Below are 72089 nucleotides of genomic sequence, written 5' to 3' on the forward strand. Positions count from 1 at the left end.
GTATTAGAGAACGGGCTGGAGGAAGTGGTCAGGATGGAAGTCAGAAGGAAAAGCAAACTCTTTGGTCCGTGCTAATCTTTGTGTCTGCTCTAAAGTCTTCCCTGTGAGTACCCACCCACCCCAGACACAGGCTTATGCTGATGATATGGTATTGCACACCACCCTGTCCCTCTCACTAGTCTGTGAGGTTCTTATGGATTCGCTCTCCATTCAAATCACCAGCATCCATGCCTGGTACGAGGCTGGCAGTCAGTCCATGGTGGAATGAGTGTTACTGAAATATGTGCTATGCCTTCTCTAATAACGTCTTATTGCAAGAGGGAGTATATTGTAGTGGGAGGATTGGAGTCAAACTCACACCTGAGTTTGAATCCAGGACTCAACTGTTCCGGCTTTGTGACCTTGTATATTTGCAGATCCTGTTGGAGATCTGGTTCTTTCCCTTGGCCATTTGAGGCGACACTAACCACCTCATCATTGGTTTTCAGCCACCTCATCGTTTACTTTTGGTGAAATAATACATGTAAAGTACCTAGTACAGCCCTCATATCTAGATGATGTTGAATATTTTATTATTGTTGTTTTTGTATTGTATCTGTCTACTGTCTGTTGCACGAATGTGTCTGTTTTCCAAGGGCAAGGTCCATATTGTTTTATTTTATCCATTTTGTACCATGTGAAACCAGCACTTTTCATTGATTAGTTGATCTTTTTATCCAGCAAGATAGTAATGAGGACTACTGAGAGCTCATTTCTTTCTGTAAAAATAAATCCACAGGTAACCAGGAGACTAGAGCCTGTTCGGTAAGAAAGCTTTCCTTGATCAAAAACACTTATCAGATTTATAATGGTGACCCATGTTTCTGCTTTCCTTTATGGTTCTTTGATTCTTTATATATAATTTGAGTGAACTAAACGAGACAGCCAGATCACAGTGAATTTTGCTTAATTGCATGCAACCTTTTCACTTATACATTTTCCTCTGTTGAGACAATCCAGAAGCTACCCCGGGGTAGTTATTTGCTTATTCCTCTAATTAAGCAAAGCTGTCTATAGCCTAGAATTCTGGTCTCAAATGGTATTCTGTTTCTGCAGCAATGACCTCTGTCCAACCCCAGAGCACATTCCGGCATTTGCATTGTGCGTGGAAGCTGCTGCATCGTTCATGCTCCAGGCTGTGTTTCTGGACAGTCACGTTGTCCAGGAAGTCAAGCTCATTTATCATCCCTGCCATGTGCTTGCAGGGCTGCCTGGAGAGAAAAATATCTGGAAGCAGGCAGTGATGAAGCCGCAGCAGAGAGTCAGGAGTAAGGGGTGGGAAGGAGGCGTGGGGGTGGGGTGGGTGGGGAAGTAGGAGTATCTGAATGCCAGAGGACAGGCTCCTGAGTCACATTTCTGTGTCTGATGAGAAGGCTTCACAGTGACAAATCTGGGTCTTCTGGCCACATTTTGAAACAAACATTGTTTGTGATAAAGGCCCCCAACTTTTTCATACTATCCTATATCCACACCCTTGGGCAGTCCCCTCCTCCACTGCCTGTGAGCTGGATGAGGGGCTGATAGCAAATACAACACTGAGGCCTAAAAAGTGCATTGGGGGTTGGTTTCTTGCTGCTCTTGGAGCCCTGAGAGTGTCATGTGAAAAAACCTCGAGCAAACTACTACAGCGTGAAAGACCACACGGAGAGAAGCCCCTGTCAACCCACCTGTCCCATCCAGGGCCATTGTAAGTGAGCTAGCCCCAGCTGCCCCATCAGACACTTCAGTGAGCCCAGTTAAGAAGAGTTAAGCCTGGGGCGCCTGGGTGGCGCAGTCGGTTAAGCGTCCGACTTCAGCCAGGTCACGATCTCGCAGTCCGTGAGTTCGAGCCCCGCGTCGGGCTCTGGGCTGATGGCTCAGAGCCTGGAGCCTGTTTCCGATTCTGTGTCTCCCTCTCTCTCTGCCCCTCCCCCGTTCATGCTCTGTCTCTCTCTGTCCCAAAAATAAATAAACGTTGAAAAAAAAAATTAAAAAAAAAAAAAAAAGAAGAAGAGTTAAGCCTGACCCAAAAGTGCCCAGCTGAGCCCAGCCCAAAGTGCTGACCTGCACTAAGTTTGGGGATGGTTTGCTACACAGCAAAAGATAACCGATAAAAGCTCTGCTTCTTGACTTGCTGGCCCGTGTCAGGAATAATTCCGATTCAGTGTTTCATGAGTGTTTTCAAAATCTCATCTTGAAAGACTCTACTCTAAAATAAGAAAGCAGTTTAAAAATAGGGCGACCTAGTATATTATCACCATTTGATAAGGGCATTTTCCAGAATAGTCTCTCTCTGTGACTTGCAGAGGTATTTGTGAGGGGGTGAGGGAAAGATTCTCAAGATACCAGGTGCGAAAAAGGAAGTGACATTACTTAAGTGCGGCAGCGAATCTGGAAATACTGTAGCTTAGTGGATTACAAATATGATGTGATGGACATTTTCATTGTTGCCGGAAAACCAACTTGCCTCTCTTGTGTCTTAAATATAATGCTTAAAGGGACACTCTGTCAGATACCTGGATCCTTTCTCAAGCTCCCAGTGTTCTGCATTTGACTTGGGGTGGTGAGTGTAGATGAAATCAAGGACAATGTGGTTTTTATTTGCACCTTAGGATTCATTTACTGAACTCATTCACCTGTCAAGCGAATGTTTTGTGAGCCTCTGGTCTGTGCCAGGTCCTGTGCTACTTTGAAAAGGCTTTAGTAACTGCACAGGGAGGTTAGAGAAAATAGCTATTAATTCCTGGGATTTTCCCAGGAAACTCTACTTCTGCGACAAGCAAGTTCACAGTGTGCTCCTCCCTCTCTCTTCCCAGCACCCCAACTTCACAGTTATTCAAATAAGGTTAGTTTGCATGTTTTCTGACAGTCCTTCCTCACTAGGGAGCAGTGGATCCTGCATACAGGACCTGGCCAGGCCTTATCCTCTGCCTAATTATCGATATTCATGAGAATCAATAGTGGTGGTAAGAGGAAGCACGGCGTGGCACTGTTCCAACACTTCACATCTAGGACTGATCACGGAATTCCTTTGATCAGTGAAACAATGTGAGGAGTGCATTCACTTGTCAGTGCTACCGGGAGGGGGCCCATCACACTGCTGTGGGTGGAGTTACCTTGGTGATGTTAGTTTCCATGAAGATGTCTAAACAAATACTTGGTATCTTCTGCAATGGTTTGGCCCTGAAGCCTCATCCAAAGCAGGCGTGTTTTTGTGGCTTTCAAAGCTTCATATGGGAACTACCAATGATGTTTCTCTTCCCCTGTAATATGACATTAGGGGCTTAGCTATGCATATCGAGAAGTGAGGTGATGCACTAGCTACTAGCTGGGGAGGGTTGATTCATTTTATTAGAGTGCTTCATAATTTCTATGCATTAGTTATCTTTATTTGCATGTTTCAAAGAGTTCCTATAAAAGCAATAAGATGACCATGTAGGTCCAGGAGACATGACCTCCAACATTCCTTCCTTTCTTATTTGAGGTCAAAAGCATAAGAGCCCTGGAAAAGTTTCCCTCTTATTCTGGTTAATTTTATGTGTCAGCTTGACTGAGCTATGAGGTGCTCAGACGTTTGGTCAAACATTTTGGTGTGTCTGAGTATATTTCTGGATGAGATTAACATTTCAACTGATAGACTGAGTAAAGAAGATTGCCTTCCCCAGCCTGAGTGGGCCCAACCAATCAACTGAAGATCTGAATAGAACAGAAGGGCCGAGTAAAAGCCTGCTCCTCCTATGTGACTGTTGAGCTTGGACGTTGGTCTTTTCCTGACTTTGTACTTAAACTGAAACATTGGCTCTTCTTAGGTCTTGAGCCTACTAGCCTTCAGACTTACTATGCCATGGGCTCTCCTGGATCTCCAGCTTGCTGCCTGCAGATCTTGGGACTTAACCTCCATAATCATTTGGAGCTAACGACTTTTAATAAACCTACACACACGTGCACGCATGTGCATGCGTGCACACACACACACACACACACACACACACACACACCCTGCTGGTTCTGTTTCTGTGAGGAACCCTGCTTAACATATTTCCTTCCTCCTATTCCTCAAGGGAAGCTGACTTCTGAACACTCTCACTTCCTGCCTACATTCTACCGATGTTCTGTTGCTCAAACTTCTTTCAGCCCACTCCCTTGGATAACACCCCTTGGAACTTCCCCTTGCAATCCATCCACTCTTATTCTACATATGGACACTCATAGCCACACACCCAGTCTGCTGCTCCTGAGATCACAACCTGGCTAGAACCCAAAGTCTTGCAGAGCCCAGGAGGGTAGGTTTCATAGCCTCAGCAATGACTTGAAGGCTGCAGCAGGATTGGAGCCAGAACCCCAGGAACAGGGGCAGAGCTCAGAGTGAGTGATTCTGGTGCATGTGCAGTGATGTGTCTATGCTCTGGCAAAGGGAAACCAAAGGGACCTGTGAACCAGTTGCTAATTTCTCTAGCAAAATCTTTTCCTCACAATTATAACAAAGGTATAAGGCATTAGGGGCCTGGTTTTGCGTATCTAGAAGTTAGATGACATACTTGTTATTAGTTGGGGGGGTGATTCATTTTATTAGGGTGCTTCATAGTATATATGTGTTAACTATCTTCATTTTTACATATTTGTATACATTAGATTCTGAATAGGTATAATTAAGATTGATGAATGAAGCTTTTATGTCACATATGTTAGAGGACGGTGGTGCGGGATTGACTGATCTTAAATTCACGTTACCATGAATATAAATACGGTATATACTGCATACTGAAATATATATATATTCTTAACAATTTACATTTTTATTATAGGTTTCCAACCTAATATTTTCCCTGGAATAAGGATTATCATGCCCAATATATATTCCCTTTCATGGAATGTCAAGCAACATAGGGATGGGATGGCAATAATTACTTTTTTTATCCTTCTCCTCCTCCGTTATCAACATCATATTCAGTATAACTAAGTAGTATAAACTCAGAAATTATACTTCCTGGGTTTGAATCCTGGGTCTGCCTCATATACCTCATCTGAGTTTTCATATGCACAAAATGTGGGTGCAAATAATACCTCTGCCATAGGGTGGTTGTGAGGGGTAAACGGATACAGGAGTTAAATGGATTAGCCGAGGGGCCCCTGGGTGGCTCAGTTGGTTAAGTGTCTGACTTCAAGTTCAGGTCATGATGTCACAGTTTGTGAGTTTGAGCCCCGCATCGGTCTCTGCGAGGACAGCTCAGAGCCTGGAGCCTGCTTTGGATTCTGTGTCTCCCTCTCTCTCTCTCTCCCCTCGCCTGCTCACTCTCTGTTTCTCTCTCTCTTTCAAAAATAAACAAACATTAAAAAAATTATTTACATGGATTAGCAGAATCTCTTGCATGTGGTAAACATTTAGTAAATATTAGCTGCTATTTTCATCATTGTTGAGTTTATAGTTGCATAATGCTTTTTACTTTAACCAATTCACATTTAATGTAATTATTGATATAATTGGTATATTTGATTTCTATTTGCCCCATCTGTTTTTTGTGTTTTGATTCCCTCTTTTCTCCCTTCTTTTGGGTCAGTCGAATACTTTCTAAAATCCTATTTTATCTCTTCTATTGAACTTCTAGATCCAACTCTTTGTGTTTATATGGTAGTGCTTGCTCTAGAGACTACAGTGTACAACTTTAGCTTTTCACAGTCTATCCTCAAATGTTCTATTTCACAAACAATGTACAATCTTACAATAGTTTGATTCCCTCTTCTCTCTCCTGCCCCTTGTGTTTTTTGTTTTGTTTTGTCATTAACTTCTACATATACTATAAAACTCAAAATATTAGTTTTGCTTTAAACTGCTAATAGTATCTTAATATATATATCTGTATATATATATATGGCATATATATAAAATTTAAAAATATTTTAATAATTCTTATTTAATAATTTTAGGTATTTTTTCATGGTTTTCCTCATATTTACCCTTTTGGTGCTTTGTATTTCTTCCTATAGATTTGGGCTTCCTTTGGTGTCATTTTCTCTCTCCATAAAAACTTCTTTGCACACTTCTTCAGTGTAGATTTTATGGCAATGAATTTCTTAGTTGTTTGTATGAATGAAAATGTTTATTTTAACTCCATTTTTAAATATAATTTCACTGGATAAGAAATTCTTGGTTGCCAGGGTTTTTGTTAGTTTGTCTGTTCTTGAATTTCAGCATTTTATAGATTTTCCACTGTCTTCAGGCCTCCATTGTTTTGAGAAATCAGGTTTAAGTCTTATCTTTGTTCCTTTGAAGATAGTGTGACTTCTTTATCTGACTGCTTTGAAGACGTTTTCTTTATCTTCGATTTGCAGCATTTTCACTGTGATGTGCCAAATGTGGTTTTCTTTTACCTGTCTTGCTTGAGGTTCACTGAATTTCTTGGATCTGCGGGTGTGTGTACTTTGTCAGTATGGAGAAACTCTTGGCCATTATGTCCTTAAAATTGTTTCATCCCAGGGAACTTGGGTGGCGCTTTCACTTAAAGTGTCTGACTCTTGATTTCAGTTCAGGCCATGATCTCACGGTCATGGGATCAAGCCCAGCATCAGGCTCAGTGCTGGGTGTGTAGCCTGCTTAGCATTTTCTCTCTCTCTCTCCCACTGCCCTTCCCCCAGATGCGCATGTGCTCTCTCTCTGTCTCTCTCTCAAAAATAAATACATAAATAAATAAATAAATAAATAAATAAATAAATAAATAAATAAAATTGTTTCATCCATTTTCTCTCTCATCTACTTCTGGGACTCAAATTAAATGCACAATAGACCATGTGATATTGTCCTACAAACCTCACATGCTATGTTCTTACTCTTATCTCTCTGTTTTGGTTTAGATGGTTTTCATTCACCAAGTTAATAAAGTTTACCTTTGCTTGACCAGTGTGTTGTTAAGCCCATTAAATGAATTCTACATTTATAATATGTTTTTTAGCATTTTATTTAATACTTCCTGTCTGCTGACATTACCTTCAGTTCATTCAGCGTGTTCACTTTTTCCACTACATCTTTTAACATTTTTATTATGGTTATTTTGAACTCCTGTCTGGTTATTGTAACATGGTGACATCTCCAATTCTGCTTCTGTTAACTATTCCCTCTCTTGACCAAGGTTCACACTTTCTTGCTTTGATATGTGTCTTATAAGTTTTTTAATTATCTACCTGGCATTGTATAACAGTTGTAAATGACATTTAGCCCCAGCAAAAAGAACAGGAAAAGTCCTGACATGTTATCAGCATATATTAGGAGGAGTTTGTACAAGGTCAATTTAATCTGTATTTCAACTGGGTCTGGACTCTGCTGCAGCTTTAGTTGAATGTAATTTACCACATCTTCAAATATTTTGAAGGCATCATCAGAACACTCCCTTCAGAAAGGCTTGTGACCTGAGCACTGGCCAGACTCTAGTGATCATTTTCTGCTTTAGAGCCCAGATTTCAGCTTTTAAAGCCGCTAATACTTCTCTTTTCTCTCCAGCTCTCTGCACTTTATAGAACTTCTCTTTACGTTGTAAGACTTCTCTCTACTTTGCTTTCCTGCTCTTGCCTCTAGAATGCCACTGAAGCATGCTTAGTGGAGATCTAGAATGCCTGACAGGGCTTCTCTCCTGTCTTGCCCTGCCCTGAGCCTTTGGCAAATACCCCCATTCACTTAGTTTGTGTGAATGTATGAAAACCCAATCTGTGGTCCGGGCTCCATGGAATTTAAACCTGGATGCCATTTTGCATACAGTCATTAAAAGTTTGCTAAAGCCCCACCTGGCCTCTCTGTTTCTCCTTCTATGAAGGATTCCTCCTCTTCTTGTCATTCTACCAACATGAAAAACAGCCATGGATCTCTTCTCCTCTAGGAAGAGTTTGTCACCTTATGGAATGTAGTTCATATAGGTTTTTTCTTCATACTCAAACATCTGGTGATTTTTTAAAAGTTCTGATTTTGTAAATTAACTGGCTTGTTCTAGCTGTTAGCCTAATTTTTTTTTTTTTAAGATCCACAATCTTCTTGTAGATGTAAGGAGTATTCCTCATATAAGAAACAAAGGCTTGCAATACTTTTTTGGATGAATAATGAATGAATGAGTGCATGAATACATGAATCAAATGAGTGGATAGGTCAATTAAGAAGCGAGCACACTAGTTCCCCGAACCAGATATTTTAAAAGAGAAGATATGTTTCCATTATAAGCTCTTTCTCTAAACTACAAAGAAAGTATCATTAATGGTACAAGGGTCTCCTGTCTCCCTCTTACCCTACAGGACCCTCCTTTCTGTCTGACTTGTCATGCTGATTCCAGAGTCTTTCCCTGAGAATTTTGTCTCCCCCCTCAGGCAAGCCCTGAGCACGTAATTATGCATTGGAAGAAACACCTCAAATACAACAGAAAAAAATTCTGCGTGGTCAACCCTAGGATATTTATGCATAATTTGGTAAATGTGTGCTTGTGAACTAGGCTCATCTTTATATTTTAATATTCATCAACAGCTCTATGATGTAATGGTTATTAGCCCCATTCTATAATGAGTAAAGTGGGATTTCGAGAGTTTCACACAGCTAGTGAAATGCACGGTTGAGATTTAAACATTTGCTCCTTTTACTAAATCATGAGTTCCAAGTTATTCTAAGTTTAATTACTCATATCTGGCCAATGCTGCATTTAAACAAGCACTGTCCAGTTCAGCCTCGTAGACAATCTTGTGAGACAATCTGGACAAGTATTAAGATTTTATTTTAGGGAAGAAGAGGCTAAGGTCACACTGATACTAAATAGTACATTCAGCCCTAGATCCTAGGAGTTCAGATCCAGAGTCAAGTTCTTCTTTATAATTCATTGTCAAATTGGTTTCCATACAGCACCCAGTGCTCATCCCAACAGGTGCCTTCCTCCATCACCCACTTTCCCCTCTCCCCCACCCCCCATCAACCCTCAGTTTGTTCTCAGTATTTAAGAGTCAAGTTCTTCTAATATATCTCACTGCCCCTCATGTTCTCTCATTTAAGGTTGGGAATGATGACAGAAAGCTGGTAAATTTACCCTAACACAAAATTCTGGTCTCTTTGGTGAAGCAACGAAACCCCTTTTAATCAGCCATTTTTCACAGCCCAGAACTATTCACCAATTAAAAATCTACACCACGGTAAAAGTCAAATGGCCAAAATGTAGTCTTTATTGTTGTATCATTCAGCTAGAGGGAATCTAGTCTTGTAGGGAGGGAAGCTTATTAACCTCAATATTTTTTTCTAAAAACTTGTTATTTTATCATGTGCAAGGTTAAAAAATGCCAAACGTCATATTAAGATAGCTGCAAGCATTTAGAATGCAAAGGTCACCATCTTACTGAGATTTAGAGCATAGTTCCAGCATTTTCCTCTTCTGTTTCACTGGGACTTTTATTCAGCACTGAAAAAGCCATTCATTTTGTAAAGGTTAATTCACAACCCTGGATTTGATGAAGTGCCTTGCCTGTATCATCTGCATTTTAACACTGCAAAGATGTCAGTCAAACCCTCCTTCCTGATCAGGACTGGTTTCCCCGTTAGACAGTGAAAATCCACTTTTCCTTTCTCAGCTCTATCTTCACACAGAGCCCCACTAGGAATTATATCACACAAATTACATTCCCCTTTTTTCCTAGTGAATGGGTAGACAGAATTATTGCCTTTCATTTCATGAATTCACTTTTCCTTTTAGCAGTTGCCTTTCAAATTCTCACAAGTTAATGATTAATATAAAATAATTATAACTTTCTCTTCATAAATCCTGGTGGACAAAAAAAAATCAATTTTCTCCTTCCTTTCTCCTTCTCTCCTTCCTTCCTTCCTCTCTTTCAACTAGAGAATTTTTGTTTTGATTTCCTATACCAATAGAGAGCAGAAACATCTCTGTCATTGCAGGGTCTCTCTCATTGACTTAGTGTTACTTCCAGGTACCCAGATAAGACTTAAGTGGCTCTCAAGTGCTGGGATAGGGAAGACCTCTGACCATTGTCCCTTATCATTGCTGGCTTATAAGATGTCTGAAGTCTTATCCACTTCTCAGCAGTCTCAATGCAGGTCACTAGTATTGCCTCCACATCTGTTTTAAGGCCTGTCTATGGCCACTAGTTCTCTGTGTCATATCCACACCATTCCTGGTGATACCAGTAAAGATGCTCCTCACTTCACATAGGAGCATATGTAGTTTTGTCAGTGCTATCTCAGGGCTGTTGGCCCAAGCTCAGCATGAAGATATTTCTTCTGCCCTCAGGTTTATTGCCTGACAGCCCAGGGCCCAGGGCTTAACACCTAAGTTGATTCATTTGAGCCCCTGGGCTACCCTATCCCTAGTGTGTTATAGAGAATAGACATTTACCATATTTTGCCTGTCCAACATCTAAACCCTCTTCCGCTTTGGGGAAAATCCTCCATCGTGTTCACCTCTGGAGAGCAGTAATTCCTTTCCTTCCTTTATAGAAGACAAAAGAGGTACCTAATCCTACTCTGCAGCCCATACAGGAGCATATGGCCTAGTCATAGTCATTTGGGTGTCTGTCATTGTGGTTTCCATTATCTTGTCTTTGCTGGTTTGGACACATAAATCTTTAAGTTTGCATTAATTCTGTGAGCCACCTGTTAAACTCCTGACACACTCCTTCTGTTTGGATAGCCAGCATCAGATTCTATTATTTACTCTATAACTCAAACTATTTAAGGCAAGCTGAAAGATGCCTGCAGCATGAGATGCCCAGGCAGATGGGCCTGAGATGGTCTCAGAGAGTCCTTGCGTAAGGGTCTTTGGCAAGCAGTAGAATATTTACGAAGCCAGACATTCTTCTCAGCACAGGTTATCGGCATAAAGGGTCCTGCTCCTGGAACAGGGACCTGCAGAGGTTGGTACCTGAAAACTAGACCAGAAAAAAGACCCGTCAGAGGTTGCAATGTGCAGTGAGGACAACCCCTGCTAAGTGGACGCTCCTCCCCACGCCCATTATTATAGCCACCTCATCCTCTAGATGCCAATCCAGAGCAAAAGGTTAGTGAGAGATCTTGAAAGAATGTGGGCTTCAAATAGAAATTAAGTTCAGTTATAACTTCATCCAGTCAAATTTCTTGTATCTTGAACTTGGCACTAAACGACACATATTCTAGAGAGAGTAAAGCCAGCCCAATTCAGAGAAAAGAGAAGAGTTAGTTTATATACACTAACCTTTTGCCATTGTATTTATTTATAATTTCAGCCTGCCTGCTTGCACAAGGGATTTGAGGCAGCTGAGCCTTGCTTGACACTGTAATGAGGCAGGAACGGGATGAATCACCCATACCTGCCCATGGCGCTGTTCATTACAGGCTGGAGGGAGGCGCTGGGACTGCTGGAGGCAGGCCCCGCCTGATGCAACCATTAAGTAGCTCCGCAGCTACGGCCTGATCAGTAGAGCCAGGTGCAACCACAGAAACAGAAACCGCTCACAGCCTGGGAGTTTCATCTCCCAGGACCTTCTCCTCAAGGCTTTTTGTCAGTGGAATGAAGTTCATTACCTTTCAAAAACACCAGCTTAGTCTGTCAGTGATAATAGGGTCTTTCAATCATCCGAGGGGGATGTGAAGGTACGTCGAATAGCCTTTACATAAACAGATTTTCCACAGGATGCCTTCCTGTCACAGTGACTCCAGAACTCACCAGGAAAGGAAATCTGTTGGACGTGATGTTGAGTGGTGGACTGAGATGGTGTATGGTGAGGAGAGGTATATGAGAACAGACTGCTTTGCATCCACAAACACAGGAACAGTAATCGTAATCATTTGTAGGTGACGCCGCCCTAAAAACTTCACACTTGACCCAGATGTCAACTGGGCACTTAGCCTGCTCCTTAGCCTGCTTCTTGGGCTCTGTAAGTCCCATGGCTTAAGTGTAGTCAACATCCTCCCAAGATTGTGGAAGCTCCTGTGTTTGTAGCGTCAGGGCCCCACTGCTGGATGTGGAGGAGTACATTAATAAGTGGACAGAAGTTTTTACATCCCATTATGTGCCTTTTACAAAGTTATACACCAAAGATATTTAAATTTTCACTCTAAAACTTTTAGGAAGAGCCGATCTAGAAATAAGACAAAGATGAGCAAGATATATATATATATATAAGATATATATATATATATATATATATATATATATATATATATATATGTATGTCTTAGGAGACAGGATCGTTGACAGGGGGGTCCCCCAAGGATTCATGCAAGACATGTCATATTTTCTACGGCTGTAAATGATATGGAAGGAAAGCACACAACAAATTCTCCAACCTTGCTTTTGACGCTAATCCTTCAGGGTGAAATGCTGAGTTCAAGATAATGTACAATAAAACCTCTAAAAGCTTTGAGTGGGAAAAAGAGAAACTTGAAGTTACTCAGCAAAACATTTATTGTTGAGTGCCTGCTGTGTGTGAAGTATTGTTATAGCTGGTTTGGGACATTCTGAGATGAATGAGATGTGGTCTCTGGTCTCACGGAGGGTCACAATGTGGGAGCGGACACGAGGAATTCTGGGAGTGAATGAAGAGCTGGGTAATGTTGCTGGGGATGTGGAGGGGTTTTGAGTGTAGACCCGAGTTTAGAAAAAGCAAATATAAAGTTCTGTGCTGTGACCTGAAAGCATTGATTTAAGATCCTATTGTACGTGATCATTTCTGAAAGAGAAGACTGTAGTAATAATCTATGTCTTTGACTAACTTCCTAAGAAGTCCCTCTAATTATAAGGAGCAACAGAAAGTTTAAAATTTTATTACGGTAATTTGCAACCTTGCTATATATTATACTTACCTGGGTGTTTTAAAAAATGGAGCATAGAACTAGGACCCATCTCCAGAGATTTTTATTTAATTGGCTTGGGGTGGAGCCTGCTCATAAGTGTGCTTTATAAACCTCTTTGAGTGATTCTAATCTCCAGTCAGTGTAAAGAACTCATGCCCTAAAGATTCAGACTCGATGTCCAACTTTGGATACATTATATAATTGGTCTAAATCTGTCTTCTTTTCTGTAAATATAGTGGATGGTACCTTTCCTGTGAAGGTGTCTGGAAAGTAGTTAATACGCCCAATGGGAAAGCCACAAAGAGACATTATGGCACATAATAATGTTTAATAATAATATAATAATTACACATTAATTCCAGTGTCCTTCCCAAGTGACAGCATAAGGGTGAAAGATCAAGACCCCAGGCTTGGGCTGATGCCCAAGGTGTGAACCTTGGTCCTGCCATGACAGATGTGTGACCCTGGCCAAGTACCTCTCTGTGCATCAGTTTCCTCCTCTGTAAAATGATAATAACAGTTATTATGAAAACTAAAGTAGATGAGAACTATACATATCTGACACAAAAACATGTATCCTGAATTTGATCTGGAGAAAACAGCAGACAAACCCTGCAAAATACCTGGTGTGTGCCCTTCATAAATGTCAATGATATAAAATGAAAATGCAAGACTAATAAAACATCCCAGATTAAAGAGCACTAAAGAGACATCACAATTGAATGCAATACATGTTCTTGAGTTTTCTTTTGCTTTTAAAGACGTTATGGTGATGGTGATATCTAAATGAGGTCTATATGCTAGGTAACAATGCTGTAATCATATTAATATTCTGATTTTGATCAATGTACTGTGGTTATGTAACGTAGTATCATGTTTTTAGGAAATAGACATGAAAGTAGGGATAAAGGGATAAAGAAGTGTTCTGTCTGCAGCTTACTCTGATAGAAAGAGAAGAGAGAATAAAGCAAATATATTAAAATATTAACATTTGGGAAACCTACGTGGGGATATGGAACCTCCCAGTTTTAATTTGCACTTCTTTTCTTACATTGAGGATGAAAATACCTTATAGCATTAGGAGCCAAGGTTCTTTAAATACTACTAACAAAGGCAAAAGTCCTCATCAAAATGTTCTCCCTTTAATATTAAAAAGTTTAGTCAAACTTTTCATGGTTCAGAATTCTTTCTATGAAAAAAAGAGAATTCCTTATTTTTTATACTTGAGTGTGAATGTGTGTGCATGTGTGCATATATTTAGGGCAAACTTAGAAATTACTATTTGAAAGCGCAGACACTGGGACCAGACTACCCAAGTTTGAATCCTGGCTCTGGAATGTACTAGGTGCATAATTTTCCCTCCATTTCCTCCTCTATAAAGCAGGCATAATAGTACTTACTTTACCAAACTATTGTGAGGATTAGAGTTAATTTATGTAAAGTCCTTAGAACAATGTCTCACATATATGAAATCCCTGAAAAATGTTAACTCTAATACTGTCTACAGTGGCTGTAGTGGTCAGACTTTGTTCTTGGCTTTCAGTAGAGAATGTGCTAATACAATATTGGATTTTGTTATTTTATACATTTCATCCCAAGTATTATACACACTGGCCACCCCCTTGTTTTCAGAAAGTAGGGTTGAGCAATGTCTCAGCTAAGTCTGTGCAAAAAAGCACCACCCCAGTTACTGTAAGTATTTTGTTATTCTTGTAGGATAGAACATAAAACCTTGCTCCAGAGGCACCTGGGTGGCTTAGTTGGTTAATCAGTTAGTCATTGGACTCTTGATTTCAACTCAGATCATGATCTCACAGTTCCTGAGTTTGAGCCCTGAGTCTGGCTCTACAGTAACAGTGAGGAGCCTGCTTGAGATTCTCTTTCTACCCCCCCCCAACCCCGCCTCTCCTCTGCTCATTTACGCACACACACTCTGTCTCAAGATAAATACATAAAACTTTAAAAAATAAAAAAATAAAATCCGAAAAAAATACCCTTACTCCATCCACAAATACACTATGACACTTTTATTATTAAAGACATAATCCCCCTGGCTTATTGCAAACAAGTTACATGAGTTGCCATGCATGAGTACAAAGAAGAAAGAATTAGTATGATACTGATTGGTGAGAATTTCTTTTACATAACTTTTTTTTTCCTATTTAGGATTGTTCACATTTTTTTGATTCTTCATCTTGAAGTGATATGGCAGCTTCTGATCATATTTGTATTGATAAAAATATTTTCATCTGAAAGTTTACACAAAAGTAGAAATCCTGTGTCACAGAGAGCTTAAGGCTCTTGTTGGTCAAGCTGCCATGGGTGGAGGCCTGTGGATAGAGTGGGCTTGTCTTCATTCCAGAAGGGAGTTCTGCCTCCTGGCATGATGTGCATTGAGCCCCTGAGAGAGGACTCAAAGAAATATGATTTTTTAAAAAGATGTGGCTGAAAAAAATGAAAAAAGAAAACAAGGATGAGAGGAAAGGGGATTAAAAGTCAGGCAAAAATGTACTTGGCTTTCCTCAGACAACAGGAGAGCCGAAAAAGGCAAGATGAGGAGGTGAATGTACAGGAAGGTGGAAGGGAGGACGGGTGCAAAACTCTTGAAACAGGGTGCGAGCCTCATGAGGTCAAATTTCTGTGCTTCGAGGAGACCCTCTGTGGTCTCATCAAAGATCTTTCTGTTCCTGGTGAGATTATGGGCCACCCTCGTAAATAGATTTTCTTTTTAAACTTAAAAAATATGGTAAATGTAAGTGGAATGTTTGAAGTGAGCTTTTTGTTTTCCTTCCTAACGTAAAAAATACATTTTTTTGAAACAAAATGCAAATTTCACGTGATGAAGTATTTTAATGAAGGAACCTTGGAAATTGCCTCTTTGCATGTATCAGTAGTGAATCTGAGTCCAAAATGTGTTTGCTGGGTAATGAGTTCAGTGAGCAGTCATCGGATATTAAATTTCTCTCAGGATCAACAGTTTTTCTTATATAATGTTTTTAAATTTTATTCATCTCAGGGCAATTTAGACATCAGAAAGACTTGGGATCAAATCCTAGTTCCACCCCTTGTTGACTGAGAAGGTTGTTTGACCTCTCTGGGCCTCAGTTTATTCATCTATGTTAAAGGAATAGTAGTAACTTACGACATTATTGAAGGGACTTAGTGTAATTAAGTATGCACCATTTCTAGCACATATATTGCGATAAATTTTAATTGTTAAACAAGGTTACCCAGTAAGTTATGGATTGGATAGTGTGAAAAGGTGGTATAATTTCACCAGCTGAAATGTTGAGGGAATAAATGCATAGAAATAATTCATGGCATAATATCTGAGATAAGTCAGATGTATCAGTATCAATACAACGTCAGACATATCTGAGAAGAATCCCCTAACCCCATGAAACCCGACCAAGAGACCATGAATCCTAACTGGGGAGAAGGTGCCGTTAGAGCATGAGCTCCCTTCTCCATTGAATAAATTGAATAAATTCACTCTGGTCATTGAATAAATTCACTGCTTGTCATCAAACACCGTTCTGTCATTTGGCTATTTGATGAATAGTATTGAGCGGGAAAAGAACCTACTACTTCACTAACACTACATGCTAAGCAAGGTGTTAAGGATGAAACACAAGAATGTTCAAGACATTGTCCCTTCCCTCAAGGGCTTGCCATATAGGCAGAGGAGACCAACATGTGTAGTTCAGTCTCAGTTTCCCAACACTCAAAGTTTGGGCTCTTTGGGGAAAGTATCTTAGCTAGGCTGAAGGTTCATACGGAAACAAGTCAGAACTTTATTCTCCCTTCATGCAATGTTTAGAGGTAGGCAAACCAGAACTGAAACGGTGGCTCCATTCTGAGTCATCTGGTGAACCAGGATTCCTCTATGCTGACATTCTACTTCCACTTGACGATTAAATTATGTCTAAATTTTAAGCAGCAGGACAGAGGAAGAAGGAGAGAAAAGACATACTGTTCCCCATTTAAGGACACATTTAGGAAATTGTACACATTACTTGTTCTCATATCTCACCGACCATAATTAATCCCATGGTCATACCTAGCTGCTAGTGAGGCTGAAAAATATAGACACCATGTGCCCAACTAAAAATCAGGGGTTCCATTATTGAACAAGACGAGTGCAGACATCAGTTTTTTCATGGTATGAACTTGGCTTTGGCACCCTTCTGATTTGGATGTCTCTTCCCTTGTATTCTTCCACAACTCACTGGCATACTGTCTTTTGCCAGACTTCTCTGAAGCTTTGGAGAAAAGACAACATAGGGCAGAGAGCGTATAAAACTCCCTGCAACATATGACTTTTCCTAAAGCCCAGTAAAAAAAAATCACCCAAGATTTTAAGCCCCTCCCAGGTGCATTCTAGCTGCTAACCTTGGTCTACTTCTCCTGGGGTTCTCCTTACTCCATGGAAGCACCTGCCTTATAAGCCTCTACAGAGCCAATCTCCTCCTGACTTTTTGGAAAGCCCTATACCTTCCTAGGAGTTAATATGGTTATCTCATTATCTTCTAGACTTGTCACTATCCTTCTCCCTCCAGACAATGTAATAGATATTCTAATCCAAGAATCATATTTCCCCCAAGAATCATAACTCAAGTCTGAGTTATGAAGGATGCAGATGATGCGGTGCTTAAGCATAGGGATTGGCGTAGCCTTTGGCACACCTTGGAGGTATCCCTGACAAACTGACTCTCCTGAGATTCACTGGTTTGCATTCTCTCTCCCCCCCTTTCTCTCTCTCTCTCTCTCTCTCTCTCTCACACACACACACACACACACCTCCCTTCCTAGAGCAAATTTGAATTTTCAGAGACCAAACAGCATAAATCAGTGGACACAAACTTGACTGCCTCTTGAGAGAAATAAATCAGTGGACACAAACTTGACTGCCTCTTGAGAGAAGTACATGAATGAGTGAAGCATGTTAGATAGGGAGTTTAGTAAAATGTGTCCTATGTGCCCTGTCCTAATGAGACAGCCAATACTCAGCTCTTGCCGACTTTGATCTTATGGGTCCAATATTTTTATTTCCTGAGATTTTTATATGAAGGAAGCTGGAAATCAGTGTTTTTTTAGATGACAATTCCAGAGTTTCAAAATCTTGGCACCAAAGTAAAAATTGTAAGCATTGTATAACAGATCTACCGGGCTGGATCCAGCCTAAATGCAATCAGGAGCCTCCAGTTTGAGACTTCTTTAGTAAGCACTGAAAGAAAGAAACATTTCCTTAGCTGGTCTTGATAGCCCCATGAATAGTATTAGAATAGTGGTGAGTGTTTTGTCATTACCTTCCAGAGTAATGCAAGTTCCTTCTTTCATTTCTTTCTTTTCAAAATGTACCTACTTGAGTAAAACCAGTAATAGGACAGGGACTGATTTCTAGCTATATGGTTATTATAGATACTCCTTCAGCTACAAAAATGCTGGGAGAACTTGTGGACTTATCACCTGCAAGAGCCTGATTAAATTCATGGACAGGATGCTATCCTACTCCTCAGTCTCTCTCTAGAGAGGGATCATTCTCTTTTACTCCTTGGATCAGATAATTACAACATGGTGTGGAAATTCAGCTGGGGTGGCACTGAGTCCACAGCATTCTGTCCTGGCCCAAAGATCACTCTCAGCCTCCCACTGTAGCCTCCACTTTATATTTGACTTTGGGGTATTTCTGGATGTGTCCTAGAAGCCATGATACCTTGTTCTGAGTTTGACTTTTTTCTGAGGCAATAGGAAACAATTGAGGTTTTAAGGCAAGGGAGTGACATAAACAAAAATGAATCTGGAAACTGTCTAAGTTGACCTGGGAAGGAAAAAAACTGGATTCAGGGAGACCAATTAGGAGTGCTTACAGTAGGATAGGTGTCAAGATATTGAAGTAGGGAAGTGGCAGTGGAAAAGGATGGGAGAAGCAGAAGCAAAGATAATGTGGAGACAGAATCTAATTTTTTTGCAATTGTTTTTAAAAGTGAGACACAGATTTCAAGCCTGGGTGACTGGGAGGAAGGCTGTCACAGAAACAAACCAAATTATTACAATATGTGTTTCTTTGCTTATTAAATTTTTATATTGATTTTTTCCTTAAAAATAGCTTTCAGCATTATCAGTTGATACTGACAATATTTTCTATTGGTTGTAATTTTTGTTCTGCTGGATTCCAACGACTTTAGAAGCACCATCTCATTAATTGTCCCAAAAGCTTTGTGAGGTGGGTTTGTAAGACCCAATATACAGAAGATGGCTTTTTAAAAAAATTACTCTTGACTGTCTCTCATTCTCACTATGATCTTTTAGACTCTGATAGCAATTAGTAGAAATTACGCTTGGCATGTACTATGTTCCCAATTATTATCAATAGATTCTAATTGAGAACATGTGTTCATTTCAGCTGGGATTATTGTCTGGTTGATCACAATGGAGAATCTGAACAACAGCATCTCTCAGAGTTCTTTTATATGACTGTTATATGAAAGTATTTTATATAAATGGCAGAGTTGTAGGAGACCTCTCAGTCCCATCATCCTTTATAACTACTTTGATTTAACATGCGACCCACCAAGATGGAGGGAGGTCTGTACCACAAACAGCACCAGCTCTAATATCTCTATGAATTCATCAACACAATCTTTTCATTGAAAGCCAACACCAGTTTCTTAAAGTAGGTGCTAGTTTGAACTATCCATTGCTGTGTAACAAATCATCCCCAAATTTAGTGACTTAAATCATTAACCTGCAGTCTAGGCAGGGCACGGAAGATATGACTTATATTCACTCCATGCACTCTCAGCTGGGGTGGCTTGGCTATGGATGGAGGATCCACTTCCAAAATGGCTCTCACACATGGCTGGCAAACAGGTTCTGGCTTTCAGATGGGAGCCCAGCTGGGGCTCTTGGCACAGGTCTCAGAATCTCTTGAGCTTTCTTAAAAAATAAGAGGACTTGAGTACAAAGGTAAGGATTCCAAGAGACAGAAAGTAGAAGCTGCCACTATCTTGAGGTTTAGGCCTGGAAGTTGTCATGTGTCATTTCCCATTGTATTTAATTGGCCAAAGCAGTCATAGAGCTTGCTGAAACTCAAGGTGGTGGGACACAGGCTACGCTTCTTCATGGAAAGAGTGTCAAAGACTGTGTGGCCAAACTCAATCTACTGTAATGAAAATTACTTTAGGCATTTTGAATGAGTGATGGTTTGGTTTGATATCTCTGAGTTAAAGAGTGATATATTAAGTTGCCCTAGGGGCCAACAATTCTGGATTCTAAGTATACATTTTTTTTCTTAGTCTCCATTCAGTTTATCCATATACTATCATTTATCTCTGGTTCTTATTTTTCCTCGAGTGCTATTTTTTTTTTTACCTTTGGTTTATTATATATGTTTTTCAACTTCTGCAGCCTCACTGCCAACTCTTCTTCAAAGTTCTCTTGAGTTTTCAAACTGAAGTGTCTCTTTTGGGTGCATCTTATTAAAAGCATTATGATAGCTCACTGTAGCCTGAATGCTTCTCTCGCTTCCCCTTCTAGACTGCAGTGTCTCTGAGGGCAGGCAATCTATCTTGTCCAGCACAGAAGATTGCTCTTGGACGGTAGATGCTCAATACGTGTTTGTTGAATGGCTGATCCACATTCTGCCCTAAATATATGCATTCTTGGAATAATCCACAATTATCATGGACTTTTGCATGTTATTTGATACTGTTAGAACTCACCCTCAGCTTCTCCATATTTTAACTTCAGAGACTGGATTTTTCTGTGGTGTCATATCTGAAAGAATGAAAGGAAATGTCATTTAAGTCCTATGAGAGAGAGGTAGTGATGCATGAAGCCAGATGAACAAAAGCACTATAGTTTGTGTTAAAGATAATTCTTTCCATGATGATTGTGTTAAGACTATATTTAGTAGGGTATTTCTCCGTGGTTTTATATGTAAAGTGGAGCTACACAAAGCAGCGAGGACATTAAATATGCCTCATTCATCTCCATTGGCCCCTGGACATTTTGAAGCAGGATATATAAGCCACACTCCAAATTGATAACAGGTGTCTGATTCCAAACAAATGTCACCAATCCTGCCCATAATGCATTGTAGCAGAACATGATGAAACGTTAGCAGAATGCAGTAGTGCATATTGGAAAGAGGAATAAACATGGGATTTGGTAACTGCATCTTAACAGTTGAATTTACAATGAATATTAATCTTGCTTATTAAGCACAGGAACAGATGAACCAATGAAATCTTGTTTTAGAAGCTGTGGGTGAAGCATATTGTCTTCTATTTCAGACAGTTAAGAACCACTGATGATCAATCACTCTGAGAGAGGCCCTTGCTCAGCACTGAGAGAGCCTGAATGAGAGATTAAGACTCTAGGGAGTGATGTCACAAATGCTCTTATGTCTATTTCATTTAACCTCAAAACATGTATTGAGTTATAAAGATACTACTCAACTGTGCTACGTGGCATGGGGGCTACAATGAAGAATACAACATTCTCGCTCCCCTCAAGGATCTGTGGTCAATGGGTGGGCATGAAGGAAAGGGTCCAGAAAAAGGTGGAGAAGGGGAGTGTACATGGCATAGGTATCTGGAGCATGAGAGATCTGGAAGCTGCATCTCTTCTCTTTAAGTCTTTGGAGGGGTTACTAAAACTCTCTGAGCCTGGTTCCTCATCTGTAAAATGATGTTGATTACAACACCTACTTCCAGAAGATTATGTCAAGAATGAAATAGATAAGGGGCATGAAGCTATAAGCTCTATGACTGTAGAAGGCAAATCCCTGTCTGTTTCACTGTATCTTTGACAAGTGCTAAACATATTACAGGTGGTCTGTGATTATTTGGTGACTACATGTTGAATGAAAATGCTTAAGCACTGTTCTTGGCACATACTAAGAATTCAATAAATGTTCACCATTAAGGTAGATCATTGGTCATGTTTAGCTAGGAACACAGAAAATGAATAGATAAATAGCAAGAGGTAAAGCTAAAATGATAAGTTAGCTATGTTCTCGTGGGTGGCTATCATACTACATGAGGAGTTAGTATTTCATTCAGAAGGCAAGGCTGCTCTTGAAGACTTCTGAGTAAGAAAGAACGCTATGGCAGCTGTGGGTAAGATGGACTATGGAGTGGAAATTTCTTAAAAAGCTCTTGATTTTAGTCTTTTACAGAGGTCCAGGTAGGATTTGGTGATGAGCTAAACTAGAGGCAAGAGATATGGAGAGGAGTAAAAAATGAGTGAGGGAATTCAGAGGTCCAGTTGATAGCAGTGTGTTGTATAGATGCAGTATGGGCAAAGAAGTACCAAACGACTTGAGAACTCAGAGACAGGAGTGGTTACTGACCTTGGGATGATTAGTTTGGTTCAGCATATATCTGTGTTTGTGCTGCTGGTAGAACACCCAGTAAGAAATGGGCTATAGTCAATTGAAGCCTCACGTGTGGAGTAACAAAGCAAAGTTGGAGTCAAACTTGGAGAGTTGCTTTGTAAGGATAAGAGAACTGAAGTTTGGGCAGTAGATGAGACTGCTAAGGGAAAGGATCCAGATGGGGACCTCAGAGAAGAGCCTATCTGTGAATAAGGGAGGAATAGCGGTGCTTGTGATTGTAGAAGAAGAAGTGAAAGAGGTAGAAGAAGAATGGAGCGAGTGCAGGCCAGCTCATTATGAGACAAGTTCTCAATTTTGGAAAATTGAGAACTGAATGTTGTGTCCTGCATTGGAGAAGATGGCAAAGAGCAGTGATCTACTTCTAAAACCATGTCGTCTCCACTGCGCTACCATTTAGGGGCCATGCTTCAAAGCTCTCTTGTTAATCCACAGCTTTTCCCAGCTCCTCAGCTGGCAGCTCAGTGTAAATGTCCATTTCAATGCTTTGAGTTGAAAGTAAAAGAATATCCAAATGAGAATAAATTAAACCATAAACCAATGAATTGCTTAATAAACAAGAAGCCCAGAGTTCATGGCTCAATAATGGTATAAATGATTTTATTTTTCTGCTCTCCCATCCTCAGTGCGTCTACCATGCTTTTTCTCAAGCTCATACCTCCTGTACCTCCAAGCATCACATCCTCAAGTAGGAAAGACAATGGAAGCAAAAGAAGATGTTTGTTTTTAAATGCCATTCATGCCACTTATCAGAGAAAAAAAATCCTTCCTAAAAGCCCCAGCAGATTTTCCTTTACATTTTAGTGTCCTCATCTAGGTTATATGCCATTCCCTAGACCAGTCTCTGGTAAGGGGAACATGGATGGTCGTGACTAAGAGTTAAATCAATTGCAATGGATTCTGGGCTTGGGCACACAGCTGTTCAAATAAGATCAGGCCTGGGTTGCTGAGGAAAAAGTGGTATGAACGTTGGACAGACACCCAACGGTGTCTATACAAGAGGATATAAAGTTAGGGGTGTCTGGGTGGCTCAGTTGCTTGAGCATCTGACTCTTGATTTTGGCTCAGGTTATGATTTCATGGTTCATGAGACTGAACCCCACATTGGGCTCTGCACTGACAGTGTAGAACCTGCTTGGGATTCTCTCTCTTTGCCCCTCCCTAACTTGTGCCTGCACTCTCTCTCTCTCTCCAAAAAAATAAATAAACACTTAAAAAACCACAAGAGGATATAAAAGTTAGACTTCTGTGTGTTGAGAAACAAAAAAGACATAGGTCAGCTATGTGTTGGAACCTGGGCAAATGTCCCGTTCAAGCAGAAGATACATCTAGATACATCTGAGAGGGAAAGCATTGGTTTATTTTTTATTAACATTATTCATTCCACCTAACTAAAAAGAACAATTCCCATATTTGTCTAAAACTGTGCCTTACCATCTTTGTAGAACTTAGAGTTTTGTAACCTTAATTTTGCTCCAGTTAACCCCATGATGGGCATGGGAAACCCTAACCCAACGCTGTGACCTGGCCAGTTCCACCTCTCATGTTAGCTCCACCTGCACAAAGAACAGGACTTTCAAGGCCATGGCACTGTTTATTCTATTTGACTCTTTGCTCAGAATCAGAAAAGCATCACCTTTGTTCGATTTGTCACCTTTGCTCCTTCCTCCCCTCCCTTCCTTCACCCCATCAATTTTTGCTTTGTTTAGTACTAACAATATCAATTTGTATTGGCTCATGGATTTGAAGATAATAGTAGGCAACACACGTAAATTGTCTCCTTTGTGGTTCTACCCAGCTTAAGAGGTGCCAACCCACAGGTCACTGAAATTGATCTCTGGCCATAGACCTGATGTTTGAGTCTAGATCCAAGCTGGTCCAGATCCTGGCTTTGCCATAGGAAGCAGTGCTAACAAGTGTGGAGCTATCTAGGCTGCCCTGCCCTAAGTTGTGAATGAAAATGGGGTTAAAAATCAAAATGGAAACAGCAAAACACATCTCCACAGATTTCAGCCTAGGTTATAGCCGAATAGTCATTTATATAATGAATAGCTGTTTTACAGTAATAAGAATTAAAGCATGTTAAAACATAAGTAGCTGGGAAAAGCAGAATTTCACCCTTATTAGCCATTAATGCATTAACATGAGTTAGTTTGTCAAATTATCAAGTTAGTCATTTAGTTAGGGTAGAGAAAGAGAAACTAAGAAAGAACAAAAAGCTAATCTCATCATTTTATAGTAATGCCTAAGGATGTCCTTGGATTGCACAGTGTTGGGCAGCTTCCCATTGAATTCTACCCTCTTATGCTGTGGCCTAAAGATGTCCAAAGGTCATCCACCCCTCAGGGCCCAGATGATAGGCCTCTCAAGGATCACCTGCCCCCTCACTAAATAGAGACAATCTGTCTTTAGAAATCCTAGGAGACATCATTTTCATCTCTCTCATGACATTTATACCCATCTACTTTGCATGATGATTACTTGTTATATTGTTTTTTTATGTGCATCACTATTTGCATATACGAGCTGTTATCTGTTTGTGTGCATTATGTGCCCTGAGAGAATAAGCACCAGGTACAGAGTCTGCATGTGATCCTCCTTCGTCTTCATAATGTCTCGAGCAGTCCTTTCATATATGTGTGCTCAAAATATATTTATTGATTGACTAAATAAATTATATCTGAGAGCTCTACTCACATGTCAATTTTAATTTCCTTGGCTTTATTTCTTTTATGAGTTTTTTAGCAGTCCACTTGAAAGTCATACTCTAAAGGTGGTTTAGATTGTGGGCAGAGCAAATAGAAAGATTATAAATTTTCTTTCCCGTTCATTTCAAATTGTGATGTGTGAACATACACACACACACACACACACACACACACACATTAGGAAGTCACAAAAAGTTGAAAATGATCTTGGCTTCCTTTTCTTCATTTCTGAACACCTGTGTTAATATTTATTCATGAAACAAAGGCAGCACGTGAAAATTCACATAGCACCCTCTGCATACACACCAACTCACAGTGCAGACTGGGTATTCCAAACTCCACATCTGTACTGCCTTTCGGGAAAAGCATACGTGTCTCTCCCCAGTCATGAGACAGGCTGTGCTTTTCCTTTCTTTCTGTATTATAGTCTGTGGCTTTTGCAGGGTGGGAACCGGTAAAATTCAGGAAGGGACTCTCCTGTTGAATGATGAGAATATTTGCCCGTGTTAACTCTGAGAGAAAAATCCTCAGATCCTTTATGGGATCAATATTTTTATTTCATTATTACTCAGGGGTTATAAAGAATTTTATTCACCCTGTGTAGCATTTATTTTGCAATTCTGGTTCATCTGGAATCTGTTTTTAATGCAGTCTATGTCTCTCAGCTCACACCCCAAGGCAAACAGCAATGTCGTTCTGAGGGTGTAAATGCTCCCCCAGGCCCTAATCCCTTTTGTGTAATGGGGCATTTGTTTCTCTTCAGTGAACAGTAAACCTGTAATTCCCTTTAGTCCTGAGTGAGGTTGAGAGAGCAAGGATTTCAGTTATTCACTCTCCCACCTACCTTCTATAGGCCTTTCATTGTCACAGAGGACCCTTCAGAATTCTCACAGGTCCCAGAGTAACTAAGTAGTCCCTAAAACGATGCTCCAAATAGAGGTCAGAGTCCAGGTCAATTGTATCATCTAGGAACTTCTGAACAGAGATTGGATTTGACCTGGAATCACCTGATCCCACTTGAGCCAATCCCAAAGCATTTAGTGTTTGAAGTGATTAAATAAGTATGAATACAATGAAACATATAGATACAGGTATGCATATAATAAATATTTATAGAGGGAAAGCTTCTCTGGTGAAATGTCTTCCCTTACTCTAAGCTGAGGTAGAGGTCCTAATGTAATGAAACATGTAAATCTACCAGCAGATGAGAAGGATTTGTTAGAATGTGGCAATAGTGGGGGAGAGGGGGAGAAGAGAAAGAAAAAAAAAGGAAAAAAACAATTTCTTAAAGGCCCTTTGCCCTTGGCAAACTTTATAAGCAAAATGTCACTCTGCTTTGAAATAACATTTCTAGACCAAACACATTTTTAGAAGTCTGTTCCAAGCAGGTTTTAACTCAGTGCTAAGGAATTTTAAATCCTAGAATAATCCAAATTTTCCATTCCTTGGAAGCCAAGAGACTTAGGTATTTGGGAATCATGTGGTTTCCTTTTCTAGTCAATCAAATAAAGGCCTGTGTGTGACTTTTGATTTGATTCCTGCACAAATTTTGCCCTTCTGATTGTGATTCTTGAGAAAATAAATAATGTGTGAAATTTCCTCCCTAGTGACTTTATGTTATAGATCCAAATAATTCTTCCCTTGGGTTCTTTAATGCAGCAAGCGCTCCATTCTACTCAGAAGGTGATTCTTTGAGAGTAAAATTTTAGTTCAAAGTAATTCATTAGCAATGCCAGGGAAGGATTAAGAGGAAAATTTATTTTATCAATAATAAATTGCTCTCCTTTGCTTTTATAGATATGAATTAAATACTTATTGGTTGTAACTGCTAAAATTTAATTTTAGCAAAGTACAATTCACAGATTGAGACAAGGAGTTATTATAACTGGAGAAGATGACAGAGCTTGGTTTCAGACTGATCTTTCTAATTTCCTGCTCTAACTACTGATTGATTTCTCTTGGCACAGAACTAGACATGCAAGACATTTCTACTCGGGTGTTAATTAGGATCTTTACCTTGAGTACACTTCTGAAAGTGTTTGTACCTAGCCCTTTCCTAATAGAAAATGTCTGAAAAATTTTAAGCACATGAAGGAGGGAAGGTGGGAAAGAGGATCTATAGACAAATGTACAAGTGTAGGAGAAATACTATGGATAATTAGGAACGAGGTGTCCTTGAACAGATCAAAGACAGGAGTTAGGCTGTAAAAAGAAAAGAGAGGTTGTTTCCAGTCCAAAATGAGAATCTGAACTTGTGATTTAATTACCTTGTTCTTACAAATGCCACCTGAGTGCCAAAATAATAGAAGAGGGAAGATATGCAAATGGGCCTGGCAACAATGGAAGAGGGCTTCCTATACTCAGAGAGGTTGAGGAATTCATTCAACATGTGGTGAAGGAAAGACAGAAGTGAGAAAAGAACCAACAGGCTGGCAATTTAATGCCTGCAAAGGAAATGACCTGGGTGTGGTGAAGGGAATCTTAGCCAAACTGTCCTAACAACTTTTGGTTGGAACAAAATGAACTGGAGAAAAGAACGAAAAAAGGATAATATGAATTGGCACATTTTGATCCTAAAAGAGAAGACTGAGGAATGTGTTGGACACAGGTGTCAGTGTTTTATAGCTATTAATAGTTTTATAGCTATTAACTCAGTCATCACAGCACACCTGCCATGTGGGCACTTTAATTATCCATCTTTAAAGATGAGAAGAAACTGAGTCATAGAGATGTTAAATTATGATAGGTGATCAGGAGATAACCAAATATAATTAGAACTTAACAGACCTCTATATATTAATGGTTTTCCTTTAATTAGCACCCTATTAGGAGATATCACAGGGAAGGAATGTCTTAACAATAACAATAGAGATATAAAAGATGCTAGAATAAACTAATGAGTAGGATGTATAACGAAAGCATAAAGAAGCACATAAAGAAACCTGTGAGTAAATAGAGGAATAACACATTCCTGACATCAGGAATTTTTGACAATATTGTGACAATATCTGTTTCTTGTACTGAGTCTGTAAATTATTATTAATCAATATCTGATTAGGATTTTGAGGGGGGGAGATAGTATATAATTAGAGTATTTATTTTGATTTTATTTTTAACTAAAGGAATAATGCACAAATATATAATCCCATGGTTAAAAAATCATTTGTTATAGGGATTGGCATTACTCTAGTCATCACACAGTCATTCTCTTCTTGCCAAAGGTAACCATAAAAACACTGTGAATCCTTCCAGTCCATTTTCTATGCTCATGAAGATGATAGATGGCAGGCAGGTAGGTAGGGAGATAGATAGATGACAGATTTATGTTATGGATTTTCTCTTTTTTTCATAAATAGTTTTATGCTGTACATATTTTATGATCACTTGATATTTTTACTTAATACTATATCTTGGCAATGTTTCCATTTTGGTGTAGAAAACTCAATCTTTTAAATGTTTGTAGTATATTCTATGGTAGGGATGTAATGAGCTGTTTTGTTTGTTTGTTTGTTTTTGTTTTTTCTGGTTTTGATCATTTCCCTATTGATAGGAAGTGATGATGAGAGAGTGGGTGATTCTGAAAATAAGATTTTGGAGGTGCTACCATTACTGGTAATGACAAAATCTAGATCGTAGCTGGAAATGGGTAGCTAAGTTAGAATGGAACACCAAGTGAGGAAAAATAAGGCGTTAAAAATTGGAAGTGTAGGGGCGCCTGGGTGGCGCAGTTGGTTAAGCGTCTGACTTCAGCTCAGGTCATGATCTCACAGTTTGTGAGTTTGAGTCCCGCTTCGGGCTCTGTGCTGACATCTCGGAGGCTGGGGCCTGCTTCAGATTCTGTGTCTCCCTCTCTCTCTGTTCCTCCCCTGATCATGCTCTGTCTCTCTCTCTCTCTCTCTCTCTCTCTCTCAAAAATAAATAAAGGTTAAAAAATTAAAAAAAAAAAAAACGAAGAGTAAATGGATCATCCATGTGGGTATTGAAACCTTCAAGAATGTGGAGAGGTGGAGTGACAGAAAGACAGTATTCGAGGTGCCAAAATCTTCACTGATTGAGGAAGAGTGGCTTGAGAATATTTGCCGACTGTATCCAGGAAGTGGTATAGGTATTGGTAGGCAGTAGAATGTGAATATATGGGCTTCCAAATAGCTGGGCTTTGTCTTAGGAAGGAGGCATGAGAAGGGTTAAAAATTTGCTGAAGGAGTTGGAGGTATTTATATCTGACAGGAATGAAAGCTTGGGTATGGAAATATTATTCATATTTTATGCTACTTGGTACTATTTGATTTCTTAACCATGTAGTTCTATTACTTTGATGAAAGTAAAATTAATTAAAATAAACTAAACATAAAAATTACATCATTAGAGAAAAGATGTATTTGTCAACAAGGCATCATGATAATATCAGAATGTAAAATACTCATGGATTATTCAGCAAATAGTGTTAGAATAAATGGCAAACCACTGAAGGAAACAAAGTTAGATATTTACTTCAGATCAACTTCCAAAGATCATTTCACATTGGCAAAGATATAAACATAAGAGCAAAACTACTAGGGGCAAATATAGCTAAATATTGACATGGTTTTGGAGTGCAAAGGCCTTCTTCCACTTACTGTAGGAAGGAACTCAAAAGAAAATAAAAATTGAAAAACAAATAATAAAGCGAGGAAATCTCTTTGCAACATAGGACACATAAATGCTATTTGTAGATTAAGGATTGTTATAAATTAACAAGAAAAAACAGTAAAGCATATGAAAAGACAATTAATTCATAGAGGCAGAAACGGGGGTAACAATAAGCATATATTAAAGAGTTCAATCTCATTAGGATTCAAAAAATATACCAATTAAAACCACTATATGCTATAATTTTTATCTATAAAATTTTCAGTATGTTTTCAAATAATATTTTTCTGTGCTGGTAAGTACACAAAAATAGACAGCTTTATGTATTTCTGATCATAATAATAGGCAGACTAAAAAGGGAATGGGCCATTTGGAGCCCATTTTCCAAGTATTTTGTACTTTGGAGCCTATTTTCCAAGTACTTTTGTTTATTGGATGAATTAATTAATTAGAGTATTTTTAAAGAATGTCTGAGGATAGAAAAATTAATTTGAGTGTTGTAAAAATTAATTTGTAACAAACCCATTGTATGAATGGGTGTATAACATTCTGGATACTATTTGTGTAATCATTGTTATGAAGAGAAGATGATTTTCTTACCCTCTGGAACTCCTCTTAGGGGAAGTGTAGTTTTTTTAATTACTTTATTTTATTTTATTTTATTTTATTTTATTTTATTTTATTCAAACACTTCTATAACTTGACACAAAGTGTGATTACCAAGCTCATCTGATGAGGCATTTTGTCATTTTTGATTCTATTTTTTAATGTTTATTTATTTTTGAGAGAGAGGGAGAGACAGTGCAAGCAGGAGGGGCAGAAAGAGACGGAGACAGAGGATCTGAAGTGAGAGAGCCCAGGGCGGGGCTGACGCTCCCGAACCCATGAGATGAGGACCTGAGGAGAGTTGGATGCTTAACCAACTGAGCCACCCAGGCACCCCTGTCATTTTTAATTCTGAAGGGAACAACAAGCATAGAAAAAGTGAGATAGAAATAAAGAGGAATTGGAAAGTGATTGGAGTCCGAGAGAGCCCTGCTAGGATCAACCAAATTCATGGAATGATTAACCTGAGAATATTTTTGTGAAAACAAGGAACTGTGCTTAACATGAGATGACACAGGAACACAATATGTGGATATAGGATCTGGGGGCGGGGGGACTGAGGACCCGAGCTCCTGGGAATTTCCAGAAATTGTGGGAAAGGGTTTTGGATTTTAGAGTTTCCAGATAATTATCCAGTTTTCCGATGTCATCACAACTCAGACGGAGTTTTAAAATCTTAGTATTTTTATAATTCCCACTTTTCTTTTCATGTGCACATTTTTTGGTATTAAGTTAATACCTTTTATGTTGAAAAGTACAAGCCATAAAGGGGTGGGGTGGTGGGAAATAGGAAATATTTCCTGCAGGGCATTTTACAAACTACTTACATTGCTACTACTTTTCTATTTTTCAATGTAAAAATCTAATTTGAAACCCTATGTTTACTTCCATTTTTAAGAAATTTCTTAAGTTTATTTTTTTTACATTTTTTTTAATGTTTATTTTTGAGAGAGAGAGACAGAGCATGAGTGGGGGAGGGCAGAGAGAGAGGGAGACACAGAATCCAAAGCAGGCTCGAGGCTCCGAGCTGTTGGCACAGAGCCCGACATGGAGCTTGAACCCAGGAGTGTTGAGATCCTGACCTGAGCTGAAGTCGGACACTTAACCGACTGAGACACCCAGGTGCCCCAAGCAATTTCTTAAATTTCTTAATTCTTACTGTTTCACTGTATTTAACACTTGGCCTATTGGCTTATTGGTAGCGGTGGTTTGTTTTATTTTCACAAACGGAATCCTGAGTCCTACCACTTAATACTTGCAGTTGGATATCGTAAGTGGCCTCAGACTGTGGGGGAGGAGTGGAGGCTTTCTTTGCCTTTGACAAGCTGCAATTAGCTATCACCCCCACACCAGCTGATTACTTCATGAAGATGTAAGCCCTGAGGTTAGATACCACTCACTTGGGAATGATTAACAATATGGATGATCAATTACTTCATTCATTGATGGGATTTGAGAAACACCATTTGGTTTCCCATAGGTTAATTCAGGCCTTTGATTCTTAAAATCCTTCATGGTTAGTTTGGAAATTAATCAAACTTCAAGGTCAGTTTCTGCTTATCTTTGCTGATGCGATAGATTATTTGATTACTTGAAGACGATCAAACCTAAAAATACTTATAAAAGCTAGGGGAATAGAAGAAGATTATAATGGCAATGAAGGTACAGTTTCTGCAGAAATAAAGGCACAGTCATACATTTTTGATAAGAAAACAAATTTTTAAAAAATTAAAGAAAAAGAATGACTATCAGAAAAAATATTTAAAAGGAGCCAAGCCTGACTTGGTGGGGTAGTTTCCTCAAGAACAGACTTGTCTCCCTTGTGTTTATAAATTAGAGTGTGCTCCTCCCTTTTGTTTTCAAGGCCATGTCAATGCCGATAAGGGTCCTAAGCTTCCACACAGAATCATGAGCACCTAGGGACCTTAGGGTGTCTCCTTCCTTTCTGAGGCCAGAGTCCCTGTGAGCTCATAGGAGATGACAAGCAGTATCTGCCGAGTGAGCCTCAGGAGGGAGCCTCTCACTTCTTTTATCTCCCCTTTACCTCCTGTACTTGTGAAACCAGTTGCTACTCCTGCAGCAAGAAGGCCAACTTCATGGGTTTCTAACAAATACCTTCTCCTAGTCTCTAACATTTGTCATCCTTATTCCAGAGTGTTTTATGATTTCACCTCAGGCTGTACTGATAATCTGAGTAAAATGGGCTGCCCGGGTGGCTCAGTGGTTGAGCATAGGACCCTTGGTTTCCTCTCAGGTCATGATCTCACGGTTCATGAGTTCAAGCCCCGCGTCAGGCTCTCTGCTGACAGCTCTGAGCCTGGAGCCTGCTTCAGATTCTGTGTCTCCCTCTCCCTCTGCTCCTCCCCTGCTCATTCTCTCTCTCTCTCTCTCTCTCTCTGTCAAAAATAAATAAACATTAGAAAAAAAAAATTTTTTAAAGCTGAAACCTGAAGGACAAAAAAAAAAGAGCTAGCCACATTATTCTAACATATTTCCTCAGCAAAACACTTAAAAAAATAAAATCATTAGTGGACTGTTTTTCAAAACCAAGTAAAACAGACTTGCTTTGGTAGAAGCTGTTGAGGCTTCAGCTCTGCTCCCTCAGCCTCTCTCTTAACCATCCTTTATCCCCAAAGAGACCTCATTCTTGGGCCTCCCCCTGGTGCCAGGACCAGCCTTGCCTCAAGAAACAATCCAAGGCTCTGTGGAACATAGTTTGAAAACCACTGCGCAAAGTAGAGCCAATGTGCAATTGTTTCATGTTGTCTGCCCCTGTGAATCACACATGAAAATATGTATCTTTTGGGGCGCCTGGGTGGCTCAGTGGGTTAAGTGTCTGACTCTTGCTTTCTGCTCAGGTCACGATCTCGTGGTGGTGAGTTAGAGCCCCGCACTGAGCTCTGTGCTGACAGCGCAAAGCCTGCTTGGGATTTTCTGTCTCCCTTTCTCTTCCTCTTCCTCTGCTCCTCTCCCACTCATGCGTGTGCATGCTCGCGTGCTCTCTCTCTCTCTCTCTCAAAATAAATAAATAAACATTTAAAAATATATATGTATCTTTTACTTGTGGTTGAGCCTGTGTTCAGCTCTGACATATATTTGAAACTTTCCCCTCTATGTCCTAAATTTTGGATACTCAAATCTCCATAAACCGTGTGTCTGCTCTTTGTCTAAAGCTTTGGTGATCCACACTCTCGCTAGCAGGCTGTGCACACTTGAATTAACATTAGATCATTCATGATAATAATGAATGTCTCATAGGTGTATTTAATGATAGTTAGCCTTGATTAAATACTGAGGAGCTAAGCATTCCACTTGGGCATCTCGTGTCAAGACGGCTTCCAGTACCTGTCCCTTTGTTCATTCATTTCTATTCTGTACTGCATGGGATAAACACAGGCGTTTTCTCCTTTTGAGCAGTCAACATATTTTTTTTTCTTATTTCAATTCCATTGAAATAATTCAAAGAATGAACTCTTTCAAAGAAGCAAAGTACTTAATTAAGGCTGCTTGTAGTTGTTGTTGTTAGTCATGCAGGGGTATCCAGGCATAATTGAGAAAATAATTTAATCCAATCACTCTCACTGTGGTGTGGGAAGCAGCATTTGCTTCTGTGAAATATCTAGCCATTTATTGTGCTGCCATTTAAATAGTGACCTGTAGGACAGACTTCCAGATTTTTCTTATACAATCAAGTCAAACTATATTTAATTTGTACTGAAAAATTTTGAAAGTCATGAATGATTCAAAGTCCATCAACAGCAAGATAACTAAGGATGCACAAATTTTCTCTTCAGGATCACTGAAATTTAAATAAGACAGAGTACTTTGGTAAACCTATTATATAAAGATCATAAAAGCATCATCTTTCAAATGTCATAAAGAGCTAATGTTCCCCTGGCGAAATCCAAATAAATGTAAGCTATTTCCAGCCTTGATCTGTGCTTTAACTTTACCAGAACTCCATTTTAACAGCCTGTGCCTAGCATTTTAAGGTCCAAGTCGCAAGTCACTATATCAAACATGCAACATAAAAGAGAATGCAGTGAATGAATACTATTCCACTTGATAAATACTCAAGGTCAGGTAGACTGGGGAAAGGAAAATGAGGTTGATAGAGAGCGATGGAAAAAAAAAAAAAAAACAACACAGATTTTCAAGAAGCAGAAGATGCCAGGAATATAGATTTATCCCAGCTCATCTCTTATGTCATGTCTACCCTAGTCAATTAAATTCAACAATTACAGGGAAGACAGTGTCCAAGTTCCCATCCTGACTTCACTATTGAAAAGTTCTGTAACCTTGGGAAAATTTTTGTCATTTCTTCAAGTCTCTTTTTTATCATCTATAAAATGGGAATTAGACGATATACTTCATACATTTTTGTAAGAATCACATCACATAGTCCGACATAAAGCACTTAACACCAAAAAATAAACTTTTTAAAAAATGTTTATTTATTTATTTTGAGAGAGAGAGAGAGAATGATCAGGGGAGGAAAGGAGAGAGAGGGAAAGAGAATCCCAAACAGGCTCCACACTGTCAGCACAGAGCCTGATGTGGGGCTCGAACTCACAGACTGTGAGATCACCACCTGAGCCAAAATCAAGAGTCAGATGCTTAACTGACTGAGCCACCCAGGTGCCCCACAAAATAAACTATCTTAATAAATGTTATTATTATGAAACAAATAATAATTGAGGGTTGTCACATGCCAGACACCAAGAGAGCTTCTAGAGACATAAATATAGGTAAGAAAAAAAAGTCTATGTTTTTCAAAGGGCTAATAATTTCAAAGCACCTGGACCAGAACAGAGTAGGGAAAGTGAACAGAGATGTCTAACCTGTGCTGAAGGCCTCTTGGGAGATCTGTGCCCTTCCTACCCTCCAGGGGTCTAGGAGGCTAGAATCCCCCAATGTTTCCGGTGACTGGTAGATGGGAACCACTCCTACTTGAGCTTCAGTTGCTACAGAAATGACCTAGCATTTCTGGTCACTGTAATCATTCTCTTCCCTGTCAAGGCTGCTGAACCTTTTACTTGGAGTGTCTTGTTCTCTAGACAAGCTTTGGTAGGGGTAGAACCTCACAGGGAACAAATTCTGCACTTTTGCATGGCCTGGGTGTGTTGAGTAGATGTGGAAGACAAACTGACACAAGGATGTGGGAGCAGCTTTTCTCTTCTTCCTGTTTATTTGTTTCCATTTCCTTCCAAGAAGGGTATTTCATAGACTGAAAACCTTGGGCCACTCCAGTGGTCCTTACAAGATGGTTTTGAGCAGCTGGAGGGTGGGGGGGATCTCAGAGCTTGGCTTGCACTTCACAGGATAGAGTTAACATTTTATGGGATTCTTTCTTATAATATTCGGTAATTCTATAGTATGAAAAATCTATGACTTGAATAGATCTGAAACTTAATTAATGCCATTCAAAACTTTTTGAACAAAAGCCTACAATGTGTAAAACAAACAAACAAACAAAAACCAATTCTCCACTACTTTCTGAAGAAGAGCCCACCCAATAAAATTTTGTTTGTTTGTTTGTTTGTTTTTACTGCCTGGGCTACGTTGTTACATATTTTGACTCCTCTCTCTCTGTTTTTAAGTTTATTTATTTATTTTGAAAGAGAGAGAGTAGGGGAGGGTCAGAGAGAGGGAGAGAAAGAATCCCAAGCAAGCTTCTCACAATCACTGTGGAACCCAATTTGGGGCTCGAACTCATGAACCATGAGGTTATGACTTGAGTGGAAATACAGCCATACACTTAACTGACTAAGCCACCCAGGTGTCCCTGTTGACTTCTCTTAAGAAATGATTCATAAAAAATGATTTAAATAAGTTTGATTAAGCAAATGGGAGGTGACTGAGTGGTGACCAAAAGTCTCCCACCTTTCCCTTTCAATATCATACTGCCCTATAAAACCCAGCAGTCTGTGCAGACTCTCCCGAGGGCTTCCTCTCTCCTGCTCATTTCTGGCTTTGCCCTGGGTTCCTGCAGGACACGGGAGCTCACTCACACCTGACCTCTCACAGATTTCCCCTTTCTCTTTTTTATGCCAGTGGAGACATGGAAATCAGCCCTTTCCTTGTTTCCACTAACAAATTATTCACCCAAGGTGAAGGTGAAGGGGATTACGAGGTATAAATTTTCAGTTATTAAATAAATAAGTCACAGAAATGGAAAGTACAGCATAGGGAATACAGTCAATAATATTGTAATAGCATTGTATGGTGACAGATGGTCACTGCACTTATGGTGATCACCACATAATGTATAGAATTGTTAGATCACTATGTCATACACCTGAAGCTAAAATAACATCGTATGTCAAATATACTTTGATAATAAAAAATTATTTTGTATATATCAGATTTTACAAAGATTAAGGCTACAAATGTAATTTGTGCTACAGATATGCAACAAACTAAAATTGAATATTAGTTTTCTGTTTTTATAAATATTGCTTGGTACTTTAGAAGAAATGGCCTGTAGACTGTGTCTGTATTAGTCAGATCTCATCTCATCCCATCCTCTCCTCTCCCCTCCTCTCACCTCCTTTCCTTTTCGTTCCCTTCCCTGCCTCTTCCATCCCCTACCTTCCCCACTTCTCCTCTTCTCCCCTTCTCTTTCCAGATCTCCTAAACCTAAAAAAGTAAGACTGTTCATGCCACAGTCATGATCTGTCATTCAGACAGATCCAACTTTCTCAAATCTTTTCAGGAAAGTAGAACTTTGTCCTTTGTATACTAAAGCCTTACTGTTACACTCTGCTATAACAGACTGGCTACACTGGTAGGAAGAAAGTAGTATAAAGATTTATTTCACTTCTTATATGAATTACGTAACCCTCCCTTTTCAAAGTGTTAGCAGTTCTAGTCAGCTTGAGTTTTTCATAATGCTTTTCCACTTTTTATTTATTTTTATTTTTTATTTTTCTAAATGTTTATTTATTTTGTTTTTTTTTTGAATATATTTTTTTTAACGTTTATTTATTTTTGAGACAGGGAGAGACAGCATGAACGGGGGAGGGTCAGAGAGAGAGGGAGACACAGAATCTGAAACAGGCTCCAGGCTCTGAGCTGTCAGCACAGAGCCTGATGCGGAGCTCGAACTCATGGACCACGAGATCATGACCTGAGCCGAAGTCGGATGCTTAACCGACTGAGCCCCCCAGGCCCCCCAGTGTTTATTTATTTTGAGAGAGAGAGTGCACGAGCAGGGGAGGGGCAGAGAGAGAGGAAGAGAGTGAAAGAGAATCCCAAGCAAGCTCCACACCATCAGCACAGAGCCCAATGTGGGGCTTGATCTGAGGAACCACTTGATCATGATCTGAGCCAAAATCAAGAGTTGGAAGTCCAACTGACTGAGCCACCCAGGCACCCCTGCTTTTCCTCTTCTTAACACTTAGTATTGACTTGCTATTATTTTAAATTAATCTGAAGCCTCAAGAGTTAGTTTATGGATTTTTATAATTGGGTGTCTACGGTGTGGGATAGTTGGGAAAAAAAAACTATGTCTATTCCCAAATAAGTATCATCTCACCTCAGTGTTTTTTTTTTGTTTTGTTGTGCTGTGTGTGTGTGTGTGTGTGTGTGTGTGTGTGTGTTTATTAGACATATTAGAGCCAAATTCTAGATCCCTTACACACTGGGTGTCTGACCTTGGATAAATTATCCTCCAGGAGTTTTAGTTTCCTTATTAGTGATGAGGTTGGCAATAGCCCACAGGATTGTTTGAAGATTAAGTGAAGTAACACAGCCGGGTGGTATAGATGCTCAGCATATGAACAGATGAGTTACACACCTGTCTGCAGAATTGTGATCTAAATTATGCTGGTATGGTAGCATGGCTGCTAGCTCTTAATGTCTTTAAGCTTCCAAAGAACCAATAACTACACTAACAGCCTACATATTAATGGAAGAGCCTAAAGAATCTTCTGGAAAATGACTCCCAGTCACTCAGCAGAGCTCCCAACTTCCCTTGTACTAAAAAGAGATGCAATTAAGTGGAGCATTCAGTTCACCTCAGAGCAGGGTCCTTCTCAAAGAATTATGCCATCCCCAACCTGCAGAATATTTCTTATTAAACTGCTTGAGAACCCCTCATATTGGCTCAGTTCTTCAGAATAAACCAACCAACCAAACAAACCAAAACAGGGCATCCCTGCCCTTCTTGCCACACCTACCTCACAGGAGGGTGGAATGATGTTATCCAAGGCACTATTCCCCCTTTTACCATTGTTCCCTGATTCCCACTCACCCAGTGAGAAACTCATCACCTCCTCACCCCTGACTCAGACTTAGGTGGTAAGTTATACTAAATCTCCCTAAGGAACATTGATAGGCTGGTCTTCAATACCCAGTGAGCATGTGTGGGGTGAAGACAGATGCCCTATTAGGTTGGAGCTCAGCATATAGCTAAAGAGAATTACATAATCTTTCATTAATTTACTAGGAAAATGTATCAGCAGAGCTCATTAATTTCTAAAATTAAATTCACTAGGGAACAAATTTAAGGCACAGTTTTCCCATGAATTTCTAAAGGCCCCTATTACTTATTTCAGCAGAGAGATTGTATCAGGTGGCAAGTAAGCATCTTTGTAGAAATAACAGGATTGGGACATGGTTTCCTAAGAAATACAACTAGAAATCCCCAAGATAGAAAACTCCTAGAGCATAAGAAATATCCCCTCTAGTCTTTTCTATAGGAGGTTAACAAACATTTGACATATAACCTGCATACATACCTTCCCTTTTTTCATTTAAACAGTTCAATTTTTAAAGAAAAATATATCAATCACACACTAGATGTAGGGAATCAAAAAGACCCAACGCAGGTGTGTCTTTTTCATCATTCAGAGTGCAAAGGGCTTGGATTTGAACATGAAAGCTAAAGTTCTTGACCATAAAGGGGTAAGTGGTCGGTGTGCCATTTCATCTCCAGATATGAGTGAAAAATGTACTTTTATTGTTTTGGGGGACTTTGGTTAAATACATTAAAATTATTGGGACTATGAGAGTTTAAATGGGAAATCTGCACAATTCCCAAACTTCAATGCCTTTTAATATAATGATAAAATAATTATCAATATCATTTGTTGAGCATTTTCTATACATCAGGTGCATTAGGAAAACAACCTTTAAGCCTTGCAATCACCCTGCCAAGACAGATGGCGTTTGAACTATGAATACTGTACCAGAGTTACAAAGCCCAATTTTTGAAGCCAGATCTGTCTTGATTTCAAAATCCAAGACATATATTTCAGTTGGGGAACTTGGATCCTGAAAGCATATTTGCCACACTGACCTGTCACATATCTGTGGCTGACGACTCCGACTTCAGTTTTCATTTTGAATAATGTTGAAAATAGGCATATGTCAGGTTTTGGTCTCTTCTCTATTTAGTGAAATTGTTATTTTTTCTTTAAGATTCTGAATTGTTTAAAAGAATAATAGAGAGTCATACAAGCGGATCTTATATCAAATGTTTGTCAAACTCGTGCAAGAAGATCCAAGCAGATTTTTCCAGACAAATTTTATTTTAAGCATTATCCTATTTTGTTATTATCCCTACACGTACACAGAAACCACATATTCTTATGTTCTCTTTCTCATTCTTCCTCTTGAGTCAACGCCTCTGCCTCTCAGGTACAGGGCTCCTCCTCATAGTCATGGCTTCTTGGACAGTTTGGCCCAGGGGACATCCCTCTAAACAGCTTTTCCTGCACTTGATCCCTAAGGGCACACTAGAGCTAAGAATGGAGCTCAGATAGCTACAAAGCACCAAATATTAGCCATGCTGTAACTCTGGTAGGCAACTCAACTCGGGATTCTTGATCACTACCCCCCCCCCCAAAAAACAAAAGCTGAGTCCATGACCTATCTATCTCCTTGCTGGATGGTACTTTGAGAGAAAGACCTACATATGCTTCACTGTTTCAGCCTCAGAGCACAGCCCAGTGCCTCAGTCATGTTAGATGCCCAGTACATGTTTGCATAAAAGATGAAAAAATATGATCTCGTGTTTGAGCTCCTAACCCTTTATTATGACATGATTAATACTTTTCACTAAATATTACTTACATAGCCTTCATACATACATGAGCCTTCATCTCATATATATCTCCTTTATGAGTGTGTGTATATTTATGGTATATGTATAAAGGATAATATATATACATATACATGAATGCCCCATATTTCTGTTTATATCTTGTATATATCATATATCTCCTTATATATATTGTATGTCTCTTTTATATATCATATACATATACTTCATATAGATGTTATATATTATGTTCTTTAATAAGTTAATTGTATATTGAATTATTTTACATTTTTTATGTTTTATTTGGTTGTGAGAGAGTGCAAGCAGGGGAGGGGCAGAGAGAGGGGGACAGAGGATCTGAAGCAGGCTCTGAGCCAACAGCAGCAAGTGAGTCTGATGTGGGGCTGGAACTCAGGAACCACGAAATCATGACCTGAGCTAAAGTCAGACGCTCAACCCACTGAGCCACCCAGGCACCACTATATATTGAATTATTTTAGAAGAGCTGGTAAGCCATAAGCTGTTGTGAAGTTTTCAATAAAATAGAACTTATCTGCTGGGAAGATTTATTCTCAGTGTAGGTTTTTGTATTAAACAATATAAAGAGGTAAATTACATATCACAATACTCAATTTTGCTGAATTTTAATATGTCAAAGCATAAGCATTTATAATTTAGACTACATCTAACTTGAATGTCCTTTAACATAAGGAACATCAAATGACTGATGTGGTTCCAAATTTATTAAAGTGGTAATTCCAGTAAAGTCCGTCAAGTTTTGCTTTACTGTTTATGCCATGAGCTTGTTAGTAAATATCTGATTTTTCTTTCTTTTTTCGGCTGATACCAAGTTTGTTCAAGGATGTGAAAAATGAAGTAGTGAACTCTTCACTGAATTTACTTTGGCTTGTCAATTGATGTTATGACTCAAAAGGAGAGAAGAGCTTCATGAACCATAAGAAATGATTTTATTTGACCAAAAAGTGGCAAATCAAGTCATGTGGAGGAGAAAATTGTATTTTGTGTGAATGCTGTGATTTCTTTTAGTGCTTTCCTGGTTTCTCAAATATGACCATAGCCTTTTTGTTTGCTGGGTTTTGTTTTTGTTTTTGTTTTTAGTGTTTGTGTAAAATACAGCTGTTGAATTTCTCAATAGCTATAAGAAAGTTTCCAGTGAAGTGATGGATGATCAATAGTTATTGGATTGGTAAATAAGAGTCCAGAGATGTAGGAAGGGCATCTTTTGCTACAAGGGCCAGTGTTGTGTGTGTTGGGAGAATGGAGGGGAGGTATCACAGAGGCGGGCTGTGATGCTATCCAGCTCATAAACAAAATTATGGATGCTGTCATCACAGGTAGAATATTAGACTGAACTGATTAACGTGTGATTGCTTAAAGTCTTATCAGCATATCAAATAGATTTGACTTTGAATCTTATTTCTGTCACTTTCCAGCTTGTGGCCTTGGGCCAGTTACTTGATCTTGCTCATCTTTATTTTCCTAATCTATAAAGTGGAAATATGATTGTATTTAATTCGTGGAGTTTCTGTGAGAATTAAATTAAATGGATCAAGGATTCCCTTGTGGGAATGACTTTTTCTAGGAGGATGGCAAGTGTGTCCCTAAACACATGTAGGTTCAGGAATGAGCTCCCTGTGCAATAATGCTAAGAAGTATATATATTCAGTGGGGAAGCAGTGGGAGAAAGGCCAGACCCAGCAGTCAGAGGACCAGGAAAAAGATATGTCAACTGGATCCTCTTTCCTTTCCCTCAACCCCCAGATAAATTCATTCGCCAGAATATATTCACCAGAATATTTTCTGAATCATATCTCACCACTGTACTTATTCCACCAAAGTCAATAGCAACATAGGCAGTAGAAACTAAATATAATAAGGATGCCATGTCTCTAAGATGGCCCCAGAGGAAGAGCATCTAAAGGAACAACTACTAGAATTGCCCTGGGAACACCAGAATGACCATTTATACAGTTGGACCCTGGAAGATGACAAGCAATGTCCCAGTTCCTTGAGTTCCTGGCTGGGCAGCTTCTGAGAATGCATCCTTTCCCTTTTAATTCATGATTATTTCCATAGACTGCATTTCCACTTATTGAGAGGGAAACTGATGGTGCCTGTTTGTGTCCTTTGTAACATGAAACAACCCACTAAGCACATGAGTACTCTTCGGCTTTTCCAGGGCCCTGTTGCTATATAAATTATATTCAACTTCCACAACAGAAAATTGACAAAACACGAACATTTGTTACGACCTTCAGTTATGACCATAATGCCTTGAATGACATGCAAATGTACTCCTTTAGTGAGAGGAAATCCTCAAGGACACACAAAGTACAAAGGAAGGAGTAAAATTATTTTGCAGGTGGTTGTTTTCTTTTATCAATTTTGTTTTTGTGTAGTCACCTATTGGTCCTTCAGTCACCCTCAGGTGGACCTGTGTCTGTCTTCTCTCTCTGGTCTCCCTTTCTTCTTCCTTGGCAGTGCTCTTAGTCTTTTAAGCCACTCCTCTGCTCTCAGGGCCCTAAATATCTGTGAACCAGTTCTTCTGAGGCCAAAAGGCCCTGGAGGATCTCTGTTGGGCTCTTCAGCCCCCAGGAGTTGCTGGAAACCTACCAAAGAGATTTTTTTTTTCTCCCATTGATACTGACCACTTATATGACACTGTGTCTTATTATGCTAATGCGCCACTTTTTTCCCTGTTTACCAGTGACAGACGGGGTGGGGTTAGAAAAGAAGAGGGTGGAGGAAAAAAATCCCATCCTGCTATATATGTGTGAGAAGGCAGTGCCATGGTTACATTTTTTCTAGGTCACAGTTAATAAACACTGACAAATTGCCTATGAGCATTTTATTCCTGTTATGCTGAGATATGAATATTGGATTTTAGTTTCTCCATTTTTAATGGAAGAGTCTGCATCCATCACAGGAGGGACAGAAGATGGAGCCTCTGTGAATTAGAGGCATAGTGCCTATAACAGCTTACTCTGTAGCTTTAATAATATATTCTTTCCCAAACAGTATTTGCTTCCTGCACCTATACTAGGCACCCAGAGAGTGACTGTCTAATTCGCAAAACCTGTAATGAAAGTGAATGGCAGCTAACAGCAGGCAAGGTAGTCTAGACTCCTGAATCACCAGTAAAGTAAAAGGGCTTCGCCAGTATTAGTCATTACACATTGAACCATCACTTCTGAGAAAGAACAAAATACCCAACACATTGTCATAATCACCAGCAGCAATTAACATTCTGTGAGCCTGTTTCTCTAATGCCTATGCTCTCCCCGTTCACAAAGACCTCGTTTGCTCTCCTCTCAAAAACCCTGCATCCTTTTTCAGGCCAGAGAATACAACTTGTACCTTTGTGCAGTGCCCTACAAAATCAGAGAGCAGCAACCTACAGCCCCTGGGCTGGAAATGGAGCTCTTTAAACTGCAGATAATAAGCCGTAGTAGTTAGAGAGATGAGGAGAGATAGGACTGAACTTTGGCTGTGATTCTCCTGGTGTATTTTTGCAAAAGCTCTCAGGGGCCACCATGTGAGGGTTTTATAGCAGCTGGAATTCACTGACATAGAAAGTTAAACCCTCAGAGCTTTCTATATTACCCTGATGAAGCCATGCAAGGTACATGACAGTTAAACTACCCCTTTTTGAGAAGTTCAGAGCACCACAGTGAAGGACCCTTACTTGTGAGTTACAGCCACTTTCTTATGCAAGTCGTTATAGGTCATCATGTTTGACAGTGTGTGACTCTGACAAAGAAATGGATTGCACTCAGTTGGGTCCTTGACCAAAAAACAAAATGTGTGTACTGGCAATGAGTCTCAATTCTGGAATATCATCACATACCTAATTGAGTCTTCTTTGGATGATCTTAGGATGGTGGCTGGTTCATCATATCCTCTCTTAAGGAGTCTGAAGGAAGATCCATAAAGAGAGTAATGCAGAAACTAGAGTATTGTACAAATTAATATACACTGCTTTACTAAATAAAAAAATAACTGGATATTTTAAGCTAAAAGGATTAGTTGGAAGGATACTGAGCCTCCCAGGATTAATTGGAGGCAAGAGGACTGGGTTTGGAAAACAGGCAAGCAGGACCCAAGGGTGTCTGGAAGACTGGACAGTAGGAGACCCAGAAGAGTCACACAACAGGAACAGAGAATCTCTGAGTCGTTGTGCTATAGCAACTGTGAAATGACCTCTGGTCATCTCTTATATTATTGAGTGGTTTGCTCCAAGATTCAAGGTCCCCAGACTCAAGGACTGACTCTACATCCAATGCCTAGCCTTGACTGCCCAGGGAAATTGGACTGGAGCCCCGGCAGTCTTTGCAGCAAGAATTGGCCACTACCTCCTTCAATGATCACACACAATGGAACATTACTTCAAAAGGGAGATTGAGATATCATTTAGAAGAGAGAATTGAAACACCAGTTATGTCAAATGTGGACTGCAGTCACTACTTTTTGCTGCCCCAGCACCCACATTTACACGCTTCCTCCCAAACCTACATGAAGATTAAAACACAAATAGGCCACAAATCCTGCTGCATATACAATGCCACTATCCCTCATATTTCAATAAACTTCTTACTTTTTCTTTTTAAGGCTCCTACCAAATTCTCATGATTTACTGATTTCAGCTCAGACTTGAGATCTCTGTCCATTTATTCACCCTTGAGAAAGATCACAACCAACTCCATTATAATATTTACTTACATTTGCTGTATCTAATAGTGGGGCAAATGAAAAGTAAAGACAAGAGAAATTAGTTAAAATATGTAAATATATTCATTAAACAGTAAGGAAGGGAATATATGTGGCAAATATTGTCCTCATTTCTGAAATTATTATGAGATGTGTAGATGACTTTCACCTTCCCCCAACATATTCCCTTTGCATTTAGCCAGAAACCCAGATGCCTCAAGGTTCTTTGACTATTAAAAAACCAATTTAACTTCTGATGCATCTTGACCAAGAGGTATTTTCAACTTCTAATTCAAAAGTATCACTGCTATGTTTCCCTGGCTGAACAATTCCTCACTTAAGTACAAAAACATCTAAACCAATGGAGCCCAGATTTGCATGCAAAGTAAAACTCAAACTGAGCTAGGAACTGTTGTTTAAAAGAATGTTATGGAGTTGCAAAACAGCAGAGCGTGTTCTAAAGGTAGGTCTTCTAACATGATTTCCTTATGGAGACCTCCTACGGGCTGGACACATTATCTCGATCTGGCACAAACACTTTAAATAACATTGAATCTGTTGAGTCATAAAAATTGAATATCATAGCCCAGACCAGCTCTGAACATTCTCTTGAAACTGTACTCTTAAAATGGAGAAACTTAAAAAAAATTTTTTTAAATATTTGTTTGTTTTTGAGAGACAGAGAGACAGAGCATGAGTTGGGAGGGGCAGGGAAAGGAGACATAGAATCTGAAGCAGGCTCCACGCTCCAAGCTGTCAGCACAGATCCCGATGAGGGGCTCAAACTCATGAGCTTTGAGATCATGACCTGAGCCGAAGTCAGACTCTCAACCGACTGAGCCACACAGGTGCCCCTAAAATGGAGAAACTTTTGTGTTACCAAGAAAAATAGCTTGAGCATCAAACACAAATGTAGTTTATGTGGCTTCCAAAATACAAATAAGATGACTTAAGTTCTTGGTATGGAGCACAGGTTAATTTTTCTTTTTCTTTCTTTCTTTCTTTCTTTCTTTCTTTCTTTTCTTTTCTTTTTTTTTTTTTGGGGGGGGGGCATTCTGAAATATCCCAGGCTATTAGAACACCACAAACTTCACTAAAAGTGGATCTTTTACCTTATTGCTAAAGCGCCTAGGGAACAAAACTGTCTGCCTTCCACGTCCTATTAGCATGGTGTCAACAAGACACTAGACCGAGAAGGCCAAGGTTTCTATTGATTTAATTGCAGAACAAAATTAGGAGGTTGACACATCCCTGAGTTAAAAATCTGTCAAAAACAATCTTCTGTTGTTACCTGCTTATTAAGACAAAGAAAATAAAAAGTATTAAGATCACAAGTTGTACATCAAGTGCTCAACGAAGATGACACACATCTGTGATATAAATTCTGTTGGAGGTATACCAGGTGAGCCGTCCATTGTCATCCTGCAAGATCCAGCTACTTTGCCCTATGAAAACTGGGCAATTAAGTGGAAATATGATTCCATATCTCTGCATATTTTTAATATTTAATAATCTCTATGATGTTCTCAGGGATTTCGATATGCTTTTTGGCTTACTATTTGAATAGAGATAGATAGTTCCAATGAACTTGCATTGGCCATTCTGACAAGTCTTTAATCATGAGTCAAAGAGTCAATAAACTCACCTATTGATAATAAAAATACAAATGAGCCAATTAGACAAAATCTGTATAAACATTTCTCTAAAACAGTTATGTATATGGTCAATAAGCACATGGAAAGATGTTCAACATCATTAGTCATGAGGAAAATGCAAAAGAAAACAAAAGGAGAAACAAAGCAGCATGCACTGAATGTTTTTTACTTCACACTCACTAAGACAACTGCAATCAAAAAGATTGATAATCACAAATTATGCTAAGGCTGTGGAGAAATCAGAACCCCCAAAGTAGTTGGTACAGCCCCTCTGGAAATGCAGTTTGGCAGTCCCTCAAAAAATGAAACTTACTATTTGACAATATCACACCTAGGACATAATGAAAATAAATGTCCACACAAAAACTTGTACACAAATGTTTATAGCAGTATTATTTATAATAGCCCAAAAGTAGAAGCAACCTATATGACCATCAACTGATGATGAGCTATAAAAAGGAAAGAATTACTAATAGATGCTACAACATGAATGAACCTTGAAACCAATATGCTTTTAGCTAAAAAGCCAGAAACAAAAGACATATATATTACTTTATTTATAGAAAATGTCCAGGTCAGCAATACATAGAAAGCAAGTTAGTGGTTTCCTCGGGCTAGGAGTGATGGGAAAATTTGGAGGTGATAGATATTTGTATGGGCTTCTTTTGAGAGTGACATGTTCTAAAATTGTGGTGATGGGGGCACCTTGGGTGGCTCAGTTGGTTAAGCATCTGACTTGGCTCAGGTCCTGATCTCACAGTTCGTTAGTTTGAGCCCCACATCAGGCTCTGTGCTGACAGTTCAGTGCCTGTAGCCTGCTTCAGATTCTGTGTCTCCCTCTCTCTCTGCTCCTCTCCTGCTCATGCTCTGTTTCTTTCTCTCTCAAAAATAAAATAAACATTAAAAATTTTTTTTAAAAATAAAATAAAATTGTGGTGATGGATGCACAATTCTGAATACAGGAAAAGCCATTGAATTATCCACTCTAAGGGAGTGAATTGTATCTTGATAAAGCTGTTATTAACAAGAGAGAACAAGTGAGTCATCTTTTTGCTCCAGTTATGGAAGGTAAATATTTCAACTCTATACTAGGTTGAAGAATAATCACTGATTGAATCTGAAATCCCACTATGTTTTTTCATGAAGATTTTAGTCAAACTTTATCATGGCTCCATAAATTCCACTTGGACAGGTAGCAGGATCCCTTGAAATTAGTATTTATTGACAATGCACAAAGTTCCATATAGTTTAAGGTTTATCCCATTCCCCAGTATATATATATATATATATATATATATATATATATATATATATATATACACACACATATATATATTCCCTGGTTAATAAACATAGGTCTCCTTGTGGAAATCTAGAAGGAAAGCGTAATGCCAAGCAGATCAGAGTAACTTTCAGGGTTGTCACAAAGTCCTTGTACTTTAAAGATCTGATTTGTAAAATAACTCAGGTCAAGTTTTGTCTAAGAGACTCTGAATCTCTGTTAGGATGGCATATTTCAAGGGCATTATTTATTTATTTATTTATTTACTTTTACTTTACAAATGAGGGAGAGCCTTAGAGGGCTAGCCATCTATTTGTGTCCCAGGGATCCCACAGACAAGTAGCCATCACCAAAACTCTTTGCAGGTCAGACCATTCAAACTGCCACCTCAGCTCTACTGCTGATTATAGAAAACGTGAAGGGTGGCCACATAACTTCTTTCTCCTTGAAATCCATTGCCTTCCCACTCCCTTGCCACAGTTGGAAATCCCATTTCATTCAGCCAACAGAGGAGAGCACTTCTCAGACTCAAGTTTTTAGAAAAAAGAGAATTGCTTGGGAATATAGTTAGGGGTTCATGATGGATTCCCTCCAGCATTCCTGGCTTCCAATGCCCTGTTTTTAATCAGGTCTACTGAGAGATAATTTACATACAATAATGATCACCCATTTCCAGTGTATAGTTTTATGATCTCTTAGAGCTGCCATAGCAAAGTACCACAAACTAGGTGACTTAAAACAACAGAAATTTATTGTATCAGTTTGGAGTCTACAAGTCCAAAGTCAAGATGTTAGAATGCTCTCTCCAAAGTCTCTAGCACTAGTTCCTACCTTGCCCCTCTCAGTTTCTTCTGGTCCCAGGTGTTCCTTGGCTTGTGATAGCATAACTCCAATATCTGCCTCTGTCTTCACATGGCAATTCCCCCTGTGTGTCTGTGTCCAAATTTCCCTTTTATTATAAGGACACCAGTTATTGGATTAAGGCCCACTTACACTAGTATAACTTCATCTACAACCATCCTATTTCCAAATAAGTTCACAATCTGGGGTACTAGGGGTTAAGACATCAACATATATTTTTGGGTAGCACAAGTTAACATCATATACCCATCCTCACAATCAAGAAACAGAATACTCCCATCCGCCTAGAAAAATCCCTTTGAAGTACTTTGCATTCTATTCCTTCTCTCCACCTCTTGCCCCTGACAACCACTGACCTGATTGCTTTTGCTACGGTTTGCCTAGAATTTCACATAAATGGTAATATATGTATTATACATATCTAATGATTTTAAGCACATAATCTTGTGTTTGGCTTCTTTCACTCAACATAGTGATTTTGTACATTTGTACATTTTGGCATAGCAAGAGTTTGTTCATTTTTTAATTGCTGATTAGATAAATATACCACAAATTATTTATATATATGCAATGCTTTATGGGCATTTAGATTTTTTTCCAGTTTTGAACTGTTATAAATAAAGCAACTATGAACATTTGAGTACAAATCATATGTTCACATACAGTTTCATTTTGGGAGAGTAAATATCTGGGAATGAAGTTGCTGGCCTATGGGCTAAGGGTGTGATTAACTTCCAAACTTTTATATATGTGTATATATGTATGCAGTCTAGAATAGACTCGATTTAACATTTATATTTCAAAGGCATTTTATTGGATATAGAATTGTCACTTGATAATCTTTCCATACTCAAAAGATGATACTCTATAATCTACTGGCTAACATAGCTTCTGATGAGAAATCTGTTGTAAATCTTGTCTTTGTTTCTATCTGGTGTTATATTTTTCTGGTTGCTTCAAATATTTTCTATTATTGTTTTTTTCAACAACTTGACCACTTGGTGTGGTTTTCTTAATGTTTCTTTTGTTTGGAGTTTATAAAACTTATTATATTGTGGGTTGACCTTGTCAGAAAATTTTTACTTGTTATTTCAAGTGTTTTTCTGTCTCAACTTCTCTGTCTGTCTCTCCCTCTCAATCTAACACATTTGTTAGACTGACTGATAGTGTCTCACAGTTCATCAAGACTGCTCATTTTTCTACTGTGCTATTTTCTTTTGGATAGTTTCTACTGCTGTGTCTTCAAGTTCACTGATCATTTCTTTACAGTATCTAATAGGTTATTAATTATTTCTAGCATATTTTTCATTTTATATATTGTAGTTTTAATCTCTAGATATTTCATTTGGGCCTTTTGAAATCTTCAGTTTTTCTTATCATTGTGTTTATGTTTTCCTTACACCTCTGAGCATATTTATAATAGTTATTTAAACCCTATCCACTAATGACAACACTTCCCTATTTCTTTATATTCCTTTTTTCCCTCCCATTTATATATTGGTTATATTTTCCTGCTTTCTTTCCTACCTGATAGTTTTTTATGCTGGACATTGTGAAATGTCTATGGTTTTTGTGGTGAATTTTGTTGTATTCCTTTAAACCATGTTGCTTCTGGCACACAGAAAATTTACTCGCCAAGTCATTTTAATTATTTCAAGATTTTCTTTTAAGTTTGCTAGGATGGTCTGGAGTAACCTTTACCCTAGGTATAAGTTAGCCCAACTACTAAGATGAAGATTTCTGAAGACTCTACCCCATGTAGTACAAGGTCTTTCCAGTCTGGCTGTAGGGGATAAAAACTGTGTGAACTTAGGGAATTTTTCAACCTATTACTTTTGGGGCCTTCTTTCTCCAGCCTTGTAGAGTTTCACCCATGTGTGTTCAGAAAAACTTTGACTCAAAGATTGAAGAATATCCCTTAAATAACTTTATAGCCTTCCCTGTGTACAGCATCCCTTTCACCAATAGTCCTTGAATTCTAAATCGTCTCAACTGAGAAATACCACAGGGCTCTGTGTATTAAGTTCCTTTTCCAGTATTGCATCATGGAAACTTGACTGCAAGTGACAATAATTGGCACTCCATTTCTTCATTTATTTATTTAATAAATATTCATTGAATGCTCACTCTGTGCCAGGAACTGCTTGATGTACTAAATATTTAGTACAAATATTTCTGAACAAAGCAGAAAAACTTCCCACTATTTGTGGCTCTTACATTCCAATATTTTACAGGAAAAAGGAATTTATTGGAAAGATATCCCTAAGAAGCACAGAAAAAACAGGAGATACAGAGGAAATGCAGAGAGTCAGGAAAATAAACAGAAGCCAAGGTGACGCACCAAAAACCAATATGTACTGCATATGCTACTGCTAATGAGAGGAACAAGCCCTCTAACCAGTTTCAGATTCTTCCATCATTTATTCGAGATCTGAAGTCTTAGCAGTAATAATCACATTGGCAAGACCTAAGTCAGTGCTTATACCTTGAGTTCCTGAAATTAGGGAGAGAGAAGATCAGGACCCCTTAATTTTCACTGTAGGAATAAGACATCATCTCCACCAAGATGGCACATAATCAATAATTCCTTAGAATGGGGAGTTGATATGATTAGGAATTCTGGACAATCAGAACATGACAAAAATTCACTAAAGCTGCATGGAAAAGTCAAGACCCAGAGAAATGGCAGTATAAAGAAACCAAAAGAGAGTAGAAGCTGAATTGAAGAATTAGGGAAACAAAAATAAGGGTCAGTTATTTATTAACAGAAAAGAAATAAGCAGCAGAATGAGGAAGCAACTAAAATGGCCATTAGGTCACCAGTACTGTTGCAGGCTACCTAGTGCTAGCTGTGTTCTAGAAGGCAATGACTCATGTTCCAATTGCCCTTGAGGACCGGATTTATGCCAGATACGATATTTTTCTCTCCCTTTTTATTGCCATGTCCATTTTTACAGCGAATTCATCATTAAACAAAGCAGAGTGTGTCTGTTTCTTAACATCTGAAGGAACAGACCAAACCCTGCTCTGCTAAGTAATGTCCTTTTGTAAGGACAAGGAAATGCTGAAACTTCTCCAAACTGTGTGGATTCCTTGGTCCCAGTGGTCAAAGGAATCCCATCCATAATCTCACTTGGAACCTCCACATCTTCCCTGCCTTCATTAGGATTGCTGCCCTGGGACTTCGATTTTCAGAGATATGACAGAAGATAGTAATGAGTTGACTATTATTTCCACCTGTGACTCCCCAGCAGGCACCATTCATTCAAAATCAGTCACTAGGCATGGAAATTTTTGCCCTGATATTTAGAGAAATTAAATGTGCCATTTTGATTTTTCAAAATGCAAACTACTTTTGCTGTCTCAGAGGGCTGGACACAGTGGAAGTTTTCTCCAAAGAACAAACTTTTCCCTGAAGCACAATCAGCTGTGAATCAGGAGTTGTAAAGCGGAGAGGACAATTAAAATCAATGACAGCATTTAGTTTCCTGCCAAGAGTAGCTTGCCCAGTTAACAGACTGTGCTTAGATGCCTTTCAGTGCACAGAGAACACCCTGGGCTAGCTGGTTGCTCAGCTGGGGACACACTAATTGCTTTTATTAATGAGAAGAGCTCTCTTTTCTCCACTGATGTTTCTTGAACTTCCATCCCATGCTTGGTTGGTGAAGCATCACTACTACAAGCTGAACCACAGTTACAATATTTTTCTCCTAATCGAGATCAGCAGAGCATAATTTGAAAGAAGAAACAGGAAAAAAAGAGTTCTATTTGAATTCCTAATGGTTCTTTTTAATCATGAACATTTTAGAGTATAAAATCCTAATTATCAAATGAATTTTAAAAATGACGTGTCCCCATCAAGTTCTGCACTTAGTACCAGGGTGTTAGATGCTAAGCTTCAAAGTTAAGAGCACTGGATTTAGAGTCCAAAGATTAAGGTTCCTATACCAGTTTCTCAGGGACATTCATAGTACCACTTGATATTCCTGGACCTTAAGCTCTTTCTTTCTTTGTGAAAAGGGGATAATCCAGGACCAGACTGTCCCATGGCCCTCAAAATTAAAACAAAACAAAACAAAACATAGAATCTGAAAGCTTATATATATTTACTACCCTCATCCTACCAGAAGAGGTTCAATTATCAATCACTGAGTACATATTCTCCTACCATATGCCCAATATCATTCTGACCAAAAGTAGTTAGTTCATGTCCCTTCTCTTACCTTTGTCAACTGCTCATTATACACAAAGACCAGAAGTTTGGTTAATAGAGCCATGGACAATTAGAAAGGAAGATGATCATTTGCTCCTCTTTCCGAGAATCAGCCTGATCCATAGTTGAAGGGATTGTTTTGAGAGACATTATTGTCCTCCTGACAACATTTTCTCTTCAAAAGAAAATCACTTCTCCTACGGTTTGTATAATAATACAAGAGAAGACAGTATTGTGGCTGGGAAAACATTGCAGATACAGGAAGAAGTAGATAAGGAGAAAGTAGAATGATAGAATGAAGAGAAAAAATACGTAAAGGGGGATCAAAGAGAGAGAAGCCTGGAGTAATGGAGAACAGATAAGCAGCAACAAAGAAAATGACATTCCAGGAGAGAGATGCCAATTTAGCAAGAGACATCAACGGACATTTGAAATCAACGTAGAAAACCATATTACAAAGATAATTTTTGGAATAAAGGTCAACCGATATGCAGAGTTGTGCTATATTTGTATGTGGAAAGAGAGAGACTCTAGTTGCAGCTCCTATTTATATATTTTAACACGTAGCCCTAGTGATTTAATACCTCTGTAATTATGTATATAATGGACACTCTTATAATGTTTTATTTATTCTTCCAGAGTTGTGTTTATTGCAGACTGTCTCATTTTAGAGTTATTTATGTCTCTGTCTGTCTCCTTTACCAGTGATTGGATTCTCCCAGGCCAGAGCCACATCTTACTGATTTCTATATTATCCTCAGTACCTAACACAGTATCTATCATGCAATAAAAGTTTAATAAAAGTTTAAATTGAATTGAATTATTTTGAAACTTTATTATTAGTGTGTGTGTGTGTGTGTGCACGTGCACGTGCACACGTGTGCACACAAAATTGTTCTGAAAAATTGCATTTTAGTTTTAACTTCTCAAGTTAGAAATATAACACTAATGCAATAAAATACCAGGAGGACAATTCTGATAATCTGTTCACTAAATAATGACTGGGGAATAATTATGTATTCTTGATGAGGTCAATCTGTCCTTAGACTTAGGCAGTAAGGAGAGGAGGTGTGTGGATTATAGAATTGATATAAGGGTAATTATCCTTGATAGCAGGTAGAGCAGATCTAAGGGAGTAGCACTGTGTATATAAAAGAAATATAATACAAGCCACAATCCCTGCCCCTTACCAACTGTAAAATTAATTTGGAGAAGAAGAAAAAGACAACTGAAACAATTCAGCAACTATGTAATGGAAGCAAGTCCTACTTTTTTTTTTTTTTTTTTTTTTTTTGCATAATGGGAATATTTTGGCAATAAGTGATAGAAGGTGTCACAATTGTTCTCACAACAAAACTAGTTCAGCCCCCTCCTCTATTTTTGTTTAGTTATCCCAAGGGAAGACTTCTAGTCTAAATCTTCCTGATTAATTACCCCCACACTGTTGGTGTTTGAAGACATCCTCTAGCTCCAGAACCAGGTGACATGGGAGAGGCTGATAGGGTCATCAGCCAGTGGACATTGATCTGCTGAGAGCCCTTACAAATATATTGAGTAGCATTTGAAAGTAACTCATGGTCTCTCTTAATTAAGAGTAATGTACGACTTCCTGATGACAAATGATGAAGCAGCTTCTCTTCTCTTTATCCGTGTGTGACAAGTCTTCCCTCAGACTGTGAATGTGTGTAAAGACCAGTGGGTGACACAATTGTGACTTTAGATGAATAGGCTGAAAGCTGAAAGACCAAGCTGGTTTAATGGACATGGCATTTTTGACTCATGCTGTCTTTGCTTGCTCTAGCTCTTTGGGCTGAAGGAGGCTGTCCTCTCCTATTCATTATATAAGTTTCAATTCTCATTATTTTTACGGTGATTTTTGGTTTTTTTTTAGACTGAAAAGTATCAGAAATTATTTTCATTGGAGGAGACAACAGTAGAGATAAGAGAAAAAAAGGATTCTTTTATTATATAAGCAGGGAAACCTGTTTACATGAGGCATTGAAAAATCAGAGGCTTTTAATGTTTTCTTCACTTTTCTGAATCCAAATGAGAGTAGTAAACACCTAAGGATAAAAGGAAAGAGTGTCATACTTTAACAAAGAATTGTCTGTTTCATGATTACTTTAGTAAATTGGCTGTGGTGCATATCTGAAGTTGCTAATGGTTGTGCTTAGGCTATTAGACAAAATGACTATCAGGATAGAGTTTAATATTGAAAACTTGGGGTGTATAATCGAGTAGTGTAAAGACTAGACAGAAGATGGAAGGAAGGGAGAGAGAGAAAGTGGGAGGGAGGCAGAGAGGAAATTAGCTGGTTTTGAAATAAAAATGGCTGAATTCACATGCTTTCTTTTCCAGTTTACTTAAATCTAGAAATAAAATTTTTGAAACAACAATTAAATTGACACCATCAACTACTTAAATACAGAAGCCCTTAACATCTGGTTCTTTTTCTCTGTCCCAAATCTTGCCATCATAACAATAAACATGAGACACTAGAGACGATACAGATAGAAGCTAAGAATGGACTTTCGAACCAGCTTCAGGGTTTAGATGTCATCATCCTCTTGCTTCCTGGGTGAGTTTGGGAAAATTACCTAGTCTGTCTCTGCTTTTTACTTCATCTATGCCTCAGTTTCTTCATCTATAAATCTGGAATGTAGTAATAGTACCTCATTAGATTGTTGAAAAGATTAAGTGCATTAATACACATAAAGCACTTAGAACAGCTACTGGCACGTGGCAGCTGCTCAATAAAATAGACACTCCAGCCTCAGGGTTCATTGGCCATCCTATCCACCTCTCCTTTCAATTTCAGCAAGTTACTTCCCGGACACTTTGTCTTCTATTGGATATAGAATAACTCTGTTTCTAAACACATAGACTTTAATATTACTGAATGCAACCATACCTACTGTCCTTCCACCTTTCTGACTCTTTAACCTTGGTATCCAACAGCTTGGGAATCTACTATTGACCTGAATAAAGTTAAAAAACAAATGGCAGGTTGAGAGAAGATATTTATAATCTATACTAACAAGGAATTGTGTACAGAAATATAAAGAATTCCTAAAAATCACTAAGAAAAAGACAAACAACTCAAGAGAAAAGTGATCAAATGGAACGGGGAAACAACTTAAATAGAAAGTAGATGGAATGTCCAAAAAACATAGGAAAAATGCTCAAACCTTGTCAGTAATCTGGGAAAGTGAAGAAATAATGGAACATTCCATACTTTAGAGATTGGCATGAACTCATAGTCTGAATTTACCAAGTGTTGGTGAGGATATTTGATAAGAATACTCATGTGTCCCTGGTGAGAGTTTAACTGATAGATATCCTTTGGCGAACAATTTGGTAATACCTGATGAAGCTCAGGATGAACGTGATTTGTGCATTAGACACCACTGGTTGCTTACCAGCATCTTTCCCCCAACCTTGCCTTCTTTACAGAAGCTGATTTTGTTTGCCTAACCATCCCTCCCCCTACACATTCATGTGTTGCAAGGAAAGAAGATGCTACCCCCAGTTTCAGGAATGGGCTTGATTCTTTCCCAAAGTGGCCACATTCCCTTTGGCAGTGACCCAGTTGTAGCCTACAAATTATAAGGGGAGGTCTGCCGTGAATATTCAGGAAAGATTATAATTCCTAAGAGATTGCTTTAGAAAAAACAGCCTTTCTTCTTCTGGACAGTGTTGTGTCTGGATGTCATGCTTCCAAATGCTGTAACCGTTTTGCCACCAGTCTGAGAAGGAAGCCACACCCAGGATGATAGGAGGGAAGATGAAAAAGAGTGGTTTCTTTTCTTTTTTAAAAAAAAATTTTAATTTTTTTTTTATTTTCGAGAGAGACAGAGTGCAAAGAGAGGTAGGGCCAGAGAGAGAGGGAGACACAGAATCTGAAGCAAGCTCCAGGCTCTGAGCTGTCAGCACAGAGCTTGACATGGGGCTCGAACCCACGAACCGCGAGATCATGACCTGAGCTGAAGTTGGACACTCAACCAACTGAGCCACCCAGGCACCCCCCAAAAAGGAGTGGTTTCTTAAGGGCCTTTTTGAGATCGACTAAACCCAGCTTAAAAAGCTGAAACCACCCCCAACAACCTCTTTTTAAGTAAAATAATATATGTTTTCATTCCTAAACCGAATTGAACTGAAGATTTTCCCTCTTATGGTCAAAATCAGCCTATCTATACTTTAGACCCCACAAAACTCCCACTCAGGTGTACATGGACACATACATACAAGGATACGTATTGTGGCAATCTTTATAAAATCCCTAAACTGGAAGGAAATTACCTAGCTTCACTTGAATAGTTAAATACGCTTCATGTAATCACAAAATAAGACTGTGAAACAATTCAAATATATTCAAATGAAACACTTGGTCTGTTTCTGTGGGCATAGTTATGTATCCAAAACATGATGTAGGGTGAGAAAAGAAAGTAACAGAGCAATATGGACTGCATACCATCTGTGTGAACTGTATAAGCACGTAAAACAATGCTCTTCTTGGTCCATTTACATGTACATGAGGAGTAAACATAAAAAGCCATGATCAACAGACAGAAACTCATAATAGTGGAGAAGAGACGTGCTAGAGGTATAACAAGAATTCCAATTGTATGTGTAATATTTTCTTTTACTAGAGATGCAAACCATATATAAAGAAGCATTAGCTTTTGTTAATTCAGATTAATTACAGCATGAGTATTTCTTGCGTTATTCTGTAACTTGCAATTTTCTATATGCTTAAAGCAATTGATAATAAATACTTTTAATAAGAAATTTTAATGTAAAAGCAATTAGAAAAAAAAGAAAAGATACTCAATGGAACTGGACTGGGATCATCTTGCACTATTAAGTTTAAACAGTGCTTTCTTGCTTGAATGTTGTAACAGTTGTAAATTATTTTTTAGAAGTGTGAATTTTATTTGAAATCTCTTAAAAACAGATTTCTGCACATTACATTGAGTCTGTCACTAGATCTCCCTTGTGTTTCAGGTCATCAACTCCCTTTGTGCTATGCGTTCTTTCCTAGGCAGACTCAACAAAATGGTGGATTGCTTGGACCACCCTACACATAAGCATTCCCCATTTCCTGTGTGTCTTTGAGAAGTTCACAATGTGTTTAAAATAAATATCAACATATGAAATTGCTAGACTCCTGACATTCCTTCATATCCTGCTTGATTATATCCTTCTTAGCTCAAACCAACAATCCAGCTTCTTTCTTACTAAATCCAGCTCTTGAGAAAATAATCACCACAGTGTTGATTTGTTACAGTCCTTAATCCACCTTGCTAATTTAGTATGGTTCTTAATCCATCTTCGACCTGTCTCTGAACGTATTGGATGATATCCTTCACTCCTGAGGTTTTTCTTACTATCTAAACACTTTGCCTCTCAAATGTGTAACTCCCATCAGATCTCTATCCTCAGACTCTGGCTGGATTCCAGCTTTTCTATTGAACTTCTCTCTCTAGTTATGTCAAACTGAGTACATGTTTCACCCAACAAAAGAAAGGGCATTATTGGGATCAGAACTAATAATCTATAGGTGGAAGTCATATAAGATGGAGAATGATGAGTAGAGAGCTAAGACTGGTCACCGCAATTTTCATTTGGGATGGCCTCAAATTTTTGACACTTCTCATTGAGAGGTGGAGGTCTGTGGCCACTCTTCTTAAATAGGCACGGATTTTATGACTCTTTTGACCAATAAAATATGGCAAATGTTAACGCTTTGACGAATTCTGAGTCCAAATCTTAAATCATTGATAATTTCCACTTCCTGACTCTTAGCTCCCTATCTCTGTGAGCCCTGTCACCACATAAGAAGTCGACCACTCTATCACTCCCATGCTGGAGAGACCACACATATGTGCTCCATTTGCTAGTCTCAGCTGAATCCAGTCTGCTAACCATCTTCCTTTGGGTATCAGACTCATGAATGAAAGAATCTGGGACCCTTCTGACCAGCCCATCCACCAATCGTTCTGAGTGACCTCAGTCAGTGCTGTGTGGAGCAGAAGAATCACACAGTGAGCCTTGCTCAAATCTCTGACCCACGAAACTGTGCGATGTAACCAATGGCTTCAAAGCACTAAGTTTTGGAATTTGTTATGTAACAATAGATAACCTGGTAACTTTATCCTCCTCAAAGCCTCTTGAGTTTGCCTATAGTTCTCACCCATGAGATATTTTCCAGTTATTATAGATCACTCAAAAATAATCATAAACTCACTCATTGTTAAAACAATACAATGAATAATTATATAAAATAAAAACTGAAGACTCCACCTTTATTCCTTACCTCCATTCCATTCCCCATCTCAAACTTAACCACTGTTCCTATTAATGGATGTTTAGATTATTTATAGACTTTTACTAAATAAAACAGTGTTGGAATAGCTTTACCCTTGTGTGAGTAGTCCCTTTAACTTTTAGATTCATAGAAGTCAAATGTGGGGCTAATAGTATATGTAATGAAAACTGTGGTATATATCAAATTGCCCTCCAAAAAAACAAATAAAAACCTTTGCTCATTTATATTGTCACCAACAAGTACAATTGTAGCCATTTCTGCACTCACCAGTCACTAATATATATTATCATTTACATTTTGCCACTGTGAAAGTAGTAAAAGTGGTAGCTCATTGTTTTAATTGATATTTTTCTGATCACCTGCTAAGTTTGTAGCATTTTTTTCTACAAAAGAAAAAGAAAGAGGGTGTTGGGAAGAGTGGGAGCAGAAAATCATGTGGTTGTTTATCCTAGCACATAGTTGATAATTTTGGTAGCCCAGGCAAGAGATTATTGAACAATTTGGCAACAAGGATAGAGAGAAATCACCAGATTAAGTACGTATTTTGAATGAAAAGCTGACAAGAATAGCTGATCGTTCTGATGTGGGATAGGAGGACAAAAAGAATTCCAAGGTATTTGGCTTAACCACTAGGTGAATCATGGAGCCCTTTGCTGAGATGGAGAAGACTGGAGGTGAAGGCAAGAAGACTGCTTTACATGCTAAGTTTGAGAAGACTATTCAGTATCTCACTGCCATGGAGGCAGTGGGTGGAGTCTGGAGTTTAACGAGGAAGGAGGGATGTTGGGGGGAGGGTTGAGTCTGTGAGTCATTAGTGTGTGATGGCATTCAAAGCCATGGAATTTAGTGCAGGCAGGTAGGTGAAGCAGTCCAAGGCCAAGTCTTAAGGCTCCAATATCCACAGGGAAGATTGGGGGAGGACCTATCCTGGGGGTCTGAGAAGTGACCAGTGAAATGTGAGAAAAACCAGGAGACTGTGAAATCCCAGAAGACAGGGTGGCCACTTAGAACAGTGCCTATCACACAATAAGTACTACATAACAATTAGATGCTATTATTATTTCTCCTTTGAAGCCCTATGATTGATCCCCAAGTAGGCTTCTGCACTCTGATTTCAAATAGGGCTGCATTCCATGGCAGGTCTTGTCATTAGACTATGGCAGGAGATGCGTTGGACTCCAAGATCAGATCATAAGTGGTAGAGAAGTAGAGTAAGTTAGGATTTAGAAGAAATACTGTATTTGGCAACGTGAAGGTCATTAGTGACTTGAGAAGAGAGGTTATAGTGGAGAGAAAAATTCTAAATGGATTGGGCTCTAGACAGAATAGCAGGAGGAGAAAAGATGTGCCAACTCCACTGTTGAGGAATTTTGCTCTAAAGAGGAACAGAAAAATAGGGGAGTAGTCAAAGGAATATATAAGATCAAGGGACGGTTGTTTTATTTTTATAATACGGAAGATACTTTTTATAGGATGATTTCATGCTGATGGCAAAGAGCCAAAAGAGAGTCTAAATGAAGAAGTAGGAGAGAGAAGGGAAGCCTCAGTGGCTCAGTCAGTTGAGTGTCCAACTCTTGGTTTCAGCTCAGGTCATGATCTCCTTGGCTTTGTGGGTTTGAGTCCCATGCCCAGCTCTGCACTGACAACGGAGAGCATGTCTGGGATGCTCCCTTTTGCTCTGCCCCCTCCCCGACTCACGTTCTCTCTGTCTCTCTCAAAATAAATAAATAAACTTAAAAAAAAAAAGAAGTAGGAGAGAGAAGACGAGTCTATAAAGTCCTTAGGTGGATATGAAGCTACATTATCCAGTGCCCAAGTCTTACCTAAGACTCTGGCTTTGGGTAAAACCCAGATCATTCATCCATTTTTAACAAGATGTAACAAAGCAAAATCAACAGGTGCAGACCGGGTGGGCTGGTAGCTGTTTTAATTGGAGCACAAAGAAGTTTGATTCTGACTGATTCCTTTTTGTCAGAGAGATAAGAAAGTCAGTTGAGAATAAGGAGGAAGGAGTAGGTATTGGAGATTTCTAAATATAGAAGAATAAGTGAATTATTTGGCTTGGTCAGTATGGTTTCAGTATGACACTTACCAGGGCAGCTCAAAGGGGTCACTGAAGGTATGTGGTCATGTTAACATCAGTCTGGTGTTTTTTTTATTCAACCATTCTTATGTATTTTTCTTCACCTACATTGTTTACACTGTTTATGTTGTGATCACAACATAATAATATGATCACATACTATTTTTTTAAGTTTATTTATTTATTATTTTGAGAGAGAGAGACAGAGACAGAGAGAGAGAGAGAGAGAGAGAGAGAGAGCAAGTGGGGAAGGGGCAGAGAGAGAGAGAGAGGGAGAGAGAGAGAATCCCAAGCAGGCTTTCCACTGTTAGCACAGAGCCTGATGTAGGGCTGGAACTCACAAATCTCTAGAGCATGACCTGCGCCGAAGTCAGATACTTAACCTACTGAGCTGCCCAGGTGCCCCTTTGGTCACATATTATAAGACTTTTTTTTCTCTTTGTATAGGCAACTCAAATTTTCTAATTTTTTTTTCTATAAATTCTGGGAGATGTGTGTGTGTGCGTGTGTGTGTGCACGTGTGTGTGTATAGTATATTCTTGAGAAGGCTCTATGTCTGCCCTAAAATAATTTTTTTAATTCTTCACTATTTCTTCTAATATTTTCATAATAGCTATTAGCATTTTCTTGTATGTAGATGTTTTGCATGTGCATATCTGTCTAACTTCATTTTCTTCAAAATGGGTAAAAGATGTCCAACATCATTTTTCAAAAATCCACCCTTTTTCCTCTTCAAAGCTGTATTGTTCATAGGCATGCACCTATTTTTAGACTTTCATGGTTGTTTCATTTATCACTTGTCCACTCCTGCATTATTATCACATTGCTTTAATCACTATGGTATTTTTAAATACCTGATAGTAAAATCACCATTCAGATTTCTTTCAAAAATTTCATTGCACACCTTGGGAATTTTTTCTTCCAGATAAAAATGATCTCTCAGATGAATCTAATTCAATGTGATAATTATCTTGTAAAACATTTAAAATCCTGAAGGGGTTTTGATTGGAATTAAATTGAATTTAAAGATGATTGGGGGAGAGTTAACATTCACAATCTGAGGGCTTTTCAGAGAAACCTGAGATTCTCCATATTTATTTGGGTCTTTTTCAATGTTCTTCAGAATGGTTTTATAGATTTATTCAATGAAGAAACTCTGTAGCATCTTATAGGCATTTTCTGGCTCTGGCACCATAAAACAAAACTCATTTATTATCTTCCACATGGCACCTTGAACAAATTAATCTCTTTGTGCCATGGTTTCCTTATATGTTAAAAGAGGATTGTTGTGGGGAATAAATGAGTTAGTACCTGTGAAGCACTTAAAACATGCCTGGTGCTGCCATACTGAAGCCCCATAATCCATAATCCACAATCCATAATATGGCCATATGGGCCATATTGAAGGCCCATAATTCTGAGCAGTCCTTTGTGCTGACCACATCACCACTGCCTTTCCACAAAGGAATCTGTGACAGAGCCTTTGCACACATTATTCCAAGGTGTCTGAAGAATATAGTTTCCAGAATTTTAGCTCCTGTAACACAAGAGAGAGCTTAGTAGGGCAGGATGCTGCTTTCAGAGAGATGAGAAAGATTTCTCATGGAAACATAAAAATATATAAAAATTATTTAGAAACTGCTCTGTAGTTGGTTATTTGTGTTTGGTACCACTTTTTTTTAAGACAATCTAAAAGAAATCTGCATATAAAAACAGACAAGTTTAAAAATGTTTAAAAAAATTTTAACGTTTATTTATTTTTGAGAGAGAGAGAGAGAGACGGAGCGTGAACAGGGGAGGGGCAGAAAGAGAGGGAGACGCAGAATCCAAAGCAGGTTCCAGGCTCTCAGCTGTCAGCACAGAGCCTGACGCAGGGCTCGAACTCACAGACTGTGAGATCATGACCCGAGCCAAAGTCAGATGCTTAACTGACTGAGCCACCCAGGCACTCCTAAAAATGTTTTAAAGGCAGAGGGGAGACTTTACATTAGATGAGCTGCCTGAATATCGGTATATTTTATGAGTACATCTTTTGAATCAGCCATGCAGACACATGACATTCATTCAATATTTAACAACTGAAATGTAATACCATATTATGCTACTCTTTGTGTGCATTCAAAATCACTGCTTTTACGCAAATAACAGTGATACCTATTAATCACCAAGAAGAGGAGGCCATACCAAAACTACTTGGGATTGCTATATTTTTTATCTAGTGGTTCTCTTACCAGAACCAAAAAGACCTATTAGACTCTTCATCTGTTAAAATATATTTTTCTAGGAAATATTAAATGCTGTTAGTATCAGAAGTCTTTCACAGAAGGTTTTAATAAATGAATACATATTTGTTACATGAAAAATCTTCCTATGTATTCTCTTTAAAAAGCAGAGTTTTAGACAAAAATTTTAGAACATCTAGGCTGGGCTTAGGGAGGTGGCACTCACTCTTCCACAGTGGCCACTGATTGGGTAGGAAGTGAAAAGATGGCAAAAAAGAAAACCTACTTCTATTTTCCTGTCTCTGTTTCTCTCTCTCTCTCTCTCTCTCCACACTAAAATAGGGAATGCAGTAAAACCTTGGTTTGTGAGCATAATTTGTTCTGAAAACATGCTTGTAATACAACGTAATTGTGTATCAAAGCGAATTTCAAGAACCATTGGCTCAGTTGTGATCATGTGATGTTCGACGTCACGTACTACTTCTATTGCAAGACATTGCTCGTTTATCAAGTTAAAATGTATTAGAAATGTTTGTGCCTCTGGCGAACACTCACAGAACAAGTTACTCGCAATCCAAGGTTTTACTGTATATTTAGTTATAAAACCTGATGGGTTGTCCTTCATGTAAGTCTCAGCATAATAGCTTAAGGGAGGCAGGAGCAGAGTGTTTCAAACCACTGACTCTGAGAGCCCTGGGATCATTTTTGTTGGCATGTTCTAACTTGCTGGAGTTGAACACATACTACATGGCTAACTGAACTAAGCACTGAAAAAAGACAGCCTTGATCCCCGGAGCATGTCATTAAAGCATGGTAACTAGGGTACTGGGTCACCGCAAAGCTACTCCTGAAAGTAAGTAAAACAGAGGAGAAAACAGCCCATGTAATATTAATGCACATTTCGCTGAAGGAAGAAATATGTTCCATTTGCAGTGCCCCTATGACCTGCTGCCCTAATTTACATGCCCTTGGACTTACACACTCTCAAGGCATTAGTCTGTGGTTTCTGTTCCTCTCTTGTGTGTTTATTTCTTAAAATAGGTGAACTTTTTGAAAGAGCAGAAACAACAAGATGTATTAAACACAAAACGAAGTCAAGTCCAAGGACAGAAACTACTCTATGGTGGTTGCCCAGAGGACCACCAATGCCAGAAATCACACTGGTAGGGAGGGGAGAAGGTGGCAAGAGCACTTCCCTCACCTTCATTCTGCATTTGCCAAGTCCTCAGGCTGCTAGAGGAGTCCCCATCCTTACTCTAAGCAATGGATCCTTTCACTACCCACTAGAAGCATGGTCTTTGAGGATTCTCAAAGAGCAGAATCGCTGAAGAAAGAGACCTCAGAAAACAGTGCTATGCATTTCCATCCCAATAGGGATCCAGAGCCCAGCCACAGTATATAAGTGGTACATTTACCTTTAAGCAAAATTAAACATAAGCAACATAATGCCATTATTGACTCAACCATTGTAAAGCAGCTTAAGCACCAATCTATGAATGATGATTTAAAGTAAAAATACAGCAGAGGAGGCTCCAAAACGCCTTATGCTGCACCATGTAAGAATGGTAATAATGTAATAGTCCCCAGAGCCCAAATCAGGCACATGCTGCTCCAGAAAACTGGTGAGACTCTGAAAAGTAGAACTCAAGAAAAAATATTCCATTGAAACTGTTATTCAACTTAAGGTGGTATACACCATTTTCTTTCAGCCTCTGAAAGTTCCCTGTCATTTAGTTTCTGAGAAAGCATGACTCAGCAGATTTTTACAACTGTTTTATTCGGTTGGAGAGAGATGATAAAGGTCACAGTTCCACCGCTGTTTTCAGGTGTGACCTGGTCCTAAAGGGACCTCGTCCAGTAGGGTGCTGCACAGGTGAAGCAGGGGAGCCATGGCCTCTTAGGGAGAAGAAGCATGTCCTAAGACAGAGCTCATCATTATAGAAATTAACCTGGTTTGGCATTTATATTTCCATGTGAGTATAGTCATAAAACATAATCTGCACAATTTTAGATCAGATTCGACCTCTATTTTACAAGGAACAAAACACAAGTTATATAATTGGCCATCTCCCTTGCGCAAAGATGCCATCGATTATTACTCCATTACTTTCCTTCTTAGTTAAGCTGTTGAAGTTGAATTTAAAAGCAACGGTCTACAAGAACAGGCATTTAACATATAGTTGATTGATCGAAAGAAATAAGAGGAGGTCCACAGAGAAACTACGTGCACAATGAAAATCATTGATTAAAACAACATAGTCAGCCTGGTGTTCATAGTTTACTTAACAAGTGGGTGCACCCCTAAAATCAATTTCACAATACGGAAAATCTGGATAAGCATAATGTAGTTGAAAATAATGATCTATACAATTATGGATCGAGAACCAATTCAAAGGAAATCAAAAGGTTCATAAGGGAAAATGGGAAGAGATGAGGAGAAGTGGACAAAATATATCATAAGAAGCTCCAAGAAGGAATGGAGTGAGGCATGAGAGCGAAGAGGTCTGAGGCAGATAGTAGTTTTCCAGTTCATCACTTGCTCTCTTTAAGGGTACCATTTTCATTCTGGAAAGGTTTCTTGGATGAGGTGAGTTTTTAAATGAAGGATTGGGAGAAAATGGTGAGGCTTGCTGTCAGAGCAGAATATCACTCTCAGCAGCAGGGGAGAATGCCTGCATGCTAAAAAGAAATGCAGGGTGGCCGCGAGAGGAGCCTGTGCACTAGGCTGGAAGGAAACAATGAAGGAGATGCCAGGCGATGCACTATGGCAGTTAATACGCAGGCACCTCGGGGGATGGCAGGCCTAACAATAACCACATCAAAATACAATTCAATATCGAGAGGGAAGGATGTTGTGAGGAATTTAAATCAAATAAAAATAAAGACCATCAAAGCATAGAGAGAATAAAGGATATTAAAGCAATAAAGGGTGGCCGAACTCTGTCTCCTGCACTACATCATCATCAAAATCCCCTTCCCTGCTCTGGATTCTGAAGACATTGTGACCAGGTGGGGGATGCGGCACTCACAACCTTCACGTTTCCAGAAATAGCAGCAGGTGATGCAAACTTTCCCATCAGGAACTAGATATTTTTATCTTTCTGTCATCCTTAAGGAAAAAATAAAAATAATCATAGCTTGTGTTGTCGAGTGCTTCCTATTTGGCAGGCACTGTTCTGAGCACTTCGCGCATGAACTTATGCTATCCTCAGAACAGCTCTGTGCTATAATTATCCCCATTTTTTGGTGGAGAAAAATGAGGAACAGAAAAGTAACTCCCAGAGTCGCACAGACAGTAAGCAAGGAAGCCTGGATACAAACCCAGGTAATTGGCTCCAGAGTCTGCGTTCACTACCTCCATGCCGCCGTCTCCTGAGATACCAGCACCAATGCTATGACCTTGGACAAGGTGCTGTCTCCTGAGATAACCAGCACCAGTGCTGACTATGACCTTGGACAAGGTGCTGTCTCCTGAGATACCAGCACCAGTGCTGACTATGACCTTGGACAAGGTGCTGTCTCCTGAGATACCAGCACCAATGCTGACTATGACCTTGGACAAGTTGGCACTCCCTTCTAAAGACCACACTATCAGATGCAGATGGGACCCATAGATGCAAATCGAGTTGTTTCTATGAGGTGCACGATGTGGACACAGGAACATGCATGCTTGCCTGTGCCAGGACCTCGGGGGATATTCCCCCGTCCCCGAGGGGGCGGGGACATACTCTTCATGTTTGGTGCCCTTCATGTTTGGTTCATTTATGAGAATTCTAACTTATTCCTAGTTCTCAGAGAAATTTTTATTGTCATCTCGTGTCTTTTTCCAAATTTAAGCGACTGGTAGGCTCTTTATAAATCCTAGTTTGCTATCAGATTTAACTTTTAAAATAAGACCATATCCTACAGTTTCCTAAGATAGCTAACCAAGTACTCGGTAATACACACTCTTGTCTGTAAAAATTAGACCTTAAATTTATCTGGATTCTCTAATTATTGTCATTTCTTTTCTTAAAGTATGATACTGAGTTTCTGGATTTGCAAATTTATAGTATGTGTTCTGTGTTTGTCCTTTGGTGAGCATGCCATCTGTTGCTGATTTACAAGATCACATTCATCTCAGAGTAACGGCAGTACAATAGATGAGGGTTATGAACATGGTAGGGAGGAAGAATAATAGAATTTGTGCTAACCGAAAAAAACACATAAATATGTATTCTGAATAGAGAAATGATAGCTGAGCAAATGAACTATAAAGTTGAATAAGAAAGAATAAGAGAATAAAGAATAGAGAATGAAAGGGTAAAGAATAAAAATTCTTTCATGAGAGAGAAAAATGCTGATGCTGATAAGGATGTATTTTCTTTTAAGAATTTGGTAGAGGTCTTCCTGCTGAAGGTAATATGCACTGCTGAACACTTTTGCTATTCTCTGGCCCTCCATCCATCCTTGTCGTGATAATTTTAGAACACAGTGTAGCATCTTCTTTCTTGGCTCCAATAAATTGCAGTGGTTGCCGCTCATCTTCTTTAACAAGAGTTCTATCCTTCTATAAAAATGGGCATCTGAGTGTAATAGGCCATCTAAGCCCCTAAAGATATCTTGGGTTGGAGAAAGAGAAAGACTTACAAATGAGGCAATAAAAAATAAATTACACAACATTAAATTTACTAAGTAAGCAAGATAATAGAGTCTGAAAGCCAAAGGTGCTGAGTGAGCAAGCTTCCATTCCATTCAGATCTCAGCTTCGATGTGACCTGCATGCTAATCTTGCTGCGCGTAAGACACATTGTCGAGATGGCACTCATTATTGGCATTAGTTATTCAGTTTGTATGATATGTTTCATTACTAACCTTCTCTTTTCCAAAGCCTATAACTGAGTGGTAAAAATTTATATCTTCTGTTATTTTTAAAGGACCAAATTTGGCATACAAATTCTAGTGCTTAAAATGGAATTTTATTTGAGGAGAAAATTGGGCTGCATTTGAACAAGACTCTATTAAATATTACCCAAGGTTACTAGCTTAACTGTTAAATCTAAGGATGAGAAAAGCAGTTAATACCATGGGGGATAGTATTTTTACTTCTGTGTGCACAATACAAACAGACTGGCAACTATGTGAAAATACTGATCTGGCAAGTTGGGAGACCCAGAAGACTCAGTTCCTTTTTGGGCACTCAGGGGAAGTATTTCTGGGACTGAGGCATCAAGAGTAAAGCCTTACAATATATCCTTCAGGTCTTGAAAAAAAAAGCCGAGGAGGTTTGTAAGTGGGAACGGGCTGCAAGCAAAAACAGAGATGAGATAGATCTCATGGCTTAGTTGGTACCTAGAAATCTAGGGCAGTGCAGGTGTGCTTATGTGCTTCCAGTGGATGTTAAACTTGTGTGTGGCATGGCCTCTCCCCCAGCGAACTGGGGCACTTGATGTCATTACTGGACATCAGGTCATTGACCCAAGGCAGCATTTCTCAGCATTATAAGGCTTGTGCCCCCTTTTGGTACACTGGACAATCTTACCACTCCCCCCAAACCCTAGTTTTCCCCACAGTGGTCTAAGTTGGGTCACGGTAAAATGGAAATACAATGGCCACTCCAACACAAGACTTCACATTTATTTAATTCTTACTAAGTAGTAATTAATTAGTAATTAGATATATTAGATCCATTTGTAAGAGTAAGTTTTAATTTGAGAGAAAGGAATTTGAGAGGAAATGCCTTTCACAGTGCCACATACATAGCAGGGTCTCAGAAAGGTTAGTTCTCTAGCTGGATTGCTCGTGGTAAGATGGATAAAGGGAGACCAATGTTTCCATTGAAACATGAATGATTCCAATGAATCCCTACCAGATTCTGTACTTACTTGACAAGTTTTACTCAGCCTGGGCCTGACTGTCAGTGTCCACCAGTGATGAGGAAATTCCCACTGAGCTGATTGTCCAAGAGAAGCTAAAGTTGTTACAAGCAGACAGAAGAAAGCCTACAAAGAGTTAGTGGAGTTATTGGCTCTAATATTTTGTATGAGGCGATTTCTTCCTCAGAGTGTTAGTGTCCTAAAGCTTCATTTATCTTATTATTTATTTATTTTGCATGAAGGTTTCTCCCATGGTCCATTCATTCACATATAAGCTCTAAACAGACAGAATTGAATCTTCTTCAAGGTGTGGAGAGCCCATAGTCTGGAGCTCCCAGCCCCCAGGGTTGGTTCATTAGACTGAAGATCAGTCTTTGCTCCTGGTGGCAGCACCTTATTCCCCTCCTAGTAGTTTCAAGCAACGCCAAGTAGGAAATTACTTTTGTTAGATTACCTTGGCATAGTTTGGGTATGTAATAAATTGATGCAAGTTGCACTTCAGGTTAAGTAGAAAAGAAATATATACCGTTTCTGGTCCATTTTCCCGGCAGTAGCTACTGTTTGGATAGAGTGAATAACTAATAATACAAATTCTAAATAGACCACAAGATACTCTATTCAGAGAAATATATGTTGACCATATCACTAATAAGTTTTGAAAATCTTTAATTTATCGATCTATTAGGAACTGGAGATATAGGAAATCAATTGCCTATGAATTATAAAATAAAATTACTTTTTAAATGTTGCTAATTATAAAAAGAATTCTGGCCAATTTGGAAAGATTTCAGTTGAAGGCAGGTCACACATCACAGCCATTTTCTTCATTTCTGCGTGTGGTCTTACTTAGACCCCTGGCACTTAAGGGTAAATCTGTTAATGAACAACTTGCATACTTAAAACCTTGCTACATCAAAAATCTTATGCTGTCTCTGTGTCTATGACCTATCAACACAGATCCCAGGTAAGATTAAATTATTATTCCTTTACACCTCTTTTAGAACCAGACATTCCTACTCAATGATCTCATTCTATTTCTTTCTCAGAGGAATTTTGAGTGGAAAGAAAACATTGTTGTAAATTGCAGTCATCACATGTATGTGCTCTGCGGGCGGCATGCCACATTATGCTAGGCTGACCTCAGCCCCCAGCCACCCAGCGGCACTCCGCTTGAGGTATGGAAAGTCACATTGAACAGGCAAACCTTAGACTCAGAGAGACAGTGTGGCCCAAATGGCACATCATACTCCAGGTTTCACTGAGGGTCCCAAGAAAGAGACCATGCATCCAGCCTTCTCCAAAATGTCACACTGGACCCGTGGCGAAAGCCACATCAGTGCTCATCAAGAGTAACCAGAGGCAGCAGTGACATAATACAAGACCCAAGTCACTGAGAGTGCTCTAGGACACCAACATCCCAGTCTCTGGACAATGCTGGTAGCACCCACGTGAGCTGGCAGGCTCAGCTTGCATCCCTTCTCTCCCTTCATCCTTTATCTTCTCTTTCTCCACCACTCTTCACATTCTCACGCCTCAGTGAGCCTTCTTGTCCAGAGGAAGGCAAGCTTATTCATTCATTGATTAACAAACATGTATTGAGTACCTATTGTGTGACAGGCTCAGGAAAGGTCTCAAATACAGCTCCTTACTGCTAGGAGCTCTTTATTTAGCATAAGAGATTGACATGTAACCACTGATAAAATATTGACTAAGAACTATTTTAAAGTCTTCTTCTGTGTTGATGACACACAGAAAGGAAGAAGCAAGCAATTATGTTTTGGAGGAAAAAGAAGGAGGATGAAAGAATAAGAATCACAAAACATCAGGGCAGGGTTGAAAGGAAGGCACATGTTCAGCACATTTTGCCAGGAAGCATAGGAGAGTACTAATAAGTTAATTCACACTCTGAGTGATATCATGGTTTTTCTGAAAACCCTTTATGAGTCTCAAACTGAGCTGACTGCCCCAAAGCACACTGATGCTCAGCCTGCTCTGCTTGATTTCCCCATATTGGTTTTCGTATCATTAATGGGCCATATCAGGTCGTGAAACTGAGTCAATTTTGATTCTGTTCCTCCCATATACCTCACATCGCAAAATCTCTAAAATGAATTCACTTGACTCAAGAAATATCAACTCAAGAATATAAAAACCCATCTAAAAATAGAAGTTTAAAAGGCAGGGGGCGCCCGTGTGACTCAGTCGGTTATGCGTCCAACTCTTGATTTCAGCTCAGGTCATGATCTCATGGTTCACGATTCTGAGCTCCATGTTGGGCTCCACACTCCGCTCAATGCAGAGCCTGCTTGGGATTCTTTCTCTCTCTCTCTCCCCCTCTCTCTGCCCCTCCCCTGCTCTCAGTCTCTCAAAATAAGTAAATAAACATGAAAAACAAAAAGCAATGTCAACTTGATCCGTCCCCTCAGCTCCTTCTCCATGCCAAGTTCATGTCAACTTCCTCTTGGACTGGGAATGGTAGACTCTACTGCAAGTCACGTTTTAGCAAGGAGCAGGTAGCATGTTTTAGCCTCCCGCTGTACCGGATGCCCCTCTGTGTATGCCACGGTATGTCCATGCTGTACTATGGTGCTACCCACCTGCCCTGCACTGAGCATGCTCCCACCTTTGCTCTTGTGTTCAGCTGGATGTATGTGTAT

The sequence above is a fragment of the Leopardus geoffroyi genome, chromosome A1, assembly GCF_018350155.1.
Source record: "Leopardus geoffroyi isolate Oge1 chromosome A1, O.geoffroyi_Oge1_pat1.0, whole genome shotgun sequence".
Lineage (NCBI taxonomy): Eukaryota > Metazoa > Chordata > Mammalia > Carnivora > Felidae > Leopardus > Leopardus geoffroyi.